Raw genomic sequence first — 70,680 nt, 5'->3', positions numbered from 1 at the left:
TGATATCCCAGATGTGCTCAATTGGATTCAGGTCTGGGGAACGGGTGGGCCAGTCCATAGCATCAATGCCTTCCTCTTGCAGGAACTGCTGACACACTCCAGCCACATGAGGTCAAGCATTGTCTTGCATTTGGAGGAACCCAGGGCCAACCGCACCAGCATATGGTCTCACAAGGGGTCTGAGGATCTCATCTCGGTACCTAATGGCAGTCAGGCTACCTCTGGCGAGCACATGGAGGGCTGTGCGGCCCCCCAAAGAAATGCCACCCCACACCATGACTGACCCACCGCCAAACCGGTCATGCTGGAGGATGTTGCAGGCAGCAGAACGTTCTCCACGGCGTCTCCAGACTCTGTCACGTCTGTCACATGTGCTCAGTGTGAACCTGCTTTCATCTGTGAAGAGCACAGTGCGCCAGTGGCGAATTTGCCAATCTTGGTGTTCTCTGGCAAATGCCAAACGTCCTGCACGGTGTTGGGCTGTACACATGCACATTTGTGGCCTGCTGGAGGTCATTTTGCAGGGCTCTGGCAGTGCTCCTCCTGCTCCTCCTTGCACAAAGGCGTAGGTAGCGGTCCTGCTGCTGGGTTGTTGCCCTCCTACGGCCTCCTCCACGTCTCCTGATGTACTGGCCTGTCTCCTGGTAGCGCCTCCATGCTCTGGACACTACGCTGACAGACACAGCAAACCTTCTTGCCACAGCTCGCATTGATGTGCCATCCTGGATGAGCTGCACTACCTGAGCCACTTGTGTGGGTTGTAGACTCCGTCTCATGCTACCACTAGAGTGAAAGCACCGCCAGCATTCAAAAGTGACCAAAACATCAGCCAGGAAGCATAGGAACTGAGAAGTGGTCTGTGGTCACCACCTGCAGAACCACTCCTTTATTGGGGGTGTCTTGCTAATTGCCTATAGTTTCCACCTGTTGTCTATTCCATTTGCACAACAGCATGTGAAATGTATTGTCAATCAGTGTTGCTTCCTAAGTGGACAGTTTGATTTCACAGAAGTTTGATTGACTTGGAGTTACATTTTGTTGTTTATTTTTTTGAGCAGTATATTTCAACATTGAAGCCATACAATGTGGACTGCAAACAGGTTCAAGTTAGCATACTTACATTTTGTTTCTGTAAGCTATTTAACAGACTAACTGTCACGACTTCCGCCGAAGTCAGTCCCTCTCCTTGTTCGGGCGGTGTTCGGCGGTCGACGCCACCGCCGATCCACTTTTCATTTTCCATTTGTTTTCTGTCTTACACCTGGTTTCACTCACCCAATTACCTGTTTATTATTTAACCCTCTGTTCCCCATGTTTGTTTGTGAGTGATTGTTTGTTGTATTGTGGGCTTGGTAATTCTCTTGTATTTTGATGACTTTGAGTAAAGTTACTTTTATTTAGTCATTTCTGCTGTCCTGCGCCTGACTCCTCTGCACCAGCTACACATAGATCCTTACAGTAACATTGGAATTAGAGTTTATACAACACAAAATACCATAAATAAACAACTTGAAGCAACCACTTATTTCGCCATGGAGTATGTTCTTATTGGGCAGTGAGGGGCCAAGCCTCTACACACCCACAACTTGTTTATTCCTCAAAACCCGGCCCCTTCACGCCAACACCAGCAACTGCGCTGATAATTATTGTTGTGAAAATAACTTTCTGACACATCCCCGAACCTATAGCGCTACCGCCAACGCTTAGATTGACTTTTGCATTAGGTTTGTTAAATAGAGCCCCTAATGAGAGAAGAGAGACTGTTGCATATAGACAGACTGGCAGGTTCAGTAGGAGCAGTGGAGTGGCTTCCCCGCTTGGGCCAGGAGCCCTAATTAATGTTCCAGCATGCAATTATGTGCCAGGCGAGGTGTGTGGCAGGGAGGTTGTCAATGCCAGCTGGGCGCATGATGGTCATACAATACACAGCACAGCGACCTCAACAACATGGCCTCCTAAACACACACTAAAGTCAGCAAAAACACTGAAGTGAATACTGCAGTATTTACAGTTAACTACAGTATAAATACTGTAGTAAACTAATATATACTGTATTTTTGTGTTATATTTGACATAGACATAAAGGAAACCTTCTGGAGAAATACTGAAAGAGCACATTTTTCCATAACCTGTACGTAGGTAGGAATGGAACTTCTGCTCTTTTCGATAACCTGTTGGGCACACAATATGGTCTATACTCGGCATGCAGTTCTCTCACTTATGGGTGGCACAAATTGCGATGTGAGGGAGTGGAATGGGCAGGGTATATGCAAATTAAACACTGTAGTAATTACTAAAGTTAAAAAAGTGTCTTGTTTTTGCGGACTATGGTGTTTTTTCGTGTTGATACTGTAGTATTTACTACAAGTGTTATTTTGCGGATAATACTGTAGTATTTATTGTAGTATTCTACAGTATACTACAACATTCTATAGTAAGTACTACACATGATCGGGGAATACTACAGTGTGTAATATACTACAGTTTACTAAATCATAATATTGTAAGTACTGTAGTAAACTGAAATATTAAATATTTTTGTGCGGGTAGTTCTATGGTTCTTACACTAGATGCAACTATATCATTTAGATTGCAGTTGTCTGCCTGCCTGTCCAGAACTACAGTAAAGCAGCGTGGCCACTCCTTACTAGCTGAGAGACAGAGCAATGGAAAGAGAGCGGCACTGTCGGATGATCAATTCACAAGCACTTGCTGAGAGACAAAATCGTTAAGATCGAAGCACCTCTATCCACCTTAATGAACTGAAGCTTGTTTTAAGAGCTCTCTTTCAGCTGCAAGCTGATTTATGAATTAGGGCTGTGTGACCATAGTTTTCTTCTTAGGGAGATTATTTTGGTCACAAGCCATAGCAGACAAATCTTCCCATCCACGTCATGCCATTGTCATTTCCCATAAATTATTTATCAGTCTCTCGGGGATGATAGGAATAGTCTTTATATGCGGATTTTAAAATGGATCTTGGAATTAAGTTCCAGATCGTAAATGTTCAGTGACATTTGTCTGCCAAATTAAACTTCTAACTTTGGTGATGTTTATAAAAGCACATTTTTATCATGGCTCCCATTATTACATCATTGTTAAACAACGTGTGAGAGAAAAGTTACTTACTCTTTCTGCACCTGTCTAAAACAAGTGACATAACACTAATGCAAAGATTTTCATGAGCAACAATGTTTTGCAATGTTTTAAAGCTCTGGACCTGATGACTGACAAGTGGATGGGATTTAGATGTTTCGATTTTCCAATGAACCACAAAAAGCCTAGTTGAAAAATGGACACCACCATTATTGCATTTGTCATAAAACATAGCCACCTCGTAAAAAACTTGGCACAAAAGGATCAGTTTATCAACAAGACCAAATAGTGCAGTGTATGTATATTGCATGTACGGCTATTTATAGCTATGATCATTTTGGATCAGACATTCTAGTAACACTGGACCTTGAAATGTGCCAAGATGTCAAATAGGGCTTTAATTTTATCCCCTTAAATGAAGTGCCTCAGTGATCCTCATTTATTAAACAGACTATTAAGAATATTGCAGAGAGAGCTGATCATGAGAATAGCTAATGTCAGGTTTTGCTTGGTGTCAGGTTTGGGGTGTGAACCCCCTTCCTATAAGAGGTATGTCATCCTGTAAACCTCTCAGACAGACATCTGGGGAAGCCGGGGGAAGGATTTCATCACAGCTTCTGGCTGGTAACTGTACTGTATTGGCTGCACTGTTAACTTCTTAGTGTAATAGGATAATAGGGTCAGTTATTAAACATGTATTAAACTTGGGGAAATCTTATCCCAAGCAGATACACTACATGACCAAAAGTATTCCAAAATCATGGGCATTAATATGGAGTTGGTCCCCCATTTGTTTCTATAACAGCCTCCACTCTTCTGGAAAGGCTTTCCACTAGATGTTGGAACATTGCTGCGGGGACTTGCTTCCATTCAGCCACAAGATCATTAGTGAAGTCAGGAACTGATGTTGGGCGATTAGGCCTGGCTCGCAGTCGGCGGTCCAATTCATCTCAAGTTGTTCGATGGGGTTGAGGTCAGGGCTCTGTGCAGGCCAGTTAAGTTCTTCCACACGAATCTGAACAAAACATTCTATATTGACATCGCTTTGTGCACGGGGGCATTGTAATGCTGAAACAGGAAAGGGCCTTCCCCAAAATGTTCCCACAAAGTTGGAAGCACTGAATCGTGCAGAATGTCACTGTATGCTGTAGCGTTAATCCTCCTCCACCAAACTTTACTGTTGGCACTATGCATTCGGGCACGTAGCATTCTCCTGGCATCTGCCAAACCCAAATTTGTCTGTCGGACTGCCAGATGATGAAGCGTGATTCATCACTCCAGAGAACGTCCAATGGCGGCGAGCTTTACACCACTCCAGCCGACGCTTGGCATTGCGCATGGCGATTTTAGGCTTGTGTGCAGCTGCTCGGCCACGGAAACCATTTTCATGGAGCTTCTGATGGACAGTTATTGTGCTGATGTTGCTTCCAGAGGCAGTTTGGAAATCGGTAATGAGTGTTGCAACAAAGGACAGACGATTTTTACGCCCTACGCATTTCAGCATTCGGCGGTCCCGTTCTGTGAGATTGTGTGGCCTACCACTTTGCGGCTGAGCCGTTGTTGCTCCTAGATGCTTCCACTTCACAATAACAGCACTTACAGTAGATTGCAACGGGTGTGGCTGAAATAGCCGAATCTACTAATTTTAACGGGTGTCCACATACTATTGTATATATAGTGTATATATATAGTGTATATAACACTATTGTTTTTGTCATACTCAGTCAACCCACAGAGAAGGTTAGCCCCTTGTCAAGGAGTTGTCTCAGCACTCACTTTTTCGCTTCTCTCCCTTTCTCTTTTTTCCCCCTTTTAGATTATCTTTTTCTCTCTCCGCTTACTCTTTCTATAGCTAAGTTACTTTATTTTCCCTTCAATCCATAGCAGCCATACATGGCAAATCTCTGGTCTAGAAAGTTTATTTTCACATTCTTTCCCTGGGGTTAGAATAATTCCTTTCAGCCGACCTCAACAGAGATAAATAGCTCAGAGAGGATGAGGGATGTTGGCCAGTGTGGTCCAGCTTCCGAACCACAAAGAAGATGACCATATCGGAGAGGGACATGTTTGCTTATGTCTTAATGGCTTTTACAGTAAACGCTCTATGGTGCATGCAGTGGCGATTTTAGCCTGTCAATCTTGGTGGGGCAAACTCAACATTATTTTTTTTTAATGTATGCCAGCAAAGCCACTACACAACACAAAACAACACTAGGCAATACATTCATTGCACTATAACAATGACAAACTGTGTCTACAAACTGTTAAGGCCTACATAAAGCTGTCCCAACAGCAGAGTTTTCTTTTCATCACAATGGAGTGAATCCTTACCACTGCTACACCTGGCTATCAGAGGAGCCTTGTCTGGCAGCGAAACAGTTCATTTAGCCTCATTTACTGCCGTTAAAAAAACATAGTTGATATGGCTGACTTACTTAAACAAATTTGGTTGCTAATGACAATTGAGATGTACAAACTATGGCATAAGGGAACGATGAGCGGATAAGAGGCAATACGTAATTTTGATTAAGACATTCATGAGCGAGCTAAGATGGACGTAGTCAAAATAACTATATGTTCAGCACTTTTGAAATGTACAGTGACAGAATTCAGAACATGGGCCGCTCTTACAGTGTTCTCCCTGTACACCAAGTCAGAACCGTAGGATAAATAAAGGGAGCGTATAAGCAGACAATGAAAGCAATTACAATATTTGATGGTGACATTTCTCTAAAACAGGCTATAGGCTACATGTGTACCACCAAGTCAGAACAGTAGGCGAAATTAAGAGGGGTAAATAGACCAAATTATTAGGGTGAGGCACAACAGCTTACTACACAACATACACTTAGTATTACTTTTTTATCTTCCTGGCATATCACATAATTCATGCAGCAGCATACAATACATTTTTGGGCTCACCGTTGCGCTGTGCTCACTTGAACAGAAAAGTGGCGCAGAGGTCCTTCTTGTGGGCAAATTTTGTCATGAAACTTTGTCATCAAGTCTGGCATTCTCTGGATTGATGGTGCTTTCAAGACAACTGGGAAATCGGGAAAAAAATCTAAGTCGAATCATGACGTCAGTGATCTTCAGTCAGAGCTCTAGAAAAAGGCCAAGTTCCCGACTTGTAATTCCGAATTGGATGACCGTTCAAAACGTATTTTCACAGTTAGAGCTCATTTTTTTTCTCGAGTTCCCAGTTGTCTTGAACTCACTGAAGTCTGCGATTTCCCAATTCCGAGTTTCCAGTTTTTTGGAATGCGCAGAAGTCATGCTGGACTGACAGCATGGCCAATGTAGTCAACCTTTACTGCCAGGATGAGCCTGCAGGAAGGGTACCACATAAGGGAGGAGGATGTCTTCCCTGTAACACACAGTGCTGAGATTGCCTGCAATGACAACAAGATCAGTCCGATGATGAGGTGACACACCGCCCCAGACCATGATGGACCCTCCACCTCCAAATCGATCCCGCTCCAGAGTACAGGCCTCGGTGTAACGCTCATTCCTTCGACAATAAACGCAAATCCGACCATCACCCCTGGTGAGACAAAACCGTGACTCGTCAGTTTAGAGCACTTTGTGCCAGTCCTGTCTGGTCCAGCGACAGTGGGTTTGTGCCCATAGGCAACGTTGTTGCTAGTGATGTCTGGTGAGGAGCTACCTTACAACAGGCCTACAAGCCTTCAGTCCAGCCTCTCTCAGCCTATTGCGGACAGTCTGAGCACTGATGGAGGGATTGTGCATTCCTGGTGTGACTCGGGCTGTTGTTGTTGCCATCCTGTACCTGTCCCGCAGGTGTGATGTTCGGATGTACCGATCCTGTGCAGGTGTTGTTACACGTGGTCTGCTACTGCGAGGACGATCAGCTGTCCGTCCTGTCTCCCTGTAGCGCTGTCATAGGCGTCTCACAGTACGGACATTGCAATTCAATTAACTTCAAAAAAGGGAAGTTTCTTTTTTTGCTGATATATATATATTTTTTTTAGCTAAACAGGTGGGGCTCAAAACGGGTCGCCGCTGCGTGCATGCATGTCTGTACTGTATTGCCTGAATGACGGGTCGCCACTGGGTGCACATCTCTACTGTATCGCCTGGTAGTTTGGGCCTTCTCTGTCTATTGTCATTCCCTGGGCCTGGGTAGAAGCAAAGCTCTGTAGATTAAATCCCCAAGCTGGGATGTTATGGTGGCAGCCTGCTAGGTCGTTGTGTCAGATGTCTTCAATGGACACAGAGATTCTCCATTGGTATGAGATGCAGTGGCAGACCCCACAGGTACCAGGTAATTAACCCCTGAGTTGGCCTAGTGACAGGGCTTTGGCTTGGTACACTCTTAGAAAAAAGGGTTCCAAAAGGGTTCTCATAGGAGAACCCTTTGAAGAACCCCTTTTGGTTCCAGGTTGACTCATGTGGGTTCTCCTATGAGGATCTTTTTTGGTTCTTGATAGCGCCTTTTTTTCTAAGAGTGTATACCTTCCTTTAAGTTCTTCTTATCCATTACCAAAGTCAAAACCCTGAAACATTCCCTGTATTTGGCAATGGTCCCAGCTATCTGGGATCCTTGGGACGTCCTGACATTACACCATTGAAGTTGACATTTAAAATGGTGAAGGTAATGGTTAAGGTTAGGGTTAAGGTTAGGATTAGGGTAAGGTTAAGGGTAGGGGTTTAAGGTAGGAACGTCCCAAGGATTCTAGATTGCACTAACCATTTGGCAATGACATTCAAGCGTATTTCCTCTCAGTTGTTGTCCAGGGCAAGCATGGCTGGCTCCCCTATCTGGATGGAGGACATTTTGCTATCACTATATGACCCAGGTGTGACACACCACACCAAACAGCAGGGGTCACTGTCTGTGTAACTCAGTGTAACTGCACCCCCATGTATAATCTGTCTGTCTTCCTAAACCTCTGCACATTTTGCCATCCATGCTAGAAAGGGCCAGTTTAGGTAAACAAGGGTATAGTGGAGGCCAGTGACCCCGCTGGGGGAAAGTGCTGGCATAGGGCCTTTTTGTTGAAAAGGCCTGTGTTGTTTCAGAGAGCCCTGTGCCTGCTGGTATCAGCACCAAGCGGGACTGGCATGCGCTGGACCCTATTGGCAAATCCCATGAGTCATCAGCACAGTGGTCCGACCTCTTTGTTAGAAGGTTTAACTGCATGCTGCCTATTGACCACTTTCTATGGTAACGGTGCTGGACTCCTGGCATACCACATCATGTGCCGCGGGCAAACATGGGCCTGCCCCCCTGACCTGACGCATCACACACACCCATCTCTCTCCAACCCTCCCACCTGGGCCCTACAAACAGAGACAATACATAGGCCTAATACCTTTACCACATATTTTTTTGCAAAACTTCATAGTTTCCCTAGTTACACCCAATCTCTATCTGAAATATTTAGCATTTCATGTTATTGACAGAAAACAACTGTATTGACCAGAAGTAGAGAGTATATTTATTTATTTATATTTCTTTTACACTGAAATTCAGGTATTAAAGTATATGGTGAGCAATTCCAGTAGAGGGGTAGAGAGAGTTTCCCGTTGATAACCAGACTGGGAGTCAATGTACAGTAGGTGCTGGCTCAATGAGAGAATAGAACATCAGAAACAAAGAGAAGAATGTACAGTAGGTGCTGGCTCAATGAGAGAATAGAACATCAGAAACAAGAGAAGAGTGTACAGTAGGTGCTGGCTCAATGAGAGAATAGAACATCAGAAACAAGAGAAGAGTGTACAGTAGGTGCTGGCTCAATGAGAGAATAGAACATCAGAAACAAAGAGAAGAGTGTACAGTAGGTGCTGGCTCAATGAGAGAATAGAACATCAGAAACAAGAGAAGAGTGTACAGTAGGTGCTGGCTCAATGAGAGAATAGAACATCAGAAACAAAGAGAAGAATGTACAGTAGGTGCTGGCTCAATGAGAGAATAGAACATCAGAAACAAGAGAAGAGTGTACAGTAGGTGCTGGCTCAATGAGAGAATAGAACATCAGAAACAAGAGAAGAGTGTACAGTAGGTGCTGGCTCAATGAGAGAATAGAACATCAGAAACAAAGAGAAGAGTGTACAGTAGGTGCTGGCTCAATGAGAGAATAGAACATCAGAAACAAGAGAAGAGTGTACAGTAGGTGCTGGCTCAATGAGAGAATAGAACATCAGAAACAAGAGAAGAATGTACAGTAGGTGCTGGCTCAATGAGAGAATAGAACATCAGAAACAAGAGAAGAGTGTACAGTAGGTGCTGGCTCAATGAGAGAATAGAACATCAGAAACAAGAGAAGAGTGTACAGTAGGTGCTGGCTCAATGAGAGAATAGAACATCAGAAACAAAGAGAAGAGTGTACAGTAGGTGCTGGCTCAATGAGATAATAGAACATCAGAAACAAAGAGAAGAGTGTACAGTAGGTGCTGGCTCAATGAGAGAATAGAACATCAGAAACAAAGAGAAGAGTGTACAGTAGGTGCTGGCTCAATGAGAGAATAGAACATCAGAAACAAGAGAAGAATGGAATACTTTGCCAGTCTGATTCTGCAATAAGTCTTGATAGTCTGCGATAAATCTTGATAGTCTGCGATAAATCTTGATAGTCTGCGATAAGCGTTGATAGTCTAACAAATATTGATAGTACGCAATAAATCTTGCTGGTCTGTAAAAAGTTTTGATGGCCTATGATGAGTCTTGACAGCCTGCAATAAGTATTGATAGTCTGTAATAAGTATTGATAGTCTGCAATAAGTATTGATAGTCTGCAATAAGTCTTGATAGTGAGCAATAAGTATTGATAGTCTGTAATAAGTTTTGATTATCTGCAAGGAGTTTCATAGTCTGCAATAAGTATCGTTAGTCTGACTGCAATAAGTCATGATAGTTGCAGCATCCAATCTTTGCATGATTGAAGTTAATTGAATTGACTCCTTTCTAACCTATTAAAGTAATTTAATTGAATGAAATATACCCCTTGATTTAGAAGAATTATGCATTTTGCATCATACGCGGATGATTTCTGTATTTTGAAAGTTACATATCTTGAAAACGTTTTTGTGACTATGACAACAATGGACTACCGAAACGAATACCAAAGAAAGACAGAGGTTCATCTATCATTTGAACACAATATTTTAATTGTATTAATAAATGTGAAATAACACTTATGACGATTAACAGGCATGTAGTGAGGCAACTCTAAAAGTTCTGAACACGGCGGATGGACCCCACGTTAGGGTGCATGGCGTTCCACTCGGTGAAGCGGCGGTACTCTGCCCTCTCCAGCAGGTGCTGGCGGCCGCGGTAGTTGGGGTGCTCGTAGAACACCCAGGCGCCGTCCATCACATTGCAGGAGTGCACCTCGCGGTGAGACCAGCGCTCGGGGAGGTTAGGCTAGTCTTCGCTGAACTCCATCATCTGACCGGCAAAGTCAGGACGCTTGTAGAGACGGATCCTGAACATGCCAGAGGTCTAGAATACAAAGAGGGAACAGAGAGGGTATTTGTATTTATTATGGATCCCCATGCCAAAGCAGAAGCTACTCTTCCTTGGGTCCAGCAAAATGAAGGCAGTTTATACCATTTTAAAACATTTAACACATTCACAGATTTCACAACACACTGTGTGCCCTCAGGCCCCTACTCCACCACTACCACAAATCTACAGTACTAAATGAATGTGTATGTATAGCGCACGCGTGTGTGTGTGTGTGTGTGTGTGTGTGTGTGTGTGTGTGTGTGTGTGTGCCAATGTTTGTGTTGCTTCACAGTCTCCGCTGTTCCATAAGGTGTTTTTTACATCTAATTTTACTGCTTGCGTCAGTTACTTGATGTGGAATAGAGTTCCATGCAGTCATGGCTCTATGTATATACCCATGCTCATAACTTTTTAACTGTTTTAAGGCATTGCATATCTGATTCCACACCTGTGCTGTTAGATTTCACATTTGGATATAGGTAGTCAGTAATCCACTAGGCTACAGTGTGGATCATAACGATACACCTACATATTAGTAGGTTTTGTTAGGTTTTCTTCCAATACCTGGTTACTGATTTTGATTAAATGCAATACAGCATATTCAGGACATTTGGTTGTACAGTATGATTGATGAGATAGTGGGTAAAGCTATTGTGGGAAAATGCTACGTGGAGATATGCAAGGTTTGGTTCCACATGATGTGGCTACTGAGAGGTGGCAGTTATTTTCACAGAATTTTATATGGGGAAGACACTTGACACTCTTTCTCCAAGAAGCATCCTCCAGAGCTCTAACATACAGAAACTGTGTTTTCTAGGTTTTGAGTTGTGTGAACTTAGCTTTGCTGCAACATTGATCTTATCTACTATTTCTGTGTATTTCTCAGTCTCCTCATAAGCCTGCCGTTCGGCTGCACAGGACACATGTTGTAACACGCAGGTTTGTGTGTGCCAACCTCTGTGTGCGCATGTGTGTGATTGAGAGAGGAAGGTTGAGAGAGAGGTAGGGAGAGATAAAAAAATAGAATTACATTCTCTATTGGCATTAACCCAAACCAACGCTGCCCGGCATGGCCCCAATCTTGAAGCCAAACCCTTGGCCTCCTGGGTGGGACTTAGATTGCGGATGATGCGGCAGGACCTGATGTTGTCATTGTAGCCCATCCAGCGCTGGTAGTCAGGGTACTCCCCCCTGGTCAGGATGTACTGAGAGCCCAGGTAGTTGGGCCTCTCCTACAGCACCCAGTGCCCACTCTCCACCCGGATGGAGTTGCAGCGGCTTAAGTGGGAGCTCAGCTCAGGTCAATCGCTTCTGCATTCAAAGTGGTGACCCTGGAAGTTTTTGTCCTCATAGAAGATGATCTGTGGATTGAGAAGAGGGGAAGTGGGTGAGTAGCCTTGAGAAACCAAACTGGTCTTGCGATAGCTCACATTTTGTTTAACTTCAAGACTAACTAAATGTGAGCACAGTGGTCAGTCTGCTTGACCAGGCTAGTGGGCGAGAGTATGCAAGATGGTTGCACATTTTCTGAAACTTTCCCAAAGTTCCCAGGATATTCAGAAATCCTTGTTGGAGGATTCCCAGTTGGAGGATTCCCTATCCGCTCATTCCTTCCTGATTCCGGGAATCCTCCAACCAGGATTTCTGAAAAACCAGGGAACATGGAAACGTTTCTGGAGTTTTGCAACCCTGTTAGGTAAGAATATGGAGGTGGTGTCAAAAGGAAAATTACAGTTAAATGACCTACCTTTCCGATGCGGTCCATGATTGGGGCTTATCTCTGACTTTTTTGATAACTGAATGTTTATACCCCCCTATCATATACAGCAGTATCACTACTGGTGTGGACCATATTTATATATGTGGGACATTGAAATGCAATGCCAGGGGAATCATTGTCATTTGAATAGCCTCAGCATTGTTATCGGCACAATAGCTGATGTGGCAAATGTTTTAAAAGTGCACCCACTTTATACAATGTTTGTCCGGTAATTGTATACCAGCTGACCTTTCGATCATACAACACCCGATTCCAGGAAATGATTTATTGATGTAATTAAATTGTTTTCTGGGCAGCTGGTAGTGCGATGGCCTCCATGAAGTTGGCTTCTGGCCACACGGCTCTGTCCTGTAAGCTTTAACATTTGCAATGGAACTGATAGGCGCATTTCCAACAGCCATCATGCCCCCCCTCCATCTTGGCTACTGTACAGCACACCACATTTACTGTAGAATGAGTCTACCAACATGGAGTTACTCATATAGAGTAGAAGGATTATAATCTTAGTCTTGGAATGCCCTTACAGTTCAATACACCGCAAGATTCCAACACATGGTAAAAGGTTTTCAGTGTAAACTTAAAACAACAAAAAACAGATATACAGTATATAGAAAAGATAATAGACCAATATATTTTTTAATACGATCATCTTTGAGAACTTATAATTATAAAAACTAGACATTCACAGAGAATTTTAAATTCCCAAAATGATCCATTCAGGAGTATTTTTTTCCATGGCATGGGGCCCACATTGATTTTGTTAGAATGTTTGAGTCACTCCGATAGCATAAGAACATGGCATAAGCTATGACAAAATGTGTAGAATTGCAGGAAACTAGCTTTAAAATAGCTAAACGTTCTATATGCGGCCAAGAGGAGGGCCTCTAAAACGTTCGGTTGGCGACTGCACTAATGGCCAAGCCCACTGCCACACCCCGCCATGCCCATCACTTAAGCCCCATTTTGATCCAGAAAAAAACCCTGACAGTATCCCTTAATTTAGATAATCCTTTATATTTACATTGAAATTACTATTAAAATGTGAAAAAATTTAACATTTAAGAAAACTTTACAGTTAGGCCAGTCGTACAGAGTCATAAAAGTAAAATCCTAATGAGGCCAAATATGATTCTCTATGCAGTTCATACAGTTCATGCTAATGCATTCTTTACTCAGTATGCCAACTGTTGGCATTCATGCTGTAGTTGATGAAACCATGAATTATGTTGTGTAGAGGTTAAAGGTGACATTAATTTCTGCAGTCTCCCTCTGCATTTTTTCATCCATATACTGTAGCTCTGTTTCAAACCAAAGCAACTGTGTTTAAAGTATTTAACTTGCAGAAAAGCCCACCAGCACAACACCAAGACAGATTTCTAACAACTTTAGTAAGGCGATATAGTTCTATGATTCTGATTGTAGCTAGCTTTAGCTATTGGTTAAGTTATTCATTTTATTTGCACTGATTTACAAAATTGTTATAGACAGATCGAGGATCAAGACAGCTTAATGACGATCCAGGATCAACACAGCTTAATGACGATCCAGGATCAACACAGCTTAATGACGATCCAGGATCAACACAGCTTAATGACGATCCAGGATCAACACAGCTTAATGACGATCCAGGATCAACACAGCTTAATGACGATCCAGGATCAACACAGCTTAATGACAATCCAGGATCAACACAGCTTAATGACGATCCAGGAGTTAGATCAACATGAACTTGTTTCACAGTCAGAACATTGGAATATGATCCAATAAAGGATTATCTAAAGATGTGGAAGTACATGCACGCTGCACCTTGGCTCATTTATGACAGGGAGTTTGAAGACAGTGACCGTGACAGAATTACCCACCACAAAAAGGCCAAGCAGCGTGCGCCAACTGGGAAGACGAGCTGGACCGGGGAGAATCAACCACGACGCAAGCACGAGAGGCAGCCCCCCCCCCAAAAAAATAGGGGGGGCACACGGGGTGGTTGGCGGAGCGAGGTTTCAGACCAGAGCCAACTCGCTGTAAGGAGCGTGTGACCATGCAGGCACCATGCTTTGCGGTCACACGTACTGTGTCTCCGGTACGCATCCACAGCCCGGTGCGCTCTGTGCCAGCTCCCTGCATTTGCTGTGCTAGAGTGGGCATTCAGCCAGGACGGATTGTGCCGGCTCGGCGCTCCTGGTCTCCGGTGCGTCTCTTCGGCCCAGGATATCCTGCGTCGGCTCTGCACACTGTGTCTCTGGTGCGCCTTCACAGCCCAGTGCGTCCTGTGCCAGCGCCCCGCAGTTGCCGGGCTAGGGTGAGCATCCAGCCAGGACGGGTTGTGCCAGCTCTGCGCTCCAGACCTCTGGTGCGTCTCCACGATCCAGTATATCCTGTACCGGCTCCACGCACGAAGCCTCCGGTGTTGATCCATGGCACGAAGCCTGTAGTGATGATCCATGGCACAAAGCCTGCAGTGATGATCCATGGCCCGAAGCCTCCAGTGATGATCCATGGCACGAAGCCTCCGGTGATGATCCATGGCACGAAGCCTCCGGTGATGATCCATGGCACGAAGCCTCCGGTGATGATCCATGGCACGAAGCCTCCGGTGATGATCCATGGCACGAAGCCTCCCGTGATGATCCATGGTCCGTAGCCTCCAGTGAGGAGCCAAAGTCCGGAGTCTCCAGAGACGGTCTGCAGTCCGGTGTCTCCGGAGACGGTCTGCAGTCCGGAGTCTCCGGAGACGGTCTGCAGTCCGGAGTCTCCGGAGACGGTCTGCAGTCCGGAGCCTCCGGCGACGGTCGGCAGTCCGGAGCCTCCGGCGACCGAGAGGAGATGCCCACCCAGACCCTCCCCTATAGGTTCAGGTTTGCGGCCGGAGTCCGCACCTTTGGGGGAGGGGGGGGGGTACTGTCACGCCCTGACCTTAGAGAGCCTTTTTTATTCTCTATTTGGTTAGGTCAGGGTGTGACTTGTTTGGGCATATCTATGTTTCTATTTCTTTGTTGGCCTAGTATGGTTCCCAATCAAAGGCAGCTGTTTATCGTTGTCTCTGATTGGGGATCATACTTAGGCAGCCGTTTTCCCACCTGTGTTTGTGGGTAATTATTATTTTCTGTGAGTGTTTGTGTGCGCCACAGTTGCGTCACGTTTGATTTTACCTGTTTTTTTGTGAAAGGTTTCACTTCCATTAAAGATGTGGAAGTACATGCACGCTGCGCCTTGGCTCATTTATGACAGGGAGTTTGAAGACAGTGACCGTGACAGTCATGCACGAAGTAGATGTCCTAACCGACTTGCCAAAACTATAGTTTGTTAACAAGAAATTTGTGGAGTGGTTGATAAACGAGTTTTAATAATTCCAACCTAAGTGTATGTAAACTTCCCACTTCAACTGTATAAAAATGCAGGTCAGGCCATTATTTTTGCAAATATCTTGACTACCATGGCTATGGCCCTATAGGATGACAAGGCCTCCATCCACAGGGCACGATTGGTCACTGAATGGTTTGATGAGCATGACAATTATGTGAACAATATGCCATGGCCATCTCAGTCACCAGATCTCAACCCAAATGAACACTTATTGGAGATTCTAGAGATGCGCCTGAGACAGCGTTTTTCACCACTATTAACAAAACACCAAATTATAGAATTTCTTGTGGAAAACATGGTGTTGCATTCCTCCAACAGAGTTCCAGACACTTGTAGAATATATGCCAAGGTGCATTAAAGCTGTTCTTGTTCATGGTGGCCCAACACCCTATTAAGACACTTTATGTTGGTGTTTCCTTTATTTTGGCAGTTACTTGTACATTCCTTTGTTCAGAGACTTTCCTTCTTACTGAACTGTGTTGTGTGCTGATATGATATGGTATTCTAGGTCTTTGAGTGGCACAGTAACATTCTGATTCATTGTAATGTGTCTTGAATTTAAACATGCTTAAACATCTTCTGTTATCATCCAACTTTTCATTATGACTTGTATTGTATGTTCATTTTTATTGTTAACCTTTACAGAATTGTGTAAATACTTCTTTCCTTGGAGGGCAATAAACTGTTATATATTATTCTATTCTGTTATATTCTGTTCTACAGTTGATGAAATGCTAGCAAAGATTATTAAAGAAAACTGAGTAAGTAGATCTACTGGTGTTGACGTACGTGTGCCCTGTGTTGATACCCATGTCAAAGTAATGAAGACAGCAGCGTGTGTGCAGATTAGACACGGTTTTATTTGTTGGACTGCAACACTCTCACACAGAGGTGGGTGTCATAAGAACGGCAGAGAGGTTAATGGGAAAGGATGTAGTCGTAGGGCTCTAGAACTAAAACACTAGGGGTCTTAGGAATCTAAAACTCTGTGATCCTGCGGAAGGAGCCCACGACAGGGGAGGTGGCGCCCCAGTCTGTGAAGTTACGGTACTCTCCACGCTCCAGGAAGTACTGCTGCCCCCTGTAGTTGGGCAGCTCATAGAAGACCCAGGCACCGTCTATCACTACAGCAGAGTGGAATTCACAGAACTTGAAGGCTTTGTGGACCGATGGGCAGTCTTCGCTCCACTCTGCCATCTGGCCAGCTAAATCTGGCCTGTCATAGAACCTGATCTTGTAGGAATTTTCATAGACCTGCAAAATAAATACAACCAAAAATACATAAATGCCAGTATCCTTAATTATTAATATACAAGTAATCACTTTAATTATTTAAATTGCCATTACTCTGTATGTTCTTAACAATATTAGGCCTTTGGAATGCCTCTTTAAATGGGTTTCTTGGCTGTTGTCCTGGTTTCCTTCAACAATTGATGTGCATGGGCCTGGACGTGAGGGAAACTGCTGCCAAAACATGAGCCTTTTATCTCTCCTTATTGTCTGTTGGCTTTTGACTGATCATTGCCTGGTTGGTGCACCCTGGGGCATTCCATTCACTGCCCTGCATCCAAATCTGGTCAGATACTTTTTAACATCCTAATTGCCAAAACCCAAATGTAATATAAATGACAAGTTTATGATGTCTCTCTGATATAAAATGTAGAACATTTAAGATCTGGGAAAGATCTGTCAAAAAGCAAAAAATGCTGGAAATATAGCAAATCAAGAAGCGCAGATTATCAACTTCTTGCCTCAAGTTGTCAGTATCTATCTACTGACACACGTCCGATCCATCAGTGCCATCTTCAAACTTAACGATAAAGTTAGTAGGCTTACAGTTTGTAGCCTACTATTGGTAGGAAGGCTTACATTTTTAATAGAGCGACAGGATCTGATGTTGTCGTTGAAGCCCATCCACTGCTGGTGGTCAGGGTACTCCCCAGGGGTCAGCACGTACTGGTAGCCTCCGTAGTTGGGGCGCTCGTACAGTACCCAGCAGCCGCTCTCCACCCTGATGGAGTTACAGCGGCTGAAGTAGGAGTGCAGGTCTGGGCAGTCGCTGTTGCACTCATAACTACGACCTTGGAAATTCTTATCCTCAAAGAATACAATCTGGAAGAGAGAGAGAGAGAGAAAGAGAAAAGCGTGGTAAGATACAAGCCATACGTTTCATACAGTATGTCTTCCAATCTGTGACTGTCACGATTGCTCTTTTGGCGAAGCTGCAATACTGCAATACATACAATGCTGCTTGAAGTTACAGAAGTTACAAAAATCTAATGTCAACTTTTTTGTAAAGTTTTAAATGTATTCTTGTATATAATCCAAAGGCTCTTCTCACCTTTCCCATTTTTTTATTGTTATTGTTCACCTCCCACTCACCAGCAGCACTGCCGAGGTTTATATCCAAATCCAGAATGTGCCGACAATGGTAAAGCCTTTGTTAACTAAATTAGCCTGATTTGCATATCATCAAAATGGTTCGTTCAAGTTTGATTTCCCTTTGTCCCAATGTAATGTCTCTGTATCAAAGAATTGGCAGAACTGTGACGTGAAAGTTATAAAGGCCAAGTCTCCCAACCTATCCCCTAAATGCGTTATATGGATTGCTTTCAATCAGTCTGCTATCAAGGAACCTTTATTGGTTTCTGTTGGCGTCTAGTATTGTGTGATCTATAATCGTTTTTTGGGGGGGTGGCGATTTCATTTTGTCTTGAGCATGATGTTCAGGAACTGTCTTGTTTTGCAACTGTCTCGTCTCATCGTCTGAAGTTGTAGAACTGTCTGGTCTCATCGTCTGAAGTTGTAGAACTGTCTGGTCTCATCGTCTGAAGTTGTAGAACTGTCTGGTCTCATTGTTGAATTCGCCAGGTAGCCTAGTGGTTAGAGTGTTGGGCTAGTAACTGAAAAGTTGCAAGATCGAACCCACGTGCTGACAAGGTAAAAATCTGCTGTTCTGCCCCTGAACAAGGCAGTTAACCCACTGTTCCTAGGCCGTCATTGAAAATAAGAATTTGTTCTTAACTGACTTGCCTAATTAAATAAAGGTAAAAATATATATATATGTGGTATGGTAACAGACACAGCATCTCAAGGGGAAAATGGAATCAGATGGCCCAAAAGCATCAGGCAAGCAGTTATTCAAATAATTCTATGATGGAACAAGGCAAGAATGTCTCAGAGAAAGATAGCCTAACTAATACAGAGGTACACACATATTTCACACGCTCAAACCAATCAGGGATCTTCGGGATGAGAAGACAATATTGAATTTACTTGAAAATTCTGTTGTAATCTCAGGTCGAGGTCCGAATTGCTCCTTTCATTAACAAAGGAAAACTGTCCCTGTTCAATAATCTATGGTTGATATTTGATCTTTGTCCACTGAGATTGAGACTAAATCAATCTCAAAGCGATATCAAAGGATTAATGAAACGGAAGTTAGGCAGCAATGCTTTAGCCCAAAGTTCTATGTGTGCTACAGAGGTCGTCCAGGAGGGAGTCCCCTGTGGGGACCGGGACAGTTTCTGAAGGACATGAATAATGTCCTTCACAGTATTTTATAATTTTCCAGGGCTAGTTCCTTTGTTATTAAATGGTGGCCATTTGACGGTTGTCAGTAATCTGATTTTGAAAAGGAGGAAGATGAAGAAGAATGGTTCCCTCTGAACTGGGTGTCTTCCTGGATGAGGTGAAGCCATGGAAGAAGAATGGTTCCCTCTGAACTGGGTGTCTTCCTGGATGAGGTGAAGCCATGGAAGAAGAATGGTTCCCTCTGAACTGGGTGTCTTCCTGGATGAGGTGAAGCCATGGAAGAAGAATGGTTCCCTCTGAACTGGGTGTCTTCCTGGATGAGGTGAAGCCATGGAAGAAGAATGGTTCCCTCTGAACTGGGTGTCTTCCTGGATGAGGTGAAGCCATGGAAGAAGAATGGTTCCCTCTGAACTGGGTGTCTTCCTGGATGAGGTGAAGCCATGGAAGAAGAATGGTTCCCTCTGAACTGGGTGTCTTCCTGGATGAGGTGAAGCCATGGAAGAAGAATGGTTCCCTCTGAACTGGGTGTCTTCCTGGATGAGGTGAAGCCATGGAAGAAGAATGGTTCCCTCTGAACTGGGTGTCTTCCTGGATGAGGTGAAGCCATGGAAGAAGAATGGTTCCCTCTGAACTGGGTGTCTTCCTGGATGAGGTGAAGCCATGGAAGAAGAATGGTTCCCTCTGAACTGGGTGTCTTCCTGGATGAGGTGAAGCCATGGAAGAAGAATGGTTCCCTCTGAACTGGGTGTCTTCCTGGATGAGGTGAAGCCATGGAAGAAGAATGGAGATCTTCCTCCACCATGAAGAGGTGTCTCCTTATTTGAAGGTTGTTTGTCCTTCTCCATCTTGGTGTCGACTGTAGATTGGGAGAAGGAGGTGTCCTTCCTAGTCGCTACAGCTCTAACGACTGAACTTTCATCCCAATAGTAGTTATCGAGTCATCATTTAGTAGTAATTGATGTGTTCCTTTGGTGACTTTCGCTGTGCTCTTAATTTACAGTAGATACAGAGGAATGAGCATGCCAATTGATTGTTAACAAAACTGCCTGAAATGATTGATGACACAACATGAACTCCGAACCAAAGCAAGGATATTTTCTCAGGTTGCAAGTGTGACCACTATGACTTAGTTTCTTCAATCTTTCAATGAATGTCTCACTCGGATTGTGAAATAGTATTGACATATTTCAAGAATGACAAAGGAACTCCTCTGTGAGCTCTGTGCAGTGTAGAGAGTTCCTGGATGACTATATAGGGACTTTGTGACTCCGTTCTATAACAAAACGATGTGAAAAATGTGATTTGATATATTAACTCTGAATCTAAGGCTGTATTACTCCATTGAGTATTTCTAAACAAACAATGTATAGCTTCAACAAGTTTAAAACTGTCATGCCGATCTCATGGACTGTCACTTTTAGTTATACTGTAGATCTGTCATTCTCATTGAAAGCAAGTCTAAGAAGCGGTAGATCTGTTCTATGTGCAATATTTCTGTGCTTCCCTTTTCCTTTCTGGGTCTTTTACTTTCAGTTTTGTATATCTGCTTCAAACCGCTAAAAATACAATATTTTTGGTTCATGCAAAATATATTTCAAAACGGTTAGATGGTACGATGATCCTCTACACTATACTTGCTTGTTTTGTTACATAAACTGAAATTAAGTGAACTACTAGAATTTCAGCAACCAGGAAATGGCGGAGCGATTTATGCATAGAGCACCTTTAATTTCTTGAACCACTGTTGGCATTTTGAAGCATGCCCTTGATTAAAGCCACAAACATTGGCTTTGTATGGGGGATAGGGCTGGGGAAATGTAACCACAGCGCTATGGATGCCAGGGTTGACTGTCCATGAGATTGAAATGATAGGTTTGAATGTTTACAAATACTCACATGACAACACAAACATAAACAATGGAGTAAAACAAACTTATATTTTTCATTATTATTGTGGAAAGACATTTGCACTATGTCAGTTCCCACATATTTAGGTCACGTTTGTATTTTATAGACAAGTCTCTCTCTTGAGAAAGAGAGCAATAGATTCAGTATAATATTGGCAGTTCAATGTTTAAACTCACTTTCCTGAAATGTGCTGATTATTATCATAATAAAAAACAGAATTTTGTGTTTTTGTATGGCACTCCTAAACGGTAGACTCCTAAACGATAGACTCCTAAACGGTAGACTCCTAAACAGTAGACTAATAAATGGTATACTCCTAAACGGTAGACTCCTAAACGGTAGACTCCTAAACGGTAGACTAATAAATGGTAGACTCCTAAACGGTAGACTCCTAAACGGTAGACTCCTAAACAGTAGACTAATAAATGGTATACTCCTAAACGGTAGACTCCTAAACGGTAGACTCCTAAACGGTAGACTAATAAATGGTAGACTCCTAAACGGTAGACTCCTAAACGGTAGACTCCTAAACAGTAGACTAATAAATGGTAGACTCCTAAACGGTATACTCCTAAACGGTAGACTCCTAAACGGTAGACTAATAAATGGTAGACTCCTAAACGGTAGACTCCTAAACGGTAGACTCCTAAACAGTAGACTAATAAATGGTAGACTCCTAAACGGTAGACTCCTAAACGGTAGACTCCTAAACGGTAGACTAATAAATGGTAGACTCCTAAACGATAGACTCCTAAACGGTAGACTCCTAAACAGTAGACTAATAAATGGTATACTCCTAAACGGTAGACTCCTAAACGGTATGCTCCTAAACGGTAGACTCCTAAACGGTAGACTCCTAAACGGTAGACTAATAAACGGTAGACCAATAAATGGTAGACTAATAAATGGTAGACTAATAAATGGTAGACTAATAAATGGTAGAATCCTAAACGGTAGACTAATAAACGGTAGACTCCTAAACGGTAGACTCCTAAACGGTAGACTCCTAAACGGTAGACTCCTAAACGGTAGACTAATAAACGGTAGACTCCTAAACGATAGACTCCTAAACGGTAGACTCCTAAACGGTAGACTCCTAAACGGTAGACTAATAAACGGTAGACTCCTAAACGGTAGACTCCTAAACGGTAGACTAATAAACGGTAGACTCCTAAACGGTAGACTCCTAAACGGTAGACTCCTAAACGGTATGCTCCTAAACGGTAGACTCCTAAACGGTAGGCTCCTAAACGGTATGCTCCTAAACGGTAGACTCCTAAACGGTAGACTCCTAAACGGTATGCTCCTAAACGGTAGACTCCTAAACGGTAGACTCCTAAACGGTAGACTCCTAAACGGTAGGCTCCTAAACGGTAGACTCCTAAACAGTATGCTCCTAAACGGTAGTGTCGTGACGTTGTATTAGTTAATGTGACGACTGTTGCTCATCGAATGATTAACGGTTTATAATTACGTGATTAAATGAATTAAGCAATGAATCAAGCAATTATTAACTCATTAACCTGGGGCACCATGGGAACATTGTTTTGATTGAGTTTCTATTTCCCAAATTAACTCAAAGGATATCAGAATATCGATTACAACAGTCGCTAAATTAATCAGTTTCCTCTACAGTCTCATTATCTGAAAGTCGTATAATCCGGGAATCTGCACGGACCCGGGCTTTACCACTGAATTTACCACACCAATCTTAGTTGATTATTTATTTACTAGCAAGCTAAAATGATGATAAAAATGCACATACACAAAACACAGTCTAGCTATTGATTAGGACTTAGTACAACGGGCCAACACACTCTGGCGCTTGTTACCCAAAATGGGGATTTTAAAGAGAGAGAAAGAAAGGAAGTACACGAGAGAAATATACATTTGGGTTCATTTGTCAGCCATGCTTATTTAAAATTAGCCTTGCCCCGAACTGCCGCTCTTATGGGTCAGAATATAATGATGTAATTACGTGTTGTAGTTCTCAGGTGGGAAGCTCCGCGTGGGTCGTTTAGGCTTCTAAATGACGCACTTCTACGGCGCAACTCTCCGGTTGTCCTCACGATGTCAGTGTCCTTCTTGGCTAAGTGGTCTGATCCTCACCCTTGATCTGAAAGGGGTCTTCTGAGGACAGACAGCTCTGTAGCTCAGAGCTCACAGCTTCGGCTCGAATGGTGTCGATACCACGATTCAATCGAGAGTGGAGGCTGGGTGGTTCGGCTTGAATTCACCCGCTTAGACACAGCTACTCGTCCGTAGCTCGTGTAGAAAAATATTTCTTTGTCTTCAACCTTGTGTTTCGTTTTGGGGTTCGTCGACTTTGTTAGACCTTCGCTGCAGCTTGGGGTCAATAGTCTCCTATGTTAATTCTCCAATCTCCTGTCTTATACCCTCGGGTCAGAGGTGGGTGTGACAGCCTTTAGGGCGATTCTCTGGGCGGACCAAGTACAGGGGCAAGGCTTAGATTTGGCTAAAAATCCGATTTTAGACACTAACTTCACATTTCATCTTTGCCAAAACATTCTGTTTGATTTGGATATTTTCCAAACAGCGTACAATGTATAAACATCAGGCATATACTGGGAAAACTCTTAAAGGTACAATGTTTTCATAATAACGTCATCTCTTAACCTTTAAAAACAAATACAAAAGTTACATACATTTTAATATTCCACTTTTCGTCATAACCACCATTGTGGCTGACGGAAACCATTGTTCCAAAGTTCCTTTATTGCATGTTTAAGGTTCTGAGGCCAGTTCTCCATTGTTAGGACAAAGGAATTTCTCTGTATTATGGGCATGAGGTGTCATAAAACCCCCACATCTTCAGACCCCTAGATCTCTCCTCCTCTGTTGGGGGTTTGGGAGATAATCTGTAGGGTGGTGGTCTCCTGTATCCTGACCTGATCAGGACAGTCATGACAGTAGACTCCTAAACGGTAGACTCCTAAACAGTATGCTCCTAAACGGTAGACTAATAAACGGTAGACTCCTAAACGGTATACTCCTAAACGGTAGACTAATAAATGGTAGACTCCTAAACGGTAGACTCCTAAACGGTAGACTCCTAAACGGTAGACTCCTAAACGGTAGACTAATAAATGGTAGACTCTTCAAAATTAGATTCCTAAGCGATAGACTCCTAAATGGTAGACTCCTAAAAGGTTTACTCCTAAACGGTAAGAAATGGACTCTGTTCTCTACATTCCTGCTTCCTCCGTGTGTCTTCAGCTGGTCCTCAGTGCCATGGGCACTCCTTTCTGGTAAGTCACGACAGTACACAAAAAAAAGAATGACGATTGCAGACCTGCTTATTCATCAGGTTCCAGAAAATGTGAATAACAAAACCCCATTGCTGTCTGTATAAAAGCCTCCTGGCAGCTCCAGGTCATTGGACAGAATCCCACAAACAACATCAAACATGGGCAAGGTATGTACAGATCAGCCAAATGTGGGTCAACCTGTCAGTCCTCTAACGCAGCACAGTCATATTCATCTGGGATTCAGCTAATGGAAAAGAACAGCAGACAGCTTGAAATGGGATCAAGATAAACAAAGATGGATAATTAGATCATTACATATAGTAGGGTGACTGTGTCTTTTCAGGCATGATGAAAGCAACGGCTTAGTGTCACTCATCCTGTGTATTAGTAACAAAACTTCACAGAACTTCAGCAAACAACTTGAGAAAGTGAATTGAACATTTGATGTGTGGTCTCTTTCAGATAATTTCTACGAGGACAGGAACTTCCAGGGCCGCTCTTATGAGACCAGCCAGGACTGCCCTGACATGTCCTCCTACATGTCCCACTGCCAGTCCTGCAGGGTGGAGAGCGGCTGCTTCATGGCGTACAAGCGCCCCAACTTCATGGGAAACCAATTCTTCCTGAGGAGGGGAGAGAACTCAGACTACATGCATATGTGAATGAGTGACTCTGTCCTCTCCTGCCTTATGATCCCTCAGGTAGGAGAAAGTCTCAGTGATCCATATAACTCGATACAATATCTCTGGGGATATTTTATCATCTGTGTATTTCTGCTTAAACCAGCTTGATTTGATTTGATTTATTAGGTTCCCCATTAGCCGACGCCAATGACGACAGCTAATCTTACTGGGGTCCGACATATAGCGAAAAAATACATTACAGACCAAAAACTTTACAATTGTCATACTGTAACTGTAATTTCCTATGTATATTGGTTTGGCTTACTTGTGTTGTTTTATATGTTATTTTCTTCTGGGAAATCCCGATCTCCAAATGTCTCTAATTCATGTTACAATGTATGCTGTAAGGAGCTGTTGATGTCTACACAGATTCAGTTGAATGTGATGGAACATTTCAAATCAACACTATGTGGTATTAATAATATGAAAAGTTTTATAATACACAAGTCTTATTTCATCTAGGTTCCAAAAGAGATTTATCAGCCATGACAAACTTAATTTTCCCTACACTTTAGCAGAGGCTCTTACCAAGAGCAACTCGGTTCAAGTGCCTTGCCTAGGGGCACATTGGCAGATTTTTCACCTAGTCGGTGCTAGGATACAAAATCAGTGACTTTCTGGTTACTGGCCCAACGCTCTTAACCGCTAGGCTACCTGGCACACTTTAATTGGAATTACAGCTGTAAAGGAGTGGTGATTATGAGCATGATTTATTTTTGCACAACAGCACAGAGGATTCTTCAGGATGAGAATCTACGAGAAGGAGAACTTCGGAGGTCAGATGATGGAGGATTGTGACTCCATCCAGGACCGTTACCGCATGGCCAACTGCGAGTCTGCCCAGGTCATGGAGGGATATTGGCTGATGTACGAGCAGCCCCACTTCAGAGGCAGGATGATGTACATGAGGCCTGGAGAGTACAGAAACCTCAGGGAGATGGGAAGAAGCGGAATGAGATATAGTTCTGTGAGACGCATCATGGAATCCTGTTAAATCTTTTAATTTGTAGCCCTTTTCAATTGTGAAACACGTAGTGATAATGCAATAAAGTACCATCTAAGAACATTTTTGTATCTACCCACCTTTATTGTAAATTATTCTGGTTTTTGTTGTATTTTCTGATTTATTTAGAATTGAATGACTGACTTTGGTTGTTCCTCTCAAAATACAACCTCAAATGACTTGTCCACTTGGCTGTAGTTGATTCCCCAAGACGAACCTTGGGATTTAGTTCCCTTACTGAGATACTTCATCGATATGTTTTGTCAGCATTATATTTTTCAAGTCGATTTATTGATTAAAAAAAATGGTGGTTGCTTCAGCTGTGCTATAATCAAACATCACATTTTAAGTGAAATATAACATAATAATGTGACTTATCAATAACATTTAAATACCATTTCAATCACATTCAGATGATGTATCACTGTTTGAATAAGCATTGGATTAAAACAAAATTACCAAATAGCATGAAAAGTTATGAAATACTATTTCAAATACAGTTGTATTACTTATGGATACATTTGATTTTCTGACAGCACAGCTCTTTAGAGGAGAAAAAATACCAATGCAAATGTTGTAGCTACTATAAAATAGGTGTACATATATTTGTTTTTTTGTTTTGATTTTTACTCAGATCATTGGACTTTGCACTTAATTAGCCTTCAAGAAACAAACGGAAATATTTTTTAGCTTACATAGAACAATAAGGGTCCAAAAACTAAACCTTGCGGAACACCGAAAGTTGAATTTGGTGTTCTGCAAGGTTCAGTGCTTGGAACTTTACTATTCTCTCTCTCCATATATGCCATCCCTTTGAAATAATAACCCATAAACATTGAATACTATTTCATTGCTATGCAGATGAAAGACAAATCTACTTGTCAATACAATCAGATGATTGACATAAAGGATTTTCAGCACAAGCTACAGCCAGTGATTTGATTGTGCCTTTAGGTATACAGTTTTATATTTTATTATCAATATGTTCTCTCTTTTTTTATGAGGCCCTCTGCAATGCTATATATTTGATAGCGATGGTGCTTGGCCCTCTTAATTGATGCTTTTAGGTATTTTCTCATTTTCACAGATAGAATAAATGTTGTATACCATGTCATGTCATATCTTATACAATGTAAGTGATATTTCAAAATGAAGAGGAGGTGTGCGGTGATCAAGTAAGACAAATACTGTACATAGTGTTTTTGCACATTTATTTGAAGAATTGACAATCAGATGATTTAGCATATGTCGGTGATACGCCTCATGCTCATGAACCTCATGCCCTTGGCCCCCATGCCCATATCCTTGAAGCTCCTGTACTCTCCAGGCCTCATGTACATCATCCTGCCTCTGAAGTGGGGCTGCTCAAACATCAGCCAGTGGCCATCCATAACCTGAGCAGACTGGCAGTCAGACATGCGGTAACGATCCTGGATGGAGTCACAGTCATCCATCAGCTCCATGCTCTGACCTCCAAAGTTCTCCTTCTCGTAGATCTTCATTTTATAGGATCCTCTGTGCTGTTGGTGGAGAATTAAAAAAATATATATAATTTTAAAGTATGACAGTTTTAGAAGCCTACTTTGTAATTTAAAGGAAGAAATGCTATTTCTTCCATACCATGGGGATCATACGGCTGGACCTGATGCAGTCGCTCTGGCTCATGCCCATCAGGCGCTGGTTGTCGGGGTACTCTCCTCTTCTGACCAGCATCTGGTGTCCCATGAAGTTGGGGCGCTCGTAGACCATAAAGCAGCCGCTCTCAACCCTGCAGGAGTTGCACCTGCTCAGGTAGGAGGACATGTCGGGGCAGTCCTGGCTGGTCTCATAGGAACGACCCTGGAAGTTCTTGTCCTCGTAAAAGATGATCTGCAGAAAAGTTTTTAGAATGCTATACAACACCTACTCAGAATTAAGGTGCAGTATACACACATCAAAAGCAGTCATTTAGTTAGAATGATATGAACATTAGTTTAAATGCCACCTACCCTGCCCATGGTCATGGTGGCTGTTGGTTGTTTAAACTTGACTGTAAATGCTTGTGCCACCCTTGCCCTTTTATACTTTGTTAGATGCCCACAGCATATGTAACCACATTGTGTTCAATTCCTGAGTCATCACCATGTAATCTACTGTAAACTAAAGCAGGTTCAATATGATTGGTTTTAGTAGTGTTTGCATAATATTTGAAAGAGTTATACTGTAGTAAATGAAACATGTAAATGACTTACCTATGGCTTTGATGATCATGGAACATGAACTATGATTCCTAACTCTAAACAACATCACCTAGAAGTAGAGATGGAGGTTGGCACACCGCCAACTGTGCCAACTGAGCAAAGCAAAAAGCCGCTTCACTGGGACACTGAGTATTGGTCTGCCCCTATTTTTGCTACATTGCAGGAAATAACTCTGTGATACCTGGGGTTGCAATCTCATAGCACCTGTTGATAAGATGTTCCATGTTTGGCCACCGAAAGTGCACACAATTGTGATTATAACTTCATTGTTGGTACTACATTGAACACTTCACACTTAAAATGTACCCAAAAAAAACGAATTAAAAAAGGATTGCAGTCATTCCTATTTGTATTTGTTTTGATTAAGGATCCCAATTAGTTCCTGTCAAGGCAGCAACTACTCTTCCTGGGGTCCAGGAACATTATGGCAGTTTGTACAATTACAAATATTACATGACATTACATTTCGTAAAACCTTTTTACAACACATTAAGTGTGTGTCCTCAGGCCTAGAACTAAAGTACAATAATCCCTAGTCTAAGCTAAATCACTTGGAGTCAACAGTAATGTGTTGAATGCAAGCATTATGTACTATAAAAAAAACATTCAGTTCAAGAGACAGAGTTATTGTATTTCCTCAAATACCATCAACATAAGCAGGGTTGGGAAGACTTTGGGAACGGATTTAATGAAGATTGCTTGGTATCCCATCCTCCCCTAGTGCCATTATTGGCACCAAAGGAATTACAAATATTTCCATTTTATTATATTTTGTGTTGTGCCTTTCTGACTTATTTTAAGCAAAATGCAATAAAGTTCCTGAGGTTTGATATGACTATTTTTATACAATATTATTGAAAAACATGACAATTGGATGAAAATTACAACAAAGTAGGTCTAAGAAAAAAAATATATATATATATATTTTTTTAAATAAACAAAGTAGGTCGATACCAACAGTGATGTAGTTGTAAGAAATATGTGGTTAAACTCTGATTGCCGGTCACGGTGAAAAAAGTAACACTCCCTATACTTTCAATGCATTTTTCTGCAAACGGTGGGTAAACAGTTGGACAAAATGTGTTTACTTGCGTTTACCCTGCACTACACCACTGGATACCAACCTTAACCAAAGTTAGTGACTTAAAGGGGCAATCTGCAGCTGCTACATCCATTTTTGTACTTACAAATAAATGATACATACTCAATGATGCTTGAAGAATATAACTTAGAAATGCCCTATGAGCTTAGTTGTCTTACCACATCAGAACCAAAAACATAAGGTTGTTTTACTCCAATGTTTGTAAACAATGTGAATGTAAACAAACACTGTATAGCTTCAAAACATGGTTAAAACGATAATGTTGATATCATGGATGTTCCGTTCTTGCATCCATAGCTCTGTCTATGATTTTGAGTGGTTACATTTCTCCAGCCCAATCCCTCAGATTTGAATCTTTGTTTTAATTTCAGCAATGTTCTACTTGCGATGTGCTAGACGGCTTGCTCAAGATTGTAGTAAAAATTATTTGACTGGGGCTGATTTGCTTGATCCCTCCTTGCTGCAGCTTTCTGCTCCTCTGATCGCAGCATCTTTAACACCTATTTAACCTTAAAATGATTTCTGGTACCATCCCCAGGGTCTGGAAGGTGGCCCATATACTTCCCCTTCACTCCCCCTTGAAGAATGTGTTTGTTTCATATGATTGTGTTTTGCTTTTCGTGTTTTGTGTTTGCTTTTCATGTATTGATGTGTGTATAGATATGTATAGTGTAATTTATGTGTATATAGATATGTATAGTGTAATTGATGTGTACATAGATATGTATAGTGTAATTGATGTGTATATAGATATGTATAGTGTAATTGATGTGTATATAGATATGTATAGTGTAATTGATGTGTACATAGATATGTATAGTGTAATTGATGTGTATATAGATATGTATAGTGTAATTGATGTGTATATAGATATGTATAGTGTAATTGATGTGTACATAGATATGTATAGTGCAATTGATGTGTACATAGATATGTGTAGTGTAATTGATGTGTACATAGATATGTAATTGATGTGTGTATAGATATGTATAGTGTAATTGATGTGTATATAGATATGTATAGTGTAATTGATGTGTATATAGATATGTATAGTGTAATTGATGTGTATATAGATATGTATAGTGTAATTGATGTGTATATAGATATGTATAGTGTAATTGATGTCTATATAGATATGTATAGTGTAATTGAGGTGTACATAGATATGTATAGTGCAATTGATGTGTACATAGATATGTGTAGTGTAATTGATGTGTACATAGATATGTAATTGATGTGTGTATAGATATGTATAATGTAATTTATGTGTATATAGATATATATAGCATAATTGATGTATATAGAAGTCTTGGGCAGGTCGTCACTGTAAATAAGAATTTGTTCTTAATTGACTAACCTGTATAAATAAAGGTAAAAACAAAAAAAGACAGAACAGTCGATGCATTCGCTGCCCCCATGCACCTGTTCCCCATAGCAGCGGGTTTCAGTTGGCGCTGCCCCAGATGCATACAATCTGGAATAATAACCATTTACAGACTGATTTAACAAACTTTACAGCACGCTATGCTGTGTTGCTGAGTTAGGCATTAAAAACAATGGACCATAGATCATTTAGCAATCAAGTTGAGTATAAAAGTGACGGGAGGATGAGTGAGCAAAGTGCCAGTGTTGTCAGTGATAGGAGAAATCATGGGCAAGGTAGGATAACTATATATGTTGTGGACTTTCATGGGTTGTTCAAAGTCTACGCTGACACAAACAATTCAATACGTTATTAAGTAAAAATCATGTAAATTCTAAAATACAGAAATGTGAGTGAACACACCTAGATCGAGTTCACATGTATGTATGTGATCATATTTGACTGGTCACATAGCTCATTGAAGATGTGTATTTTAATAACTTTATAAAAACCATATCTTCCTAGATCATCTTTTACGAGGACAAGAACTTCCAGGGTAGTTCCTATGAGACCAGCAACGATTGCCCTGAGCTGACCTCCCACCTGAGCAGGTGCAACTCCTGCAGGGTTGAGAGCGGCTGCTTTATGGTCTACGAGCGCCCCAACTTCATGGGACACCAGATGCTGGTCAGAAGAGGAGAGTACCCCGACAACCAGCGCCTGATGGGCATGAGCCAGAGCGACTGCATCAGGTCCAGCCGTATGATCCCCATGGTAAGAAGAGCTAATGTTTCATGGTTCAATTCAGTGTGTTGTTTATTTCATTTACCACACAAGGATAAGTAATTCCAATCAAATTCCCCAAAACAGCACAAAGGAAACTACAGGATGAGGATCTACGAGAAGGAGAACTTCGGAGGTCAGATGCACGAGATGATGGACGACTGTGACTCCATCCAGGGGCGTTACCGTATGTCCGACTGCCAGTCCTGCAACGTGATGGATGGCCACTGGCTGATGTACGAGCAGCCCCACTTCAGAGGCAGAATGATCTACCTGAAGCCTGGAGAGTACAGGAGCCTGAGAGATATGGGCTTGGGCCCCATGGACATGAGAATCGGCTCCATCAGACGTATCATGGACTCCTGTTAAACCCCCATCAAACTCCACCTAATCATAATAAATATATGCTTTTATCTGTTGTAAGACTTTTGCTCTTTTACTCCCTTCACAACAAGTGTTCAGTATTGTACTTATCAAATAATGTAGACTTCATGTAGCAGCCTTAAATCAACAGATACTGCATTAAGACTTCACTTTCAACCAGATCTCGCATACTTCAGATGTACAATTCATATTTAAAAAACATTTTAAAAAAGGATTGTACTCTAGGTTTGAGAGATGTTCTGGTTAGGGTTCCATCCCAAAAATAAATCCCTTTTTCTCCCAGGTAACCCGGTATTTCCCGGCAACACCGGAAATATAATTCTAAAGCTTTATAAATCATTATAAAGCATTATAAATCATATAAATGTCTAGATATGATTAGAGCTTTAATCAGCATGAACATTCAAATCTGATGCTACCTGAGCCTGACGTGCCATATATTAAATATATGTTATGAGCCCTACTTTAACAACATTTAATGAGCCCAAGCCCAAAGAAGCCCAAATGATTGTGCCGTTATCCAATACATATGTGATATAGGCACATTACGCACAACAGAAAAACATGAAAGCCAATAGATGTAGCAAGCTATATATGCTCTCTTGCGTAACTAAATTAAACAAGCTTCAGTAGGCTAAACCTTTTGAGTGTCAACTGTATTACGGTGCAGTATTGTATTATACTGTATTATATGGACTGGAATTATGCACATCATTCAAACCATGATAAAGAAGAAGAGAACATGCGATACTGGTGCAGCACATGTTACCTATGAAGGTACAAGTATTGGCTAGTGAATTAGATTTAAACTTTGAAATATAATAGGGCTTATTTGTATAATTAGCAGGCTGACGCACATATACAGTTGAAGTCGGAAGTTTACATACACCTTAGCCAAATACATTTAAACTCAGTTTTTCACAATTCCTGACATTTAATCCTAGTAAAAATTCCCTGTCTTAGGTCAGTTAAGATCACCACTTTATTTTAAGAATGTGAAATGTCAGAATAATAGTCGAGAGAATGATTTATTTCAGCTTTTATTTCTTTCATCACATTCCCAGTGGGTCAGAAGTTTACATACACTCAATTAGTATTTGGTAGCATTGCCTTTAAATTGTTTAACTTGGGTCAAATGTTTCACGTAGCCTTCCACAAGCTTCCCACAATAAGTTGGGTGAATTTTGGCCCATTCATCCTGACATAGCTGGTATAACTGAGTCAGGTTTGTAGGCCTCCTTGCTCGCACAGGCTTTTTCAGGATTGAGGTCAGGGCTTTGTGATGGCCACTTCAATACCTTGACTTTGTTGTCCTTAAGCTATTTTGCCACAACTTTGGAAGTATGCTTGGGGTCATTGTCCATTTGGAAGACCCATTTGCGACCAAGCATTAACTTCCTGACTGATGTCTTGAGATGTTGCTTCAGTATATCCACATAATTCTCCTCACTCATTATGCCATCTATTTTGTGAAATGCACCAGTCCCTCCTGCAGCAAAGCACCCCCACAACATGATGCTGCCAGCCCCGGGCTTCACGGTTGGGATAGTGTTCTTCGGCTTGCAAGCATCCCCCTTTTTCCTCCAAACATAACGATGGTCATTATGGCCAAACAGTTATATTTTTGTTTCATCAAACCAGAGGACATTTCGCCAAAAAGTGTGATCTTTGTCCCCATGTGCAGTTGAAAACCGTAGTCTGGCTTTTTTATGGCGGTTTTGGAGCAGTGGCTTCTTCCTTGCTGAGCGGCCTTTCAGGTTATGTCGATATCGGACTCGTTTTACTGTGGATATAGATACTTTTGTACCTGTTTCCTCCAGCATCTTCACAAGGTCCTTTGCTGTTGTTCTGGGATTGATTTGCACTTTTCGCAACAGAGTACGTTCATCTCTAGGAGACAGATCGCGTCCCCTTCCTGAGCGGTATGACGGCTGCGTGGTCCCATGGTGTTTATACTTGCGTACTATTGTTTGTACATATGAACGTGGTACCTTCAGGCGTTTGGAAATTCTTCCCAAGGATGAACAAGACTTTTGGAGGTCTACAATTTTTTTTCTGAAGTCTTGGCTGATTTCTTTTGATTTTCCCATGATGTCAAGCAAAGAGGCACTGAGTTTGAAGGTAGGCCTTGAAATACATCCACAGGTACACCTGTGACATAATTGTATGGAATTTTCCAAGCTGTTTAAAGCCACAGTCAACTTAGTGTATGTAAACTTCTGACCCACTGGAATTGTGATACAGTAAATTATAAGTGAAATAATCTCTCTGTAAACAATTGTTGGAAAATTACTTGTGTCATGCACAAAGTAGATGTCCTAACCGACTTGCCAAAACTATAGTTTGTTAACAAGACATTTGTGGAGTGGTTGAAAAACGAGTTTTAATGACTCCAGCCTAAGTGTATGTAAACTTCTGACTTCAACTGTACCTTTCATAATATTTCCCCAAATGTTATTAGCCTACCTCCTCTTTCTCTCTCTGTTGTTGCTTCATTCCTTCCTCGCTTTCAACAGTTAATTGAAATACGTTTCATTGTCCTTATCTTCATCATATCTTCCCTGTGGCTCATTTGGTAGAGCATGGTGTGTGCAACGCCAGGGTTGTGGATTCGATTCCCACGGGGGGCCAGTGCAAAAAAGAAATGCATGAAATGTATGCATTCACTACTGTAAGTTGCTCTGGATAAGAGTGTTTGCTAAAATGTAAATGACAACTTTGAATAATATAGGACTAGAATTAGATGCAGAAGGCTTTCACTTCTCTTCATGAATATTGGATGGTTATGGTTCTGAATAAATAACTTTTATATCCGTGAGTTCTATTGGCTGCTGTATTTAACATTCAGCAAAAAAGAGGTTGCGTCCCTCTTCAAATTCTTTATTGGTATAGGAAATGCGAGAAAAAAATGATGTCCAGCAAGCTATTGTAGTCTAGCTTTTCCGTGAGAGAGTGCTCAGCTGTGCACTGATTTAAAGCAATGCTAGATATTCGAGTTATAGGCTGTTCTAAAACTCTGCAGCTGCAATAAAAAATAAAACATCTTTATAATTAAAAAACAAGGTGACCCCCGAATGCCAGTCGGAGATGGGTAAATTAGACGTGTATTCGGTCTTTATATGACTATAGCATAGGCTATGCTGCAGCAAATGTAGGCCTACATGTCACAAGAAAAAAAAGTTACCAAGATGAGATGATAGGTCTACACATGCATAGTGAACTGCACTCCATACTGAGATGGGCTGTCTGTCCCCACCCTGAGGGTTGATGATTCATCATGCAGAGGCATTAGAAAAGACAGATTTAGACATCACATGTAATTTAACTGTTTATTTCACGCCATGCTGTTCATATAAATCATTTATTATAATTTACTGGTTTCTCACAGTTATTTATCCCAGGTAAAGGGACTGGTTTTGGGCGGTAAATCCTGGTAAATCCCGTAACCAGGTTTTTAAGCCTTGAGACAATTGAGACATGGATTGCAGTCAAGAACTGCAATGCTGCTGGGATTTTCATGCTCAACAGTTTCCCATGTGTATCAAGAATGGTCCACCACCCAAAGGACATCCAGCCAACTTGACACAACTGTGGGAAGCATTGGAGTCAACATGGGCCAGCATCCCTATGGAACACTTTCGACCCCTTGTAGAGTCCATGTAACAACGAATTGAGGCTGTTCTGAGGGGAAAAGGGAGTGCAACTCAATGTTAGGAAGGTGTTCCTAATGTTTTGTATCCTCAGTATATGTTGAAGTATTACAAAAGAAAAGTCAAGATGTGATACAGTATATGGAAAGTTGGACAACAGGTTACTGAAACACCAGACATGTTTTTGTTTGACTCGGTGAGTGTCATATTTTTGTTAGCTGACTTTTAAACTAACCCTAGCCTTATCCAGTCACTAGCATGGTCCACCACCCAAAGGAACTTAACTCTAACCTTAACCTAACCCTGACCTTAAACTGGAGCTTGAATACTAACAGTTGTCCCGCTTCCCAAATGTTCACATGTTGACATTTGAGAGTGAAAATAAGAGATTTGACTTTATTGGAGATAAACATTAGTATGTAATCCAAGAGAGTTAGACTGTGTATGGAATGGACATGTTGCTGTTGCAATGGGAGTCTGACAACGTTACTGCTGGTGTAAATGTCCAGTGTTTACTTCACCATTAGCATTTCATACATGGTGCATCTTGTGTCACACTTAATGATGTCCCCATACACCCCACTTATAGTGTACTAGTTCCGGTGTAACCCCGCCCATCTATATCCCCCTTCTTTTAATGTGAAACAACAACAATGTTCAATGTATCTCACAGGCCATTGTTCAACGCCCATCTGTCTAATTGTTTTGGAATGAACAAGGTGGCCATACTTGGGATTGGGCTTGCTTGTCCTCCCATACCGTGTGACTATCGTCAGCTAGGAGAGCTGGCTCAGGTCAAACTGTTTCAGACACAGCTTCAGTGTCAGGGGCAGTGGGGACAGGTTCACTTTTCCCTGTACTCTCCCCTTTTCCTTTTCCTTTTGTCTCTTTTTCCTTCACTTTTCCCTGTACTCTCCCCTTTTCCCCCCACAGTTTTGTGCTCAGGGTCCAGTTCTTAGCACCAGCAACAGGTGCCGACGGTTCCTCACATAGTTTGCGCCTTCTGAGGTGGCAACGTAGCTGTCTCTATGCAGGAGACAGCAAGCCTTCCCGGGAAAGCAAAGCAGCATGGATATTGGGCCTCTTTTTGCTGAAGGCACAGCGCTCCGCCAACCCGTTTGACTGAATGAGTTCGAAATCCCATGTTGAGGCAAAATTCTTAAAAGTCCTTGTCTGTCATCAGACACTGGGGAACCCAATGGACAGCCTCTTCAGTTTTCAAATCACACTGGTGCTCCTCATATCTGACAAGGTAGTCCAGTTTAAACTAGCCTGAAAACGAGTCCACCAGGACCAAGTGCATCTTACCCTGCCATCCGAACAGGTCTGCAGCAGTCATCGACCAGGGCAGTTCAGGTATGTCATGCAACAGAATTAGCTCCTTAGCCTAATGTGGTTGAAGAGCATTTACAGGGAGCACAGTGGGACACCTCCCTCTCTATGTCAGCATACTCTACGGTGGGCCCGTACCTAGTCTCCCTTGCTCTACATTTTGTTGTCTCGGCCCCTGGGTGCCCTTGATGCAGTTGGCCTGTATAGAATTCAACAGCCTTTGACCCCGCAGTACTAGCCCATTCTGTACTGTAAACTATTATTTTATGGCATAATAGGGGCGCACGTCTTGGGGAAGCTCCGTTGACAATTTTGGCCAGCCATTTAGATTGACTTCTCTGAGGCGCTGGCATGTGATGTCTATTGCCACCGCAGCCACCACATAAAAAAATACTACAGTTTACTATAGAATACTACAGTACTTATACTGCACACTGTAGAGTCCCACGATCATGTGTAGTACCTACTATAGAATGTTGTATTATAATGTAGAATACTATAGTAAATACTACGGTATTATCCACACAAAAACACTGTATTAAATACTACGGTAATGTTCCCAAAAAAACTACAATCCGTAAAAACACAACACTTTTTTAACTAGAGTATAAACTAAAGTATTTAATTTGCATATACCCTGCCCATTCCCCTCCCCCATATCGCAATTTGTGCCACCCATACAGTAAGTGAGAAACGTACATGCCAAGTATAGACTAAATATTGTGTTCCCTACAGCTTATAGAAAAGAGCTGAAAATGTGCTATTTAGTAGGTTTCCTGAAAGTAGATGTCCTCCACTTCTAAATCAAAGATAATAAAACTGAAGCACTATAGTAAATACTACAGTAATGTCCTCATGAATACTGCAGTACTATAGTGTACTACAAGCCTAAAAACACTACATTAATTACTATAATATATACTACAGTTTTCTTTTACTACAGTATTTATACTATAGTTGACTGTAAACACTACAGTATACTACAGAATACAGCACTAAATATTACAGTAAACACTATAGTGAATACTACAGTATAGTACAAAAAAAGACTAGTCAGTACATTTGAAGTATAATTGCAGTACATTATATACTTATATGATATAGTATATTGTCACGTCCTGACCAGTATAAGGGGTTATTTGTTATTGTAGTTTGGTCAGGACGTGGCAGGGGGGGTTTGTTTAGAGTGTTTCGGGGTTTGTTGGACTATGTTCATATTTAAGAGGGGTGTTTGTTTAGAGTGTTTTGGGGTTTGTTGGGCTATGTTCTTTGTTAGTCTATTTCTATGCTAGTTCTAGTATGTCTATTTCTATGTGATGTTTATTGGGTGGACCTTCAATTGGAAGCAGCTGCTCCTCGTTGCTTTTAATTGAAGGTCATATTTAAGAGGGGGTTTTTTTTGTATGGGATTTGTGGGTTGTTGGTCCTTGTATAGCTGTAAGCCTTACAGGACTGTTTATTGTTGTTATTTTTGTATACTTTTGTTTTCCTTCATTCTGACGAATAAAAGAAGATGAGTACACACATTCCCGCTGCATTTTGGTCTAATCCTTACGACAACCGTGACATATATATCCTACAAGTATTCACACCTCTTGACTTTTTTTGTGTTACAGCCTGAATTTAAAATAGATTAAATGTAGATGTTTTTGTCACGGGCCTACACACAATACCCCATAATGGCCAGAGGAATTACGCAACAAAAAAATGTACTAATTAATTTAAAATGAAAAGCTGAAATGTCTTAAGTCATTAAGTATTCAAGCCCTTTGCTATGGCAAGACGAAATACATTCAGGAGCAAAAATTCCAGCAGGGAATTTCAAACACAGATTTAATCACAAAGACCAGGGAGGTTTTTAAATGTCTCACAAAGAAGGACACCTATTGGTAGATGGGTAAACATATAAAAAATCTGACATGGTGAAAAGTTGGTGCATGGTGAGCATGGTGAAGTTATTCATTACACTTTGGATGGTGTATCAACAAACCTGGTCATTACAAATGTACAGGCGTCCTTCCAAACTCAATTGCCGGACAGTAAGGTAACCACTCAGGGATTTCACCATGAATTCACATTTCAACAGGTTCATAAACTTAAACACAAGGTCAAATATACACTGGAGTTTATTACCAAGAAGACAGTGAATGTTCCTAAGTGGCTGAGTTACAGTTTTGACTTAAATCTCATTGAAAATCTATGGCAAGACCAGAAAATGTTTGTCTCGCTATGATCAACAACCAATTTTACATTTTTTAAAGATTAATGGGCAAATGTTGCACAATCCAGGTGTGGAAAGCTCTTTGAGAAATACTCACAGCTGTAATTGCTGCCAAGGGTGCGTCTACAGTACAAAGTAGTGACTCAGGGGTGTGAATTCTTTTGTAAATTAGATATTTCTGTATTTCATTTTCAATAAATTTGCAAAAATGTCTAAAAACATGTTTTCACTTTGTCATTATGGAGTATCATGTGTAGATGAGAAAATAATCTATTTAATCCATTTTGAATTCAGGCTGTAACAACAAAATGTGGAATAAGTCAAGGGGTATGAATACTTTCTGAAGGCTCTGTATGTGAATAGTGTGTAACTACATTGCAATTATACCTGCATATACAGTATATACAGTGTAAATTCCAAAATCATTGCTGGGCATTAGTGGACAGGTGATGGAAGTGAAATAAAAATTCTTCATAGTTACTAGTTACATAGTGGCCATCTGATGTTTGAATACATTTACTGAAGATTTTTACCTAAAAATATTACTGTGATGAAAGCATGTGACATAAAACTAACACAGTTCTAAATTATATACAATTCCTATTTGTAGACTTTGAGCTCATCAATATAAATATATTCCTAAGAACGTATGCCCTTTGTTGGTATCATTAGGCTAGAATAATGACAAAGTGTTAAGTATTTAATAACATATTTCTGAGGAATATGTTTCAGAATGATATTCTACAATAATGACTAAAGACAGACAAGAATGTCAAGTTCAATCGCCATATTGCTATAATACCTGATGTAACAACCATATATTTTTACATACGTAGAGTCCATAATATACACTATATGTATAATACGTTGTCATGAATGTTTAGAATCTTCTGTTTTACTCTTTATATGTTGAACACAATATGGACACACATGCACCTGCGACAGAAAAGCATACAGAGACAGATAATAACCCTTTGAAGTCCACACTGAGCAGTAGGTCCCTGTGCTGTGTTGTTGAGTCAGGACTTTACACAATGAGAGGCCACAGATTATTTGGGTGTTGGACAGGTATAAAAGTTAGGGCTAACACAGACAGGAATTCAGTGCAGTCACAGCGCAGTCCTGAAGAACAAACGCCATCATGATGGGCAAGGTATGAACCTGAGCAGAATTTTCCCTCTGTTTCTTCTATCTATATGTGGTAGACTGTTTGACATCTACAACAATTTCATAATGTCAGACATCATTTCGGGGTAAATGTAGTTCAAGTTCAATGTCGATTTATTTATCTATTGTAGCTTCTCTCTTCATGACAGTATTACTCACAGACCGTATGTCATCCCCAGATCATCTTCTACGAGGACAAGAACTTCCAGGGTCGTTCCTATGAGACCAGCTCCGATTGCTCTGAGTTGACCTCCTACCTGAGCAGGTGCCACTCCTGCAGGGTTGAGAGCGGCAACTTCATGGTGTACGATCGCCCTAACTTCATGGGAAACCAGTACTTCATGAGGAGGGGAGAGTACTCTGACTACATGAGTATGATGGGAATGAGGGAGTGCATCAGGTCCTGCCGCATGATCCCCATGGTAGGTTGAACATTATTCTTGAAAATAAAGTATGTTTTGATGGTGGTATTCTTAACAAAATGAGTTTGCATATAATTTCACTGATAAATAAAGTAACCCTATGATGTTCTTTCCTCCTAACAGCACCGTGGAAACTACAGGATGAGGATCTACGAGAGGGAGAACTTCGGAGGTCAGATGCACGAGATGATGGACGACTGTGACTCCATCCAGGAGCGTTACCGTATGTCCGACTGCCAGTCCTGCAACGTGATGGACGGCCACTGGCTGATGTACGAGCAGCCCCACTTCAGAGGCAGGCAGATGTACATGAGGCCTGGAGAGTACAGGAATTTCAGAGAGATGGGCATGGGAATGGGCGGCATGGGCAGCATGAGTGGCATGAGGTGCATGAGCATGAGACGTATCATGGACAACATGTCTATGTAAATGCTCCAATGTTTAATGAAAAATGTATTTCTGGTTGGTCTATGTGGGACGATTCATGAAAGGTTAAAAAAATAAAAACATTTTAACTCCAAAATCTGAGTTTGAGGGATTTGTTATCAGTGACATGGTATATTTACTTTAATTTAAATACCACATAAAATGTTTAAAAAAATCACAACTATCTACTACGTACTAATACAAAATATATTGTTATACAAAAAAAGCAAGAAATAAAATACGTACAAATTATAAGAAAATAATATAAAGAATGAAAAAGGAGCATTTTTATGCTTTTTAAAAGGAACAAGATTTTTCTTAAAAATAATTATTCGAGTTTCTGAGACATGGTTACTTAACCTACATTTACAGAAAAAATGTAGTTGAATTTTATTCACTTCGACATAATTACATCTAAAACAATTTGTGTATAATTAAAAACATAAATTAATTTTACAAGCTAGCTAGTTTCATCACCATAAAATAGTTGCTTACAATACTTTTATCAAAATAGTTTGTGAATAAATGGATTGTCAAGTACTATAGGAAGGCACAAGGACTACCTTAAAGGTGCAATATGCAGAAATCGCATGGCAATTTCCTGGTTGCAAAAATTCTAATAGTTCGCCTAATTTCAGTTTTTTTGACAGTGTTGAAAATCATTGTACAATCTAAACCACTGTGGATTATATTTTCTATATCCAAAACAATTGGATTTTCAGCTGTTTGAAGCTGGTGTAAATGGTGTACACAAAAACTGAACTTAAGAATGGGAAGCATATAAATAGCACACAGAACAGATCTACCGCTTCTTAGACTTGCTTTCAATGAAAATTAAAGGTCTATAAGTCACACATATTGCAGTTATTGCTCTTGCTAAGAAGCTATTTGTGTTTCTTTTTGACCATTTTAATTGAAAACAATCACATTAAGTTACTTAATTGTTACCTAGAAATGATTTGATATTGAGATAAAAATGGTTGCATTGGACCTTTAATGAAGGCAAATAATTAGACATTTAGTATGTCCTGAAGCTTTTAACACAGTTGCCTTATTTTGTTCAGAACATCAGTCACAAACCATTTGCATGTTCTGTGTTAAACTCTCAGCGGTTACACCAGCAGTGGTGAAATTGGAGGGGGTACGTGGGAGTGGGAGTTCATAAAGTGAAAATCTCTGTTATTGGTTGTTACTGGCTGATAAGATGCTGTCAAACAATCTTACCATAATAATTTTAACCTTTTCAACTTTAAAAGATTAGTTACCAGACTTAAATAAAATGTTAAGTTGTATATTATTCATTTCTTTCCAATCTCAACTTGATTTCCTAATTTGACATAACTTCTGATAACATTTTAACAAAGCAGGGTATTTCATATCTATATTTCAAAGTTACCCTGCTGCCTTTATGTTAAGAAATGTTGTTCAAATAGCTGATGCAAAAAAAAGTTAAATTGCCAATAACTGAGCGGTTATGTACTGTAGCTTCAACTTCAACAAAATAAACCATTATTAATCCTAAATTCAGACAATACATGCAATTTTCCAACACCATCAAGTGCATAAATCTTCACCACTTACAGTGCATTTGGAAAGTATTCAGACCCCTTGACTTCTTCCACATTGTTACGTTACAACCTTATTCTAAAATTGATTAAATCGTTTTTTTCCCCCTCATCAATCAACACACAATACCCGATAATGACAAAGCAAAAACAGGTTTTTAGATTTTTTTGCAAAATGATAAAAAATAATAAACTGAAATATCACATTTACACAGGGGCGCATCTTTGGTTTAAGAAGTGGGGGGGACGTATTATATATACATACAGATATTGCTCTTTGCTAAGAAGCAATTTTTGTTTCTTTTTGACCATTTTAATTGAAAACAATCACAGTAAGGTACTTAATTGTTACCCAGAAATGATTTGATATTGAGATAGAAATGGCTGCATTGGGCCTCCTTAAGAGTCTATTGACGCACATGGGAGTAACATAAAAAACAATTCCCCATCAAAATCCATCGGTTTTAATCCTCAGCATCTTCCTATGTCAGCCTTCTGCATCTATGGTGGAAGGTGGCCGAGCTACAACGATGTTAGTCAGACTATGAGACTTCCCTAAAATCGGTCTTTTCACAAAAACGTCTGCAGCATACGAAAAAAGGGGAGACTCTCACGAACACGATGGTGTTCTCCGTTTTGCTCTACGACCCCCACAAGTGTCACGGGACTCATCTGAAAGTAACCCAAGCAAATGAATGGAGGTACTTTTGTGCCAACAAAAATAAGGGGTGAAATATGTATGTGTAAAAAAAAACGTTAATATTTCCTGAGCTTTCTTATATCTCTTAGATATAGGACAAACACTTAAAAAACGTGTTCCTTATTATTTATTTTTTGACTCTCTTTTTTTCTATTTATGAATGTGTTATTCAATGCACTTCTATGGACTATAGTAGTAAAGGCCAAATGTGTACCTAAAGGGGTCCTAAAATTCAAAATCAAATACCTAAATGATCCTGTGACGTCCTGACCATAGAAAGCTGTTATTTTCTATGGTAGAGTAGGTCAAGACGTGACAGGTTTTTTTCTAGTTTAGATTTTCTATGTTGTTATGTTCTAGTTTTTTGGGATGATCTCCAATTAGAGACAGCTGGTCATCGTTGTCTCTAATTGGAGATCATACTTAAGTAGTTGTTTTTCCCACCTGGGTTTGTGGGAGATTGTTTTTGAGTAAGTGTATGTTGTAACGCTTCGTCACGGTTTGTTGTTTTGTTCATTCAGTTATTTGTATGTATTGCATAGTTTCACAGTTTATTAAAGAAAATGTGGAACGATACACACGCTGCGCTTTGGTCCACTCCTTCATCACACGACAACCGTGACAGACCCGTGGTATGACCAGCTTAAAACAATTCCATATTTTAGCTTAGTAAAATCCCTCCCAACGGCTTAGAGTTTTAGAGGTTGAAGCAAATATAGTATAATGATTAGGCAATAACAAAAACCAAAGGCCAAAATAAAACATCCTAAAGCAGGGTGTCCAAGACCACAAAATATGTTACAGTGTTCTGCGAGGGCTTAATCCTAACTTAACACCTTAGCTTAGACTTTCACAAACGTCATACACTGAATTGGAGTTTTGCGTTATAGATTGAGGTATGCAAGCAGAATTCAAGTTATCATTCTGCCCCCAGGAAATGATGTTTAGTGGTCCTGTGTGGATCAGTTGGTAGGAGCGTGTCCATAGCAACGTCAGGGTCGTGGGTTCAATTGCTCCTGGGGTCACCCATGTGCAAATGCATTCTTTCACGGATGTAAGTCGCTTTGGACAGAAGTGTCTGCTAAATAGCAAATATCATGTTAGAATTAATATGAACACTGCAGGGATAAATATAAGGAATTCAAGCAATATTACACCTCTAATAAAGAGAAAATGAGGCAGTGAGCTATAGGGGAGATTATAGGTCAACTTTTATGGTCGAATGAGGGAAATATATAATTAATACATTTATAATCAATTATAAATGTTCTGGCAATTTCGTTTTCATTAAGAGTGACTATTTAATGACACTGTAATATCTATCTACTAATATCATATCCATCAAACTATGTGATTGTTATCTATTTTCTTAACTAATTTGTTTGCATCTATACACAGTAGTTAACTGACACGTGAAACCAAAATGAAAGCTGTTGGTATAGATTTATGGATTATGTCACAGCTATACCATTAAAAACGAACTCAAGCTAAATAACACTTTTACTGAACATGTTTCACTAAATATCTGGTGTGTTTTTAAATGTGTAAAACAGACCATTGTATAGTGCTTTGAAAAGCTCAGTTGTATTGGCTTCTAAATGGAAAAACCCATTCTAAAGTCTTCTAGGGACCCAGTCACATGGAAATGTAGGGAAAGCACTTCAGCACTCTACAGGCCTCTATACTGTGTTGCTGGGTCAGGGGTTTACACAATGGGACCCACAGATTCTTTGGGTTAGGTCAGGTATAAAAGTAAGTGTTAAAACAGGCAGGACATCAGTGCAGCAGCAGCACAGCTCAAAGAAACAACCGCAACCATGATGGGCAAGGTTGTTTAATGCTTGACTAATGGCTGGTTAAGGAAATCATAATTGCTGTATCTTTTGTAATATTTAATTGATAATAATATTTCCATATTTTATTGTTGTGTTTTCAGATCATCTTCTACGAGGACAAGAACTTCCAGGGTCGTTCCTATGAGACCAGCCAGGACTGCCCCGACATGTCCTCCTACCTGAGCAGGTGCCACTCCTGCAGGGTTGAGAGCGGCTGCTTCATGGTGTACGATCGCCCTAACTTCATGGGAAACCAGTACTTCATGAAGAGGGGAGAGTACTCTGACTACCAGCGCATGATGGGAATGAATGACTGCATCAGGTCAAGCCGCATGATCCCCATGGTAGGTTGAAAATATGTAATCTTAAAATAAACAAATCTTGTCATTGAAAATAAAACTCTCCTATTACACAAATTTTATATATAATTTATCTGATCAATGAAGCCTGTTCTTTCCTCCTAACAGCACCATGGAAACTTTAGGATGAGGATCTACGAGAGGGAAAACTTCGGAGGTCAGATGCACGAGATGATGGACGACTGTGACTCCATCCAGGAGCGTTACCGTATGTCCGACTGCCAGTCCTGCAACGTGATGGACGGCCACTGGCTGATGTACGAGCAGCCCCACTTCAGAGGCAGGCAGATGTACATGAGGCCTGGAGAGTACAGGAGCTTCAGAGATATGGGCATGAGTGGCATGAGGTTCATGAGCATGAGGCGTATCATGGACAACATGTCTATGTAAATTCCTCAAATGTATGAAAATTGTTGATTAAATTGTTTTCAAATTCTATAACTGCTAAATTGTCTTATTTTGTAATAATTACACTCAGAGCACTCCATGTTTAAGAATTTCACTATTTCACTCCCTACATCTTTAACATTTCAAAGTTTCTGTGTACTGTAGATATGAATGTGTACAATAGATGTATGCTGGATGTAAAACAATATCCAGTGACATCTCAGATCTTTACATGCTATTTTGCAATGCACATTTTTTTGGATTTTCAAAGAAACTAACTTTTTAAATCAAGATAACAGAGTTATCTAAAACAATGATTACAGGGTGAGAGGAACATTAGCAACAATTCATTTGCATTTGCTTACAAATCGTATATCTATGAAACCAGTCAAGGTGTAATTACACATATCGCAAACAAGTGTAAAAGTTGTAAGTACTATCTATCAATGTGTAGCTACGGTGCCTAGTGAAAGTCTACCCATACCTTGCACAGCCTTATAATGTAATCTAAAAATATGATTATGTTAGATGTTTTTCCTACTGATGTACACAACCCACTCCACATGTTCAAAGTAAGAACAAAATTATAGAACATTTTCCAAATTAATTCCAAATACATTTTTGTTTTTATTTTATATTAGAAAAATTATAGAAAATGTTCCTTTCATTTTGAAAAAGAGAAGGTTGTGTAGATCGGTAAGAAAAATATAAAATGAGTGTACACATTTAGGTACACATTAAGGTACAGTACACATTTAGGTACAATACACATTTAGGTATACATTTAGGTACAGCACACATTTAGGGACACATTTAGGTGCACATTTAGGTACAGTACACATTTAGGTGCACATTTAGGTACAATACACATTTAGGTACACATTTAGGTACAATACTCATTTACAGTAGGTACAGTACACATTTAGGTACACATTTAGGTACAATACACATTTAGGTACACATTTATGTACAGTACACATTTAGGTGCACATGTAGGTACAATACACATTTACAGTAGGTACAGTACACATTAGGTACACATGTAGGTACAATACACAGTTAGGTACACATTTAGGTACACATTTAGGTCAGTACACATTTAGGTACACATTTAGGTACAATACACATTTAGGTACACATGTAGGTACAGTACACATTTAGGTACACATTTAGGTACAGTAGACGTTTAGGTACACTTTTATTTTTATTTTACTTATTTCACCTTTATTAAACCATTTAGGCTAGTTGAGAACAAGTTCTCATTTACAACTGCGACCTGGTCAAGATAAAGCAAAGCAGTTCGACACAAACAACAACACGGAGTTACACATGGAATAAACAAACATACAGTCAATAATGCAATAGAAAAAGTATATATACAGTGTGTGCAAATGAGGTAGGATAACGGCGGTAAGGCAATAAATAGGCCATAGTGGCGAAATAATTACAATATAGCAATTAAACACTGGAGTGATAGATGTGCAGAAGATGAGTGTACAAGTAGAGATACTGGGGTGCAAAGGAACAAAATAAATAAAATAGATAACAGTATGGGGATGAGGTAGTTGGATGGGCTGTTTACAGATGGGCTATGTACAGGTGCAGTGATCTATGAGCTGCACTGACAGCTGGTGCTTAAAGCTAGTGAGGGAGATATGAGTCTCCAGCTTCAGTGATTTGTGCAGTTCATTCCAGTCATTGGCAGCAGAGAACTGGAAGGAAAGGCGGCCGAAGGAGGAATTGGATTTGGGGGTGACCAGTGAAATATACCTGCTGGAGCGCGTGCTACGGGTGGGTGCTGCTATGGTGACCAGTGAGCTGAGATAAGGCGGGGCTTTACCTAGCAAAGACTTGTAGATGACCTGGAGCCAGTGGGTTTGGCAACGAATATGAAGCGAGGTCCAGCCAACGAGAGCATACAGGTTGCAATGGTGGGTAGTATATGGGGCTTTGGTGACAAAACAGATGGCACTGTGATAGACTGCATCCAATTTGCTGAGTAGAGTGTTGGAGGCTATTTTGTAAATGACATCGCCGAAGTCGAGGATCGGTAGGATTGTCAGTTTTACGAGGGTGTGTTTGGCAGCATGAGTGAAGGATGCTTTGTTACGAAATAGGAAGCTGATTCTAGATTTAATTCTGGATTGGAGATGCTTAATGTGAGTCTGGAAGGAGAGTTTACAGTCTAACCAGACTCCTAGGTATTTGTAGTTGTCCACATATTATAAGTCAGAACCGTCCATAGTAGTGATGCTGGGCGGGCTGGCAGGTGTGGACAGCAATCGGTTGAAGAGCAAGCATTTAGTTTTATTTGCATTTAAGAGCAGTTGGAGGCCACGGAAGGAGAGTTGTATGGCATTGAAGCTCATCTGGAGGTTAGTTAAGACAGTGTCCAAAGAAGGGCCAGAAGTATACAGAATGGTGTCGTCTGCGTAGAGGTGGATCAGAGAGTCACCAGCAGCAAGAGCGACATCATTGATGTATACAGAGAAGAGAGTCGGCCCGAGAATTGAACCCTGTGGCACCCCCATAGAGACTGCCAGAGGTCCGGGCAACAGGCCCTCCGATTTGACACACTGAACTCTGTCTGAGAAGTGGTGAACCAGGCGAGGCAGTCATTTGAGAAACCAAGGCTGTTGAGTCTGCCGATAAGAATGTGGTGATTGACAGAGTCGAAAGCCTTGGCCAGGTCGATGAATACAGCTGCACATTATTGTCTCTTATAGATGGCGGTTATGATATCGTTTAGGACCTTGAGCGTGGCTGAGGTGCACCCATGACCAGCTCGGAAACCAGATTGCATAGCGGAAAAGGTACGGTGGGATTCTAAATGGGCAGTGATCTATTTGTTAACTTGGCTTTCGAAGACCTTAGAAAGGCAGGGTAGGATAGATATAGGTCTGTAGCAGTTTGGGTCTAGAGTGTCTCCCCTTTGAAGAGGGGGATGACCGCGGCAGCTTTCCAATCCTTGGGGATCTCAGACAATACGAACGAGAGATTGAAAAGGCTTGTAATAGGGGTTGCAACAATTTCGGCGGTTAATTTTAGAAAAAGAGGGTCCAGATTGTCTAGCCCGGCTGATTTGTAGGGTCAAGATTTTGCAGCTCTTTCAGAACATCAGCTATCTGAAGGAGAAATGGGGGAGGCTTGGGCAAGTTGCTGTGGGGGGTGCAAGGCTGTTGACTGGGATAGGGGTAGCCAGGTGGAGAGCATGGCCAGCCGTAGAGAAATGCTTATTGAAATTCTCAATTATCGCTTCTTGAAATGCTCAATGATTAACACATTTAGGTACAGTACATGTTTAGGTACACATTTAGATACAGTACACATTTAGGTACACATTTAGGCACAGTACACATTTACAGTATATACAGTACACATTTAGGTACACATTTAGATACAATAGACATTTAGCTACACATTTAGGTACAGTACACATTTAAGTAAACATTTAGGTAAAGCACAAATTTAGGTACAGTACACTACACATTTTGATACACATTTAGGTACAGTACACATTAAGGTACATATGTAGATACACATTTAGGTACACATTGTTACATAGTACTTATATTCTTCAACTTTTATACTTACTTTTGTAGATATTAGATAAGGAAACAAATGCTAATTAATTGTGGCTCACCTTCCCCTCACCCTATTTTTATTGTTTTAGATAACTGTTACCTTTGTAACCCTCTCACCAGGCTCGAATATGACTCTCACAATATTAACTTATGCAGAGTATCTCAGCAGCATGGGATGTTAGGTGAGAAGGACATCTCCAATAAGAATTCCTATTGTAAACTATCTAGGGTTATGACAATAGGGTATTAACTTCAGATGAAATGATTATAGGTTTCTGTTATTGAATCAGGATAGACCATCCCATGCATGAAATTAAATTGAAACAATCAATGACTCCACCAACTCAATATACATAACGTTCCATATGTGTATTAAAACATTTTCAAACACAAATACATTTTCAGACACAACAAAATAAATAAAAAATAATAAACCCCAATGAGTCGTGCACAACCTGTGTCCAAATTATTTCAAGTTTGCTTAAATAAACCGTTGGCGCGCGTTGGCGCTAAAAAAAATGACGACACCCAAAAATATCCTAAAGCACCTCACGTTGTGGTTACTCACTGCTTGGTAGATATTCCCTCAGCGAAGTATGGCAGTTCCATGCAGGTTTCCTCACAAAGTCCAAGGCAAGCACAGCTACCCATGCAGACAGTACTCCTTAGCCGTAACCGATATCCCATGGGAACACGAACTCGTTAAGCTTCCCAAGCAATTATCTCCCGGTGTCACACGATGCTAGGCTAACCTCAATGCTGGCAAATACCTCCACGACGAGACGGTAGCTTCAGTCTTTACTAAGTTTTAACAAAATTATAACAACTCTTTTATAAAATAAAACATGTATTTCCCTTCATATCCTAGTAGGTATGGGTTTTGTTCTAATTCTGTCTTCTTTTATAATTTCTTTACCAACCGTCCTAAGGTAAAACGTCCATCCTTTCATCAACGTCTTTTTCCCTCTCTTTTTTTCCCAGGCCTCCTGTTAACCAGGTCAACTCCCATTGGCCACAACTTAACAAGCAACCTTATTGGTCAAAACTTAAACTTCAAAGTAAAACAAACTATTCACTTATACATTAAATAAATATTTCTTCAAAAGCATAATGCATTAACAACATTACAGTTTAGGAGCAATTAAATAATCTTTTAAATATCTAACCAATTAATTATAACAAATAAACTCAATACCTGGTTCAAACAAGGGTATTACACCTTGATTTTGAAAGTTTGTTTATTTGAAAATCCTTAAAATTGTGCACTGCAAAATAGCATGGCAGGATCGAGTAATATTTTCTAAATTAAAGATCTGAGATATCACTGGATATTATTTTACATCTAGCCTACAGTACATCGGGCTCCCAAGTGGCACAGCGGTCTAACGCAATGCATCTCAATGCTTGAGGTGTCACTACAGACACCCTGGTTCGATTCCAGGCTGTATCACATCTGGCCCTGATTGGGTGGCGTACAATTGGCCGAGCGTCGTCTGTGTTTGGCAGGTGTAGGCTGTCATTGTAAATAAGAATTTGTTCTTAACTGACTTGCCTAATTAAATAACGTTTAATTATCTACTGTACACAATCATATCTACACAGAAACTTTGAAATGTTAAAGATGCAGGGTGTGAAATAATGAAATGTTCAAACATGAAGTGCTCTGACTAAAACCATCACAAACAGAAGACAATTTAGCAGTTTTAAAATAGGAAAAAATTTAATCAGCAATGTTCATACAACATTTGAAGAATTTACATAGACATGTTGTCCATGATACGCCTCATGCTCATGAACCTCATGCCACTCATGCCGCCCATGCCTCCCATTCCCATGCCCATCTCTCTGAAGCTCCTGTACTCTCCAGGCCTCATGTACATCTGCCTGCCTCTGAAGTGGGGCTGCTCGTACATCAGCCAGTGGCCGTCCATCACGTTGCAGGACTGGCAGTCGGACATACGGTAACGCTCCTGGATGGAGTCACAGTCATCCATCATCTCGTGCATCTGACCTCCGAAGTTCTCCCTCTCGTAGATCCTCATCCTGAAGTTTCCACGATGCTGTTAGGAGGAAAGAACACGTTTCATTGATCAGATAAATTATTTATAAACTTGTGTGATATGAGAGATTTCTTTTCAATGACAAGATTATTCTAGTTTAACATGAAATATCTCAACCTACCATGGGGATCATGCGACAGGACCTGAAACCATCGCTCATTCCCATCATACTCTGGTAGTCAGAGTACTCTCCCCTCTTCATGAAGTACTGGTTTCCCATGTAGTTGGGGCGCTCGTACATCATGAAGCATCCACTCTGGACCCTGCAGGATTGGCACCTGCTCATGTAGGAGGAAATGTCAGGGCAGTCGGAGCTGCACTCATAAGAGCGGCCCTGGAAGTTCCTGTCCTCGTAGAAGGTGGCCTGAAAATAAAAAGGAATAATTTCTAGAAATTAAACAATTGTACAAAACAAACATTTTAGATACATTTGCGATGCTATTCAGTCACAATGGTAACCAGGTTATCGGGATAAGTACAGCTATCATGTTGTAGTTTAGGGTGCTAGAGCATCACAGCCCTTTTGTAGAACAATCTATGAAAATTAAAGAATAAGTAAAAAAAAAAAAACTTCCCCGTTCTTACCCTGCCCATGTTCATGCTGGTGTTGGACATGTTTGCTCACTGTGCTGCTGGTTGCTGCTCCTGAACTGACTTCCTACTGGGTTTAACCCTTTCTTTTATACCTGACCAAACCTAAAGAATCCCTAGCTCCATTGTTCAAACCCCTGACCCAGCACCATGCTATAGAGGCGTACTGAGGCCACATTTCCAGGGACTGGATCCCTCACTGTCTTTAGAAAGGCTGCTTCTCAATTGGCTGTTTCTCAAACAAAGTAACATAAAGACTTTTGAGAGTAGCTAGTAACAGCCTTGAAATGGAAGGTTCTCCATACACTGAGCAATACTTTAAAAAAAAAGATTGCACACGATTTATTAAGACATTTAGAAGAAATCACACATATTGACTTAAAGGGGAAATCTACAGTTGAAACAATAACAAAGCACACCCCACCTCTGTTTTGGTAAAAAGCTGAAAGATGTGCCTGGAGAAATGTAATCACTCTCAAATTCATAGACAGAGCTCTGGATGTAAGGACTGACCATCCAATATATGATCATTACTGTTTTAAACATGTTTGGAGGCTATAAAGCATTTGTTCACATCTACAATATTTACAAACATTGGATTCAAACAAGCTCATATTTTGCGTTCTGATGGGGTACAACAGTTAAACTAAGGTTATGATGCATTTATAAATGATATTCTTCAAGAACCAATGGGTATATATATTTTGTTCACAATGGCTTAATGTAGACCGACATTCCTACTCATTGAAATGACGTGGAAACATTGATTCAACCAGTGTGTGCCTAGTGGATAACCAGTGTGTGCCTAGTGGGTAACCAGTGTGTGCCTAGTGGGTAACCAGTGTGTGCTTAGTGGGTAACCAGTGTGTTCCTAGTGGGTAACCAGTGTGTGCCTAGTGGGTAACCAATGTGTGCCTAGTGGGTAACCAGTGTTCCTAGTGGGTAACCAGTGTGCCTAGTGGGTAACCAGTGTGTTCCTAGTGGATAACCAGTGTGTTCCTAGTGGGTAACCAGTGTGTTCCTAGTGGGTAACCAGTGTGTGCCTAGTGGGTAACCAGTGTGTGCCTAGTGGGTAACCAGTGTGTTCCTAGTGGGTAACCAGTGTGTGCCTAGTGGGTAACCAGTGTGTGCCTAGTGGGTAACCAGTGTGTGCCTAGTGGGTAACCAGTGTGTTCCTAGTGGGTAACCAGTGTGTGCCTAGTGGATAACCAGTGTGTGCCTAGTGGGTAACCAGTGTTCCTAGTGGGTAACCAGTGTGTGCCTAGTGGGTAACCAGTGTGTTCCTAGTGGGTAACCAGTGTGTTCCTAGTGGGTAACCAGTGTGTGCCTAGTGGGTAACCAGTGTTCCTAGTGGGTAACCAGTGTGTGCCTAGTGGGTAACCAGTGTGTTCCTAGTGGGTAACCAGTGTGTTCCTAGTGGGTAACCAGTGTGTTCCTGATGGGTAACCAGTGTGTGCCTAGTTGGTAACCAGTGTGTGCCTAGTGGGTAACCAGTGTGTGCTTAGTGGGTAACCAGTGTTCCTAGTGGGTAACCAGTGTGTGCCTAGTGGGTAACCAGTGTGTTCCTAGTGGGTAACCAGTGTGTTCCTAGTGGATAACCAGTGTGTGCCTAGTGGGTAACCAGTGTGTGCCTAGTGGGTAACCAGTGTGTTCCTAGTGGATAACCAGTGTGTTCCTAGTGGATAACCAGTGTGTTCCTAGTGGGTAACCAGTGTGTTCCTAGTGGGTAACCAGTGTGTGCCTAGTGGGTAACCAGTGTGTTCCTAGTGGGTAACCAGTGTGTGCCTAGTGGGTAACCAGTGTGTGCCTAGTGGGTAACCAGTGAATACATAATTAAAAGTGAGTTGTTACTTAACTAACCTTTATAGATGATAACTATGATACTAAATACATTTGTACAAAACTATTTGTATTATGTATTTCTAAATCAAATACATCAATAATGTATTCATTTGTTAATTAAATCGATTGAATGGGATCTTAAAATACCCAATGCAGCTGTTTTTATCTCAATATCAAATCATTTCTGGGTAACAATTAAGTACTTTACTGTGAAGCATGGTGGTGGCAGCATCATGCTGTTGGGATGTTTTCCAGCGGCAGGGACTGGGAGACTAGTCAGGATCGAGGCAAAGATGAATGGAGCAAAGTACAGAGAGATCCTTTATAAAAACCTGCTCCAGAGAGCCCAGGACCTCAAACTGTGGCAAAGGTTCACCTTCCAACAGGACAACGACCCTGAGCACACAAACAAGACAATGCAGGAGTGGCTTCGCGACAAGTCTCTGAATGTCCTTGAGTGATCCACCCAAAGCCCTGACTTGAACCCGATCTAAAATCTCTGGAGAGACCTGAAAATAGCTCTGCTGCAACGCTCCCCATCCAACCTGACAGAGCTTGAGAGGATCTTCAGAGAAGAATGGGAGAAACTCCCCAAATACAGATGTGCCAAGAAGACTCGAGGCTGTAATCGCTGCCAAAGGTGCTTCAACAAAGTACGGAGTGAAGGGTCTGAATACTTATGTAAATGTGATATTTCATTTTATTTAATTTTTTATGATTATGATTTATGATTATTTTCATCATTATGGGGTATTGTGTGTAGATTGATCAGGAAATGTTTTTTTTATTAAGGCTGTAACGTAACAAAATGTGGAAAAAGTCAAGGGGTCTGAATACCTTCCGAATGCACTGTACAAATAGCAGGAATTTTGCAACAACAAAAAAATGCAGGACATAACATATCATACTAAATATATTATGAAATGTAATATGTGAAGACATATCTGATATTACACAACTATATTGAAATGTATGGGTTTTTTTATTTTAAGAAACATACAACATAGTGTGCTAAAAGCCTTATATTTTATATCTGGGAACATTTATTTGAAAACTTTTTCGAGATATCTTCAGAATTACAGACAATGCATCATTGACGTTATTAAGGTGACTTTGTGTTTGCTTGTTTGCTAGCAAGCTACTTAATTGTGCTATTTTAAAGATGAAGGAAGGATAAGCAAGCATACACAATCTGCCAAGTCACTGAACAAATGTAGCTGATTTACTATACTTCCGAGGGACTCACTGCACAACCTCATAGTTAACAATCACAACCCCGAGAAATGAGAAGCTGTGGGAGGAGCCAGAACCAATTTGTTTGCTGAGCCACAAGGTGTACCCAGAGCCACTTTATAGCATTAGATGGATTTTACATTTACGTCATTTAGCAGATGTTCTTATTCAGAGCAGTTTACAGGAGCAATTGGGGTTAAGTGCATTGCTCAAGAGCACATTGACAGATTTTTAACCTAGTCAGAGCAGGGATTTGAATTCCTGACCTTTCTGTTGCTGGCCCGGCACTCTTAGCCACTAGGCTACCTGCCTCCCCACGGTTTACCCAGTGTCGTGGGCAGCAGCAAACACAAGAAATACAGAGGCAAACAGTTTGTCCAACTGTTCTAATTTAAAGATGACCAAAATACACACCTTGTAGTTTAATTTCCAGTGTTCAATGTGCTTCATAACAAGCCAGACAAAGTTGTTTTCTAGCTAGCTAGTCTGGTAACATTTTCTATCAGATAGCTACAGTATCTAATGTTAGCTATCATAGCAACATTCTTTACAGTTCAGGATTAGATTCAGTCTTCATCCAGGAACCCTGTCTGCAGTGAAACAGAGAGCTCTGTTGGTGTAGAGAGCTCTGTTTATTTACTTAGATATACACTGAGTGTACAAAACAAGAACACCTTCCTTATATTGAATATATGTATATAGAGCAGAGGCCGAAAAAGTCTTAAAAGATTTTGACAGCAAGCAGGACTAAAATGTTAACACTGACATCAGCTTTAGGGAGCAGTAATTTGGTGGTCAATAATGGTTGCAATTGAAATCAACTGTGCAGGTGATTTTAGCACGTATTTATGGTTTAAGGAGAGATCAACTGGCGATAATCTAGTGGCCATCGATGGTTACAATAGGACCTGAGGGATCCAGTCCCTGGAAATGTGGACGTCACCTCAGTGGCCTCAATAGGCCTCTATAGCATGGTGCTGGGTCAGGGGTTTGAACAATGGAGCTAGGGATTCTTTAGGTTTGGTCATGTATAAAAGAAAGGGTTAAACCTGGTAGGAAGTCAGTTCAGGAGCAGCAACCAGCAGCACAGTGAGCAAACATGTCCAACACCAGCATGAACATGGGCAGGGTAAGAACGGGGAAGTTTTTTTTTTTTTACTTATTCTTTAATTTTCATAGATTGTTCTACAAAAGGGCTGTAATACTCTAGCACCCTAAACTACAACATGATACTTGTACTTATCCCGATAACCTGGTTACCATTGTGACTGAATAGCATCGCAAATGTATCTAAAATGTTTGTTTTGTACAATTGTTTAATTTCTAGAAATTATTCCTTTTTATTTTCAGGCCACCTTCTACGAGGACAGGAACTTCCAGGGCCGCTCTTATGAGTGCAGCTCCGACTGCCCTGACATTTCCTCCTACATGAGCAGGTGCCAATCCTGCAGGGTCCAGAGTGGATGCTTCATGGTGTACGAGCGCCCCAACTACATGGGAAACCAGTACTTCATGAAGAGGGGAGAGTACTCTGACTACCAGAGTATGATGGGAATGAGCGATGGTTTCAGGTCCTGTCGCATGATCCCCATGGTAGGTTGAACATTATTCTTGAAAATAAAGTATGTTTTGATGGTGGTATTCTTAACAAAATGAGTTTGCATATAATTTCACTGATAAATAAAGTAACCCTATGATGTTCTTTCCTCCTAACAGCACCGTGGAAACTACAGGATGAGGATCTACGAGAGGGAGAACTTCGGAGGTCAGATGCACGAGATGATGGACGACTGTGACTCCATCCAGGAGCGTTACCGTATGTCCGACTGCCAGTCCTGCAACGTGATGGACGGCCACTGGCTGATGTACGAGCAGCCCCACTTCAGAGGCAGGCAGATGTACATGAGGCCTGGAGAGTACAGGAGCTTCAGAGATATGGGCATGAGTGGCATGAGGTTCATGAGCATGAGGCGTATCACTGATATGTGTTAGATATCTCATATTGACCAAATAAAAGTGATTAGTAATCCGAAACAATTGAGTGTGCTACATTATTTCAATATTTTGGTATTGGGGCACAGCATAAGCGGTATTAGGTTCATGAGCATGATGTGTATCATTGACTCATGCTACTATATACTATAAACCATTTCATATATTGTTTGCTACTATATATAAACCATTGAATAAAATAATTCACAAACCTATTTTAGTGATTTTAAGCCCTTTTTCTACTTACTCAGAGTCAGATGAACTCTGACCAATGAAGCATGCTGTTCCAGTATACTTCCAGTCATAACACTAACGCTAGTTCAACTACCATAGACATAAACATTTCATCCATCAGTTCATTTGACTCTGGTTAAGTAGAAAAGGTCTTAATTGCCAAAGTCTCACACTATCCATTTAATGTATCCATTTTTAAGTGTGACAACAAATGTACCAACTGATTAATAAATGTAATATAATGTACTGTACTGTATGTTGCATAATGTTAGCATAATTGGTCTCAGCTATATGCCAATGGTTGCAGGTGTGTGAACAAGAAATCAAATCTAATAACATTTGATTTGATTTCATTTCATTTGATTTCTTGTTCACACACCTGCAACCACTGTCATATAGCTGAGACCAATTATGCTAACATGATACAACATACAGTACAGTATCTAGTGGATCATTGGCAACATGATTAGCTGAACAGCTTCATTGACTCGCAAATACTTTTGGGTAACACTTTATTTGAAGAGTGCCTACATAAGGACTTCATCATATTACATTTATTAAGCGTACATGACAGACCACGTTTGGTATAGAAATATACATACTGGTATACAAGATTTTAGCATCAAGCCAGGATTTTCCCAGGGACATTAAAGGCCACGTGGCTGGCCACTCTTTGGAAACCATTCCACACAGTTGCTCACTGAGCAACAACTAATCATTATTGTTTTGAAAAGTCATAGACAATCGTTCAATAATATAATCATTATTTTAGAAAAAAATGTTTATCTTTAATTTACAATCTGTAGAAGCTATGAGAATAGAAATGTTCAGTACTTTTGTGAAGCCTCACAGCACAGTTGAAAAATATATGGCAAATAGAAATCCAAAATGGATGGTGTTAAGAGATAGATGGGAGGGGTTGAATGGAGCTGAAGGGTGGGACGAATAACAACAAGATAACCAATGTAAAACATACGGGGTCTGTAAAATGTATATAGGTGTCACGACATCGACTGAAGGTGGCGCCCCTCCTTGCCCGGGCGTTCCGGACCCTGGCCGCTGGAGCGGGGTGGAATGAGAGGGCCCTTATAGATCACTACCGGTGTAGTCTTAGGGAGGACGTCCGCCAGGAGTTAGCCTGTCGGGACACCACCATCACCCTGGACCAGCTTATTGACCTGTCCATCCGACTGGACAATCTGCTGGCCGCCCGCGGACGTCCGAACCGGGCCCTGCTCATTCCAACTCCCAGCCCTCCTGCTCCAACGCCTATGGAGATAGGGGGGGCTGCAGCCAGGAAGACTGGAGGGGGAGCCCTCTCCTGCACCCACTGGGGTCGCAGAGGGCACACTGTGGACCGGTGCTGGAGGAGCTCGCCCGGGAGTCCAGAGGGCAGGCAGAGCACTCCTTTGACATCTCAGGTGAGTCAGCACCAGCCTCACACAGAGCCGCCTGTCAGTCACATGCATGCATTAGTTTCCTTTTCTGCCTTTTCCCCTCACTCCTGGCTTAAGGCGTTAGTCGATTCAGGCGCGTGGGGTTGCCGCTAAGTTATGGATTCCCCTGGTCCAGTTGGACCAACCCTTCCCCGTGCACGCCTTAGACAGTCGACCACTAGGGTCAGGGCTGGTCAGGGAGGTCACCATGCCACTGGTCATGGTAATGCGGGGGGTCATGAGGAGAGTATCAGTCTCTTCCTCATTGATTCCCCGGCGTTTCCGGTGGTACTAGGGATCCCCTGGCTAGCCACTCACAACCCTAAGATTTCGTGGAGACAGAGGGCTCTTAAGGGGTGGTCAAAGGAGTGCTCGGGCAGATGCATAGGGGTTTCCGTTGGTGCGACTACGGTGGAGAGTCCAGACCAAGTCTCAACCGTGCACATTCCCTCAGAGTATGCCGATTTGGCTATCGCCTTCAGTAAAACAAAGGCGACTCAATTACCACCTCGTCGATGAGGAGACTGTGCGATAAACCTCCAGGTGGGCGCTGCACTTCCCCGGAGTCATGTGTATCCCCTGTCTCAGGAGGAGACAGTGGCTATGGAGACATACGTCACTGAGTCCTTGAGGCAGGGATACATTCGGCCATCCAAATCACCCGTCTCCTCAAGCTTCTTTTTTGAGAAGAAGAAGGAGGGGGGTCTGCGCCCGCGCATTGACTATAGAGGCCTAAATTCCATCACGGTGGGTTTCAGTTACCCGCTACCTCTCATCGCATCAGCGATAGAGTCATTTCACGGGCGCACTTCTTCACGAAATTGGATCTCAGGAGTGCGTACAATTTGGTGCGTATCCGAGGAGGGGACGAGTGGAAAACTGCATTTAGTACCACATCTGGCCATTATGAGTACCTCGTCATGCCATATGGGTTAAAGAATGCTCCCGCCGTCTTCCAATCCTTTGTGGACGAGATTCTCCGGGACCTGCTCAGTCAGGGTGTGGTGGTGTACATCGACAACATTCTGATCTACTCCACTACACACGCCGCGCACGTGTCTCTGGTGCGTAATGTGCTTGGGCAACTGGTGGAGCATGACCTATACGTCAAGGCTGAGAAATGTGAGTTCTCCAAACCAGCTGTCTCTTTTCTGGGGTATCGCATTTCCACATGGTGATGGAATGTGGGTGGTGATGGAATGTGACCGCATTTCGGCCGTGCGTAATTGGCCGACTCCCACCACGGTGAAGGAGGTGCAGCAGTTCTTGGGGCTTGCCAATTACTACCGGAGGTTTATCCGGGGCTTTGGGCAGGTGGCGGCTCTCATTACCTCACTGATGAAGAGGGGGCCGGTGCAGTTGCGGTGGTCGGCGGAGGCGGACAGGGCCTTTAGTCGCCTGAAGGTTTTGTTTACCGATGCTCCAGTGCTGGCGCATCCGGATCCCTCTTTGCCATTCATAGTGGAGGGGGACGCGTCCGAGGCAGGGGTAGGAGCCGTGCTATCACAGCGCTCGGGCACGCCCCCGAAGCTTCGCCCCTGTGCTTTCTTCTCTAAGAAGCTGAGTCCGGCGGAGCGTAACTATGATGTGGGGGACAGAGAGTTGCTGGCTGTGGTAAGAGCCCTGAAGGTGTGGAGACATTGGCTTGAGGGGGCGCCTCGCCCTTTTCTCATCTGGACGATGTTCTTTACGAGATTTCAGTTTACGATCTCGTACATCCCAGGTTCCCGGAACATTAAGGCTGACGCACTGTCTCGTCTCCATGACACCGAGGAACGGTCCACCGATCCCACTCCCATACTTCCAGCCTCCTGCCTGGTGGCACTGGTGGTCTGGGAGGTGGATGCGGATATCGAGCGGGCGTTACAGGCGGAACCTACTCCTCCTCAAGGTCCCGTGGGTCGTAAGTACGTCCCGCTCGGGGTCCACGATCGGTTGATCCGGTGAGCGCACACGCTACCCTCCTCGGGTCACCCAGGGATTGAGCGGACGGTGTGTGGTCTTAGTGGGAAATACTGGTGGTCCACCTTGGTGAAGGACGTGAGGCGCTATGTCTCCTCCTGTTTGGTGTGCACCCAGTGTAAGGCTCCTAGGCACCTGCCTAGAGGGAAATTACAGCCCCTCCCGGTTCCACAGCGACCATGGTCCCACCTGTCGGTGGATTTCCTCACTGATCTCCCGCCGTCTCAGGGCGACACCGCGATCCTGGTCGTTGTGGACCGGTTCTCTAAGTCCTGCCATCTGCTCCCTTTACCCGGTCTTCCTACGGCCCTGCAGACCGCGGAAGCTCTATTCACCCACGTCTTCCGGCACTACGGGGTGCCTGAGGACATCGTCTCTGATCGAGGCCCCCAGTTCACGTTCCGGGTGTGGCGGGCGTTTATGGAGCAACTGGGGATTTCAGTCAGTTTGACCTCAGGTTTTCACCCCGAGAGTAATGGGCAGGTAGAGAGGATAAATCAGGATGTGGGCAGGTTTCTGCAGTCCTACTGCCAGGACCGGCCAGGGGAGTGGGCGAGGTTCGTGCCATGGGCCGAGATGGCTCAAAACTCTCTTCGCCACTCCTCTACCAACCTGTCGCCTTTTCAGTGTGTGTTGGGTTACCAGCCGGTCCTGGTGCCATGGCATCAGAGCCAGACAGAGGCCCCTGCGGTGGAGGACTGAGTCCAGCACTCTAGGGAGACCTGGAACACCATCCAGGAATCCCTGGAACGGGCCAGGGGACGACAAAAGGAAGGTGCTGACCGCCGCTGCAGTGAGGCCCCCGTGTTTACCCCAGGGGAGAGAGTCTGGCTCTCGACCCGGACCCTGCCCCTCCGCCTTCACTGCCGGAAACTGGGTCTGCGGTTTGTGGGGCCATTCAAAGTCCTGAGGAGAATAAACGAGGTGTGTTACAGGTTACAACTTCCTTCTTATTATCGTATTAACCCCTCATTTCATGTGTCTCTCCTCAGGCCGGTGGTAGCTGGTCCGCTGCAGGATGCTAAGGTGCAGGAGGTCCCTCCAGCCCCCCTGGACATCGTACACAGTCCGGTCCATCTTGGACTCCAGACGCCGGGTGAGGGGCCTGCAATACCTCATGGACTGGGAGGGGTATGGCCCGGAGGAGAGGTGCTGGGTACCGGTGGAGGACATATTGAACCCAGCGCTGATACGGGAGTTCCACAGCCTCCATCCGGATCGCACTGACCTCGCCCTCTGGGGCGTCCTCGAGGCCGGCGTCGGCGTGCTGCGGAAGCTGCGTGTCGGGGGGGGTACTGTCACGACATCAATGGAAGGTGGCGCCCCTCCTCGCCCAGGCGGCGCTCGGCGGTTGTCGTCGCCGGCCTACTAGCTGCCGCCGATCCTCTGTTTCACTTTCTGTTGGTTAGGTCTAGGTTAGGCACGCACCTGTTTTGTATTAGTTGTTTAGTGGGGGGGTATTTAGTCTGGCTATGTAGGCTTGTTGTTTGTGCATGATTGTTTTATGTCAGGACGATTGTTGTCTGAGGAACAGGTGTTTCCCTCTGCCTGTGGTTTCGCAGAGTTTATTGTGGGCTGCATCCCTGCATTGTGTGTGGGCTGGTATTTTAGCACAGTTACAAATAGAAATCAAACTGGATCGACATCAGATATTGAGGAAGACCAGGACTAAAAACAAACAAAATATAACTATTGTAAAATAGACCGTCTGTAAAATGTGTATAGTATGTATAAACTGAAAGTAGAAGTCTACTGTAAGTGTTAGGGTTTATTAGTTTACTCCAGCTGGGGGAGGGGTGCTAGGGTTTGCGGGGAATAATAAAGGTATATTCTAAAAAAAGTATGTATGGATATGCAGTTGAAGTCGGTAGATTACATATACTTAGGTTGGAATCATTAAAACTCATTTTTCTACCACTCCACAAATTCCAGAAAATTATGTCATGGCTTTAGATGCTTCTGATAGGCTAATTGACATTATTTGAGCCAATTGGAGGTGTACCTGTGGATGTATTTCAAGGCCTACCTTCAAACTCAGTGCCTCTTTGCTTGACAATATGGGAAAATCAAAATAAATCAGTCAAGACCTCAGAAAAGAAATTGTAGACCTCCACAAGTCTGGTTCATCCTTGGGAGCGATTTCAAAACGCCTGAAGGTACCACATTCATATGTACAAACAATAGTATGCAAGTATAAACACCATGGGACCACGCAGCCGTCATACCGCTCAGGAAGGAGATGCGTTCTGTCTCCTAGAGATGAACGTACTTGGGTGCGAAAAGTGCAAATCCATCCCAGAACAACAGCAAAGGACCTTGTGAAGATGCTGGAGGGAACAGGTACAAAAGTATCTATATCCACAGTCAAACGGGTCCTATATCAACATAACCTGAAAGGCCGCTCAACAAGGAAGAAGCCACTGCTCCAAAACCGCCATAAAAAAGCCAGACTACGGTTTGCAACTACATGTGGGGACAAAGATTGTACTTTTTGGAGAAATGTCCTCTGGTCTGATGAAACAAAAATATTACTTTTAGGCCATAATGACCATCGTTATGTTTGGATGAAAAAGGGGGAGGCTTGCAAGCCGAAGAACACCATCCCAACCGTGAAGCACGGGGGTGGCAGCATCATGTTGTGGGGGTGCTTTGCTGCAGGAGGGACTGGTGCACTTAACAAAATAGATGGCATCATGAGTGAGGAAAATTATGTGGATATATTGAAACAACATCTCAAGACATCAGTCAGGAAGTTAAAGCTTGGTCGCAAATGGGTCTTCCAAATGGACAATGACCCCAAGCATACTTCCAAAGTTTTGTCAAAATAGCTTAAAGACAACTAAGTCAAGGTATTGGAGTGGCCATCACAAAGCCCTGACCTCAATCCTATAGAAAATGTGTGGGCAGAACTGAAAAAGCTTGTGCGAGCAAGGAGGCCTACAAACATGATTCAGTTACACCAGCTCTGTCAGGAGGAATGGGCCAAAATTCACCCAACTTATTGTGGGAAGCTTGTGGAAGGCTACACGAAACGTTTGACCCAAGATAAACAATTTAAAGGCAATGCTACCAAATACTAATTGAGTGTATGTAAACTTCTGACCCACTGGGAATGTGATGAAAGAAATAAAAGCTGAAATAAATCATTCTCTTTACTATTATTCTGACATTTCACATTCTTAAAATAAAGTGGTGATCCTAACTGACCTAAGACAGGGAATTTTGACTAGGATTAAATGTCAGAAATTGTTAAAGACTGACTTTAAATGATTTGGCTAAGGTGTATGTAAACTTCCGACTTCAACTGTATGTGGATATGTGTATGTATGTATGTATATGGATATATATATATTTACCCCAAAAATTAATGGGGGATTGGAAATGATGCAGACAATTACATTGATGGAAGGAACAATCTATCCGCAATATTATATCCACCCCCTAATAATTTTTTTTAACATTTTTTTTTTAAATAATGATAATAATAAATATTAATTGTTTTTTGTTTTTTTCATTAAACTAAAGATTTTTACAAATATGTACTATTGTTGAAAGGGAAAATATGAAATCATAGATTGTTTATTGATATGTTACAAATCATAGATTTTTGTTGAATGGGAAAAATATTGAATCATATTTTCATTAAATTATTCATATTTATTTGTATTGTTTATTGGAAATATTTATGTATTTTATTACAAATCATTATCCTTGCTGGTTGAAAAATATACAGTAAAGTACAAATATTTGCACAAATATATCTTATTGCATTTTCTTCAAGAATTATATTTTTTGATGAATCTGTTTTTGATATTCCAGTTGGCCCTGTATTAGTTCTTGCTTAGTAAATAACACAATCTCCACATTCATCTCTAGGTATTTTGAATTACATCTTAGAAATGGAATGTCAAAACCAGCCTTTTAATGTTAGCTAGCTAGTTCTAGAGTTTTAAAATATATATATATTTCACCTTTTTTTAACCAGGTAGGCAAGTTGAGAACAAGTTCTCATTTACAACTGCGACCTGGCCAAGATAAAGCAAAGCAGTTCGACACATACAACAACACAGAGTTTCACATGGAATAAACAAACATACAGTCAATAATACAGTAGAAAAAGTCTATATACAGTGTATGCAAATGAGGTAGGATAAGGGAGGTAAGGCAATAAATAAGCCATGGTGGCAAAGTAATTACAATATAGCAATTAAACACTGGAATGGTAGATGTGCAGAAGATTAATGTGCAAGTAGAGATACTGGGGTGCAAAGGAGCAAGATAAATAAATAAATACAGTACTGGGATGAGGTAGTTGGATGGGATATTTACAGATGGACTATGTACAGGTGCAGTGATCTGTTAGCTGCTCTGACAGCTGGTGCTTAAAGCTAGTGAGGGAGATATGAGTCTCCAGCTTCAGTGATTTTTGCAGTTCTTCCAGTCATTGGCAGCAGAGAACTGGAAGGAAAGGCGGCCAAAGGAAGAATTGGCTTTGGGGGTGACCAGTGAGATATACCTGCTGGAGCCCATGCTATGGGTGGGTGCTGCTATGGTGACCAGTGAGCTGAGATAAGGTGGGGCTTTACCTAGCAGAGACTTGTAGATGACCTGGAGCCAGTGGGTTTGGCAACGAATATGAAGCGAGGGCCAGCCAACAAGAGCGTAGAGGTCGCAGTGTGGGAAGTATATGGGGCTTTGGTGACAAAACAGATGGCACTGTGATAGACTGCATCCAATTTGTTGAGTAGAGTGTTGGAGGCTATTTTGTAAATGACATCGCCGAAGTCGAGGATCGGTAGGATGGTCAGTTTTACAAGGGTATGTTTGGCAGCATGAGTGAAGGATGCTTTGTTGCGAAATAGGAAGCCGATTCTAGATTTAATTTTGGATTGGCGATGCTTAATGTGAGTTTGGAAGGAGAGTTTACAGTCTAACCAGACAACTAGGTATTTGTAGTTGTCCACATATTATAAGTCAGAACCTTCCAGAGTAGTGATGCTGGATGGGCGGGCAGGTGCGGGCAGCGATCGGTTGAAGAGCAAGCATTTAGTTGTATTTGTATTTAAGAGCAGTTAGAGGCCACAAAAGGAGAGTTGTATGGCATTGAAGCTCGTCAAGAGGTTTGTTAACACAGTGTCCAAAGAAGGGCCAGAGGTATACGGAATGGTGTCTCTCTGCATAGAGGTGGATCAGAGAATCAACAGCAGCAAGAGCAACATCATTGATGTATACAGAGAAGAGAGTCGGCCCGAGAATTGAACCCTGTGGCACCCCCATAGAGACTGCCAGAGGTCCGGACAACAGGCCCTCCGATTTGACACACTGAACTCTTTCAGAGAAGTAGTTGGTGAACCAGGCGAGGCAATCATTTGAGAAACCAAGGCTGTTGAGTCTGCCGATGAGAATGTAGTGATTGACCGAGTCCTTGGCCAGGTCGATGAATACGGCTGCACAGTAATGTCTCTTATCGATGGCGGTTATGATATCGTTTACGACCTTGTGAAGACATTGGTTAGCTAAAGCAGCCAGCGACTGCTTTAGTGATTACGTCACTGACATGGCAAACCCCTATCCTAACATTAGGCTTTTAATAAGGGTTTTTGATGTTATAAAAACTCAAGTCTTTGACATCCAGCTCGCCAGCATCCCGCATGGCATATTCTCAGTCCCAAGTTTTCAAATTACATTTAACTTGTTGGCACGACTACAATTTTTTAAATATATTTGTCTAATTGATATAGCTAGTTAGTTATGTGTGTTGTAATCTTCATTCTAATCAGGAAATATAATATGGTGTATCTCCTCAGTAAGTGAAACATAACTCTGAACTTTTAAACGCATGCAGAATCAGGGCTACCATACACCCATGGAATGGACATAAATTATGCTTGTGATGTACTTAACTAATCCTCATTCCACACAATGTGCTGTTTTCTAACCCAGTTAGTCACAATCTAGATACACTAACTGAGTAGTACTAATCAGGAACATTTTGAAACATTGTCGTCAAAAAAGGTTCATTTCATTCTCATTAAAATTCTCTTTAAATAAATGTTTTACTTTTCTGAACCATTATTTAACAGAGTTTCTCATAGAAAAGCTGATATTGACATGGTGGACATGGGATTCATATCTGATCCAGAAAAAAATTATATTGACAGAAAATACATCTATGGAGTCAGGTGATTCAATTTTAGCATTGAGTTACATTTAACACAAGAGTTACATTTAATTGACTTCACTGAATGAAAGAGATCACAAGGGAATATGAATCATATGTTGAAATATAATTAAAATTGTGTAACTGACTTGTAGACTCCACCCCACTCATATGCGTATATGTATGCAATGGTTTTCACTGACAGAGTCCATTGTTCCTTTGAAAGGTTTTGTGTTACCTGTTTCACAGTGAAAATAGGCTTTTATGTCTTTTTTGGGACCCGGTCACGTGGAAATATGACTACAGTACTTCAGCCCTCTACAGGCCTCTATACCCTGTTGCTAGGTCAGGGGTTTACACAATGGGTCTAACAGATTCTTTGGATTAGGTCAGGTATAAAAGTAAGGGTTACCACAGACAGGACATCAGTGCAGCAGTAGCAGCAGCAACAGCAGCAACTCAGTGACCAACAATGACCACCACCGGCATGAACATGGGAAGAGTAAGCATTTATTTTTATTTTATTCTAAAACACATTTTTCTCTATATTATCTTCATATCTTTACGTACAAAACTAAAATCCTCTTATATTTGTTGCATTTATTGAATTATATATTTAGAAATTATAAATAAATACATTGTGTTTTCAGGCCACCTTCTACGAGGACAGAAACTTCCAGGGCCGCTCTTATGAGTGCAGCTCCGACTGCCCTGATATTTCCTCCTACATGAGCAGGTGCCAATCCTGCAGGGTCCAGAGTGGATGCTTCATGGTGTACGAGCGCCCCAACTACATGGGAAACCAGTACTTCATGAAGAGGGGAGAGTACTCTGACTACCAGAGTATGATGGGAATGAGCGATGGTATCAGGTCCTGTCGCATGATCCCCATGGTAAAATATGATATTCAGGCAGCTGTAACAGCCCATAAATCCTTAATTAATCACACAAATCATATTTGAGCTATTCAGCAGTCTGGTGCATTCAGTAAATAATTCAACATGTTCTTATTTCCTCCTAACAGCACCGTGGAAACTACAGGATGAGGATCTACGAGAGGGAGAACTTCGGAGGTCAGATGCACGAGATGATGGACGACTGTGACTCCATCCAGGAGCGTTACCGTATGTCCGACTGCCAGTCCTGCAACGTGATGGACGGCCACTGGCTGATGTACGAGCAGCCCCACTTCAGAGGCAGGCAGATGTACATGAGGCCTGGAGAGTACAGGAGCTTCAGAGATATGGGCATGAGTGGCATGAAGTTTATGAGCATAAGGCGTATCACTGATATGTGTTAGATATCTCATATTGACCAAATAAAAGTGATTAGTAATCCGAAACAATTGAGTGTGCTACATTATTTCAATATTTTGGCGTTTTGTGTTTACATTTTTACCAGAAAGATATGCGTTATATTTATATTGTACTTCATACCATAAAACCTACTAAGTGCTGTTATGGGCATGACTTATTGACTGCCATAAAGCATTGAAATGAATGTCCTTAAGATGATAAAGAGAGATTTTGATGTTAACACTAATGAATTGGTCAACTTGTAGAGTGAACAAACTTAACTAATAATACTCCACAAACATCCCATCAACTCGTCTCCGATAAACGCTAATACGTATTAATACAGTTTACTTAAGCTTTTTTTCTATCTCATTTTGCAACTGCAGCAGAATAAGTAGAATGGTATCAAATACATCAAACACATGGTTTCCATGTGTTAAATGCCATTCCATTCGCTTCGTTCCAGCCGTTATAATGAGCCAATCATCCCCTCAGCAGTCTCCACTGTTGTGTACGGTAAAGGGACGGCTTTTTTACACAGACATTAAAACCAATCAGCAGGATTAAGACAATCAAGAAAAAAAGAAAAAAGATACAATTAATATAGAGAGACCAGTTTGATAAATTACCCTCTACAGCCACAATATTAAATAAAAATAAAATGTTATGTCACATGCGGCAAATACAACAGGTGTAGACTTTACCGTGAAATACGTACTTACGAACCCTTTCCCAACAGTGCAGAGTTCAAAAGTAAGAAACATTTGCTAAAAGGAAATAGTAACACAATAAAATAACAATCATGAGACTATATACAAGGAGTACTGGTACCGAGTCAATGTGCAGGGGTACAAGGTAGTTGAGGTAATTGAGGTAATACGTATAGGTGTGTGTGTATGTGTTGGAGTGCCAGTGTAGTATGTGTGAGTGTGTGAGTAGAGTCCAATGAGTGTGTGAGGAGAGTCCAGTGAGTGTGTGGGTAGAGTCCAGTAAGTGTATGGGTAGAGTCCAATGAGTGTGTGGGTAGAGTCCAGTAAGTGTTTGAGTAGAGTCCAATGAGTATGCATAGAGCCGGTGCAAGAAACTCAGTGCAAATAAAAAAGGGGGTCAATGCAAGTAGTCAGGGTAGCCATTTGATTAACAGTTCAGCAGTCTTATGGCTTGGGGTTAGAAGCTGTTCAGGAGGCTTTAGTTCCCAGACTTGGTGCTCCGGTACCACATGCCATGTGGTAGCAGCGAGAACAGTCTATGACTTTGGTGGCTGGTGTTTTTGACCATTTTTAGGGCCTTCCTCTGACACCGCCTAGTGTAGAGGTTCTGGATGGCAGGGAGCTCAGCCCCAGTGATTTACTAGGCCATACGCACTACCCTCTGTAGTGCCTTACAGTTGGATGCCAAGCAGTTGCCATATCAAGCGGTGATGCAGCCAGTCAAGATGCTCTCAATGGTGCAGCTATAGAACATTTTGAGGATCTGAGGGCCCATGCCAAATCTTTTCAGCCTCCTGAAGGGGAAGAGGCGTTGTCATACCCTCTTGACGACTGTGTTGGTGTGTTTGAACCATAATACAGTGCCTTCAGAAAATATGAATACCAATTGACTTATTCCATATTTTGTTGTGTTACATCCTGAATTCAAAATGGATAAAATATCAAATAATTGTCACCCAACTACACACAATACCCCAAAATGAATTTTTTGTTGTTGTTGAAAATGTGCATTATTTATTAAAAATGAAATACAGAAATACCAAATGTACATAAGTATTCACCTCTGAGTCAATACTTTGTAGAAGCACCTTTGGCAGCGATTACAGCTTTGAGTGGTCTTGGGTATGTCTGTATCAGCTTTGCACATCTGGATTTGGGGATTTTCTTCCATTCGTCCTTGCAGATTTTCTCAAGCTCTGTTAAGTTAGATGGGGAGTGGCGGTGAACAGCAATCTTCAAGTCTTTGCACAGATTTTGAAAGAGAGTCAACTCTGGGCTTTGACTGTGCCACTCATGGACTTTCACATTCTTGTTCTGAAGCCATTCCAGCGTTGCTTTGGCTGTATGCTTGGGGTCGTTGTCCTGTTGGAACATAAATCTTCTCCCAAGTCTAAAGTTGTTTGCATGTTCTCATCAAGGATCTGCCTGTTTTTCACTCCATTCATTGATCTCTCTGTCCTTACTAGTCTCCCAGTCCCTGCCGCTGAAAATAATCCATATTGCATGATGATGCCAGCATGAGTTTGGTCGGAGGGCCA

The 70,680-nt window shown here is 41.7% G+C and overlaps 8 protein-coding genes and 1 pseudogene across 8 annotated transcripts; 6 read left to right on the top strand and 3 right to left on the bottom strand.

Annotated features, from left to right (window-relative positions):
- Nucleotides 1-10,218: 10,218 nt before the first annotated feature.
- On the bottom strand, nt 10,219-18,060 carry LOC115156295 (beta/gamma crystallin domain-containing protein 1-like; annotated as a pseudogene).
- Nucleotides 18,061-24,557: 6,497 nt separating this feature from the next.
- LOC115155339 (gamma-crystallin M3-like) lies at nt 24,558-26,157 on the top strand. Its single transcript, XM_029701908.1, has 3 exons — nt 24,558-24,588; nt 24,884-25,122; nt 25,832-26,157. Exons 2-3 carry the CDS (start codon nt 25,084-25,086, stop codon nt 26,096-26,098), a joined length of 306 nt encoding a protein of 101 aa, XP_029557768.1. The 5' UTR covers nt 24,558-24,588; nt 24,884-25,083; the 3' UTR covers nt 26,099-26,157.
- Nucleotides 26,158-27,247: 1,090 nt separating this feature from the next.
- Nucleotides 27,248-28,127, bottom strand: LOC115155338 (gamma-crystallin M3-like). Its single transcript, XM_029701907.1, has 3 exons — nt 28,096-28,127; nt 27,728-27,976; nt 27,248-27,627 (listed from the first exon to the last, which is right to left on the bottom strand). The coding sequence occupies exons 1-3, from the start codon at nt 28,108-28,110 to the stop codon at nt 27,346-27,348; spliced, it is 546 nt and encodes a 181-aa protein (XP_029557767.1). The 5' UTR covers nt 28,111-28,127; the 3' UTR covers nt 27,248-27,345.
- Nucleotides 28,128-31,099: 2,972 nt separating this feature from the next.
- Nucleotides 31,100-31,964, top strand: LOC115156294 (gamma-crystallin M3-like). The gene is made up of 3 exons (XM_029703746.1): nt 31,100-31,108; nt 31,338-31,586; nt 31,683-31,964. The coding sequence occupies exons 1-3, from the start codon at nt 31,100-31,102 to the stop codon at nt 31,962-31,964; spliced, it is 540 nt and encodes a 179-aa protein (XP_029559606.1).
- An 8,287-nt stretch (nt 31,965-40,251) lies between these two features.
- Nucleotides 40,252-41,203, top strand: LOC115155337 (gamma-crystallin M3). Its single transcript, XM_029701906.1, has 3 exons — nt 40,252-40,335; nt 40,529-40,771; nt 40,895-41,203. Exons 1-3 carry the CDS (start codon nt 40,324-40,326, stop codon nt 41,198-41,200), a joined length of 561 nt encoding a protein of 186 aa, XP_029557766.1. The 5' UTR covers nt 40,252-40,323; the 3' UTR covers nt 41,201-41,203.
- Nucleotides 41,204-45,218: 4,015 nt separating this feature from the next.
- Nucleotides 45,219-46,097, top strand: LOC115155591 (gamma-crystallin M3-like). The gene is made up of 3 exons (XM_029702329.1): nt 45,219-45,291; nt 45,399-45,641; nt 45,765-46,097. The coding sequence occupies exons 1-3, from the start codon at nt 45,280-45,282 to the stop codon at nt 46,044-46,046; spliced, it is 537 nt and encodes a 178-aa protein (XP_029558189.1). The 5' UTR covers nt 45,219-45,279; the 3' UTR covers nt 46,047-46,097.
- A 5,223-nt stretch (nt 46,098-51,320) lies between these two features.
- LOC115155588 (gamma-crystallin M3-like) lies at nt 51,321-52,354 on the bottom strand. Its single transcript, XM_029702327.1, has 3 exons — nt 52,273-52,354; nt 51,809-52,051; nt 51,321-51,687 (listed from the first exon to the last, which is right to left on the bottom strand). Exons 1-3 carry the CDS (start codon nt 52,300-52,302, stop codon nt 51,382-51,384), a joined length of 579 nt encoding a protein of 192 aa, XP_029558187.1. The 5' UTR covers nt 52,303-52,354; the 3' UTR covers nt 51,321-51,381.
- Nucleotides 52,355-56,401: 4,047 nt separating this feature from the next.
- On the top strand, nt 56,402-57,390 carry LOC115155589 (gamma-crystallin M3-like). The gene is made up of 3 exons (XM_029702328.1): nt 56,402-56,482; nt 56,704-56,946; nt 57,070-57,390. Exons 1-3 carry the CDS (start codon nt 56,453-56,455, stop codon nt 57,343-57,345), a joined length of 549 nt encoding a protein of 182 aa, XP_029558188.1. The 5' UTR covers nt 56,402-56,452; the 3' UTR covers nt 57,346-57,390.
- A 10,172-nt stretch (nt 57,391-67,562) lies between these two features.
- LOC115155335 (gamma-crystallin M3-like) lies at nt 67,563-68,479 on the top strand. Its single transcript, XM_029701905.1, has 3 exons — nt 67,563-67,639; nt 67,788-68,030; nt 68,162-68,479. The coding sequence occupies exons 1-3, from the start codon at nt 67,610-67,612 to the stop codon at nt 68,435-68,437; spliced, it is 549 nt and encodes a 182-aa protein (XP_029557765.1). The 5' UTR covers nt 67,563-67,609; the 3' UTR covers nt 68,438-68,479.
- Nucleotides 68,480-70,680: the final 2,201 nt, after the last annotated feature.

The sequence above is a fragment of the Salmo trutta genome, chromosome 20 (assembly GCF_901001165.1).
Source record: "Salmo trutta chromosome 20, fSalTru1.1, whole genome shotgun sequence".
In the NCBI taxonomy this organism is placed as follows: domain Eukaryota; kingdom Metazoa; phylum Chordata; class Actinopteri; order Salmoniformes; family Salmonidae; genus Salmo; species Salmo trutta.
Note: the sequence above shows the minus strand (reverse complement) of the source record. Positions and strands in the feature narration are given on the sequence as shown.

Excerpts from the sequence above, each read along its gene's own strand:
- LOC115155588 (XM_029702327.1), bottom strand. The coding sequence starts at position 52,302 with ATGTCCAACACCAGCATGAACATGGGCAGG. Across the intron at positions 52,052-52,272 it reads CCAGCATGAACATGGGCAGG|GCCACCTTCTACGAGGACAG; the intron begins GTAAGAACGGGG and ends TTTTATTTTCAG. Across the intron at positions 51,688-51,808 it reads CCTGTCGCATGATCCCCATG|CATCGTGGAAACTTCAGGAT; the intron begins GTAGGTTGAGAT and ends TCCTCCTAACAG.
- LOC115155335 (XM_029701905.1), top strand. The coding sequence starts at position 67,610 with ATGACCACCACCGGCATGAACATGGGAAGA. Across the intron at positions 67,640-67,787 it reads CCGGCATGAACATGGGAAGA|GCCACCTTCTACGAGGACAG; the intron begins GTAAGCATTTAT and ends TTGTGTTTTCAG. Across the intron at positions 68,031-68,161 it reads CCTGTCGCATGATCCCCATG|CACCGTGGAAACTACAGGAT; the intron begins GTAAAATATGAT and ends TCCTCCTAACAG.
- LOC115155337 (XM_029701906.1), top strand. Across the intron at positions 40,772-40,894 it reads CCTGCCGCATGATCCCCATG|CACCGTGGAAACTACAGGAT; the intron begins GTAGGTTGAACA and ends TCCTCCTAACAG.
- LOC115155591 (XM_029702329.1), top strand. Across the intron at positions 45,642-45,764 it reads CAAGCCGCATGATCCCCATG|CACCATGGAAACTTTAGGAT; the intron begins GTAGGTTGAAAA and ends TCCTCCTAACAG.
- LOC115155339 (XM_029701908.1), top strand. The coding sequence starts at position 25,084 with ATGAGTGACTCTGTCCTCTCCTGCCTTATGATCCCTCAG. Across the intron at positions 25,123-25,831 it reads CCTGCCTTATGATCCCTCAG|CACAGAGGATTCTTCAGGAT; the intron begins GTAGGAGAAAGT and ends TTTGCACAACAG.
- LOC115155589 (XM_029702328.1), top strand. The coding sequence starts at position 56,453 with ATGTCCAACACCAGCATGAACATGGGCAGG. Across the intron at positions 56,483-56,703 it reads CCAGCATGAACATGGGCAGG|GCCACCTTCTACGAGGACAG; the intron begins GTAAGAACGGGG and ends TTTTATTTTCAG. Across the intron at positions 56,947-57,069 it reads CCTGTCGCATGATCCCCATG|CACCGTGGAAACTACAGGAT; the intron begins GTAGGTTGAACA and ends TCCTCCTAACAG.
- LOC115155338 (XM_029701907.1), bottom strand. Across the intron at positions 27,628-27,727 it reads CCAGCCGTATGATCCCCATG|CACAGAGGATCCTATAAAAT; the intron begins GTATGGAAGAAA and ends CTCCACCAACAG.
- LOC115156294 (XM_029703746.1), top strand. Across the intron at positions 31,587-31,682 it reads CCAGCCGTATGATCCCCATG|CACAAAGGAAACTACAGGAT; the intron begins GTAAGAAGAGCT and ends TCCCCAAAACAG.